Source organism: Megascapheus bottae, chromosome 17, assembly GCF_031878675.1.
Source record: "Megascapheus bottae isolate mThoBot1 chromosome 17, mThoBot2.hap1, whole genome shotgun sequence".
Taxonomy (NCBI): domain Eukaryota; kingdom Metazoa; phylum Chordata; class Mammalia; order Rodentia; family Geomyidae; genus Megascapheus; species Megascapheus bottae.
This window is the reverse complement of record NC_143525.1, coordinates 35006573-35077970: the sequence shown is the minus strand read 5'-3', so window position 1 is coordinate 35077970 and position 71398 is coordinate 35006573. Positions and strand designations below refer to the sequence as shown.

The window sequence follows — 71398 nt, the reverse complement described above, 5'->3', positions numbered from 1 at the left end:
GGCAGGCATTGAGGAACTAACCTAATGAATTCAGTGGAAGTGTAAAGAGATTCACCTCCTCTGCATGTCTCCAGTCTTCGAAGGTGGCTCTAGTCAGTTTTTATTCACTTTGTTTTAGATGTTTGTAATGTGTTTGGCCTTAAATGGTCTTAATTAATGATGATGCTTATTTCTTGACTCACAGTGGACTAACTGACAGACTGGTAGCATTCTTCGTATTTAGAAATGCCAGTTGGCATCTAGCCAATTGGATGGGCATTTTTGTACCCTTGAACCCTTTACAGTACCCATTCTATAAGTAGTGTGACCCAAATTCTCTCATTTAGGTGTCTATACATGAATGCTCTGCTCCTCTTGCCTTCGTATTTGAAAAGTGAATATCTGAACAAGGATGAATAGCAACCACTTGAATAACAGAGCAGTATTCAGCAACTTCCACAGAGAGAAGGGAAGATAGGTATAAATTATAAAGAGGCCTCAACAGTGGGTCATCAAACTTGGGATGGCAGGTATCTTGGAAAAAGAAGTGGATATAAATGCATGTATCCTGAAAAGACCTGAGCTTTGTAGCCCAATTCCAATTCCCCCAAGTTTACTTCTGGCAAAACAAAACCATATACATACATACATACATACAGATAGATAGACAGACAGACAGACAGACGGAACATTTTCTGGGCCGGGAGTTTGGTCTAGTGGTAGAGTGCTTGCCTAGCATACACAAAGACCTGGGTTCGATTCTTCGGTACCACATACATAGAAAAAAGCTGGAAGTGGTGCTGAGGCTCAAGTGGTAGAGTTCTAGCCTGGAGAAAGTCCAAGGACAGTGCTCAGGCCCTGAGCTCAAGCCCAGGACTGGCAAAAAAATTGTTAAAAACCACATTTTCTTTCATACATGCATGTATGTATTTTTAAAGTTTTTATTTAAATATACTTTATATATATTTTAAATAATATGATATAATATACTTTAATATATTTTATAATATACTTTATATATGTTACATTATATTAGATGTATATAGTATTATATGTTATATATGAAGTAATATAAAGTATATATATATATATAAAAGGAAATGAAGTATGAACATTTCACTATTTTGTGTTCCTCACGAGAACACAGGCTCTTCCCAGCAGGGCAGGGCTATGTCCTAATGGACTTCCTGTTCTCATGCTAGTGGTCTTTCACATTCACACCTTCCTTGTCCACCTGACCCCATGATGGATGAGCTATGGACTCTAATGTAACTTCATGCTTCTGGGTCACCAGCAGTAGTTGTGTCTCTCAAAGACATCTAAGTAGCTACATGTTTACAAGATGTGCTAGACAAAATGAGACCAAAGCGTATGGACTAGATAGAATTCCAGGTGACAGGTTTCCATAACAGAAAGGAGAATGACTCTTAGGAGAAGGATCTGTAAGTGATAAGAGAGGAATCTTATCAGGAAATCAAGAAAGGGAAGACATATTTTCCGCCCACATTAAACACTTAACCAGGAAAATGAACTTGCCTAATTGGATAAGTGCCTGTTCATTAATACAAACAACAACAGGAAAGAATGCTATAGGTCATGACAGCAGACCCTCATCCAGGTATAAAAAGGCCATCATAGGTAGCTAGACTTCTAACCTCGCCATCCCACCTTCTTGTACATCCACCAAAACCTCCATCCTCTGACACCATGGTCAACTCCTGCTGTGGCTCATCTTGCTCTGAGGAGGGCTGCTGCCAGCCTAGCTGCCTGCAGACCACCTGCTGCAGGACCACCTGCTGCCGCCCCAGCTGCTGTGTGTCCAGCTGCTGCAGGCCCTGCTGCCAGTCTGTGAGCTGCCAGCCATGCTGCCGCCCTACCTGCTGCATCTCCAGCTGCTGCAGGCCCTGCTGCCAGTCTGTGAGCTGCCAGCCATGCTGCCGCCCTACCTGCTGCATCTCCAGCTGCTGCAGGCCCTGCTGCCAGTCTGTGTGCTGCCGGCCCAGCTGCCGCCCCAGCTGCTGCCGCCCTACCTGCTACATCTCCAGCTGCTGCAGGCCCTGCTGCCAGTCTGTGTGCTGCCGGCCCAGCTGCCGCCCCAGCTGCTGCCGCCCTACCTGCTGCATCTCCAGCTGCTGCAGGCCCTGCTGCCAGTCTGTGTGCTGCCGGCCCAGCTGCCGCCCCAGCTGCTGCCGCCCTACCTGCTACATCTCCAGCTGCTGCAGGCCCTGCTGCCAGCCCAGCTGTTGCCCCAGCTGCTGCATCTCTAGCTGCTGCAGGCCTTGTTGCCAGCCCAGCTTCTGCATCTCCAGCTGCTGCCGCCCCAGCTGCTATGGTGGATCTTGCTGCTGAGTGCTCTGACTCTCATTCTCCTTGTCTTCAGTAGCTTGATAGAAACCACCTGTGGCTGAATTGTGGGAGACCAGTTGTTCCCCTGGGGGGTTCAGTGTTCCCTCTTCTTCGAGATTGTTGTCTTTCTCCAACATGGATAGAAGTTTTTGACTTTTCTCACATATCTGTCAGCTATTGTGTTGCCAAAACCTACTATCGTATAACCAAATATTCCCCCAGGAGAACAGATCTTCCTCCAATGCTGTCATTACTGCATTTTGAATAAATCTGAATTTGACAGGCATCTAAATATAAAGATACCATGTCTCTTTATTTTCCCTTCTGCATCTCTTGCCTTTATTGGTCGATTTCTTGTAACGTCATTTAATAGTGAAAAGATCAAAGTAGATGATTTGATGTGTGCCAGCTGTGTCCTCTCAGTCTTCCTCAGTCTCATACAGAAATATTGGTTCATAGAGCCAATGCCCGAAACTTGCTGCATGAAGACTTTCTCTGGTTGCAAAGCATGCTATTGGCATGAGTTAAAGCCTCTAGCAGAGCTCAAGCAGTTGAACGAGCTAATGAACACATAGAAGAGCCCACTGCCCTCCTCCCTTGAGGGGGCATGCTTTGAGGTGCTTACAAGGACTGAGGTCCAGCTGCCTCCTGAAGTGTTCTGCTCTTTAGATCCTCCATATCTCATATTGTTCCTTATAATTCTTTATTTTTATTTTATTGTTGAGATAACGTAAAGAGAGGTTACAGTTACATTCATCAGGTGGTGGGTACGTTATATCTCGAACCTTGAAACTTTTTCAAAGTAAACTACTTGTTGTGTGTTTGTGTACAGGTCCTGGACTTGCACTTAGGGAGGCCTGGGTGCTGTCCCTGAGATTCTTTTGCTCAAGCCTAGAACTCTACTACTTGAGCCACAGCTCCATTTCTGGCCTTTGTTTTGTGTGCTTAATTAGAGATATGAGTCTCATGGATTTTCCGGCCCGGGCTGGCTTTGAATTGTGATCTTTAGAGCTCAACTTCCTGAATAGTTAGAATTATAGGCATGAACCTCCAGGATCCAGCCAAGTAAACTACCTTTTACTCAACTGTTCTAGAGAACAGAGTCTAAAACAATCAAGATCCCAGTGTAGTGTCTATGTTCCTTACCATAGTTTAACAAATTATGGGTGTTTGTCATTTGGAATAGGGTCGCCCTTTTGATGTATTTTTCACTAATTTATTAACTTTCTAAACATGTTACTGCCTCTTTCCAACTTTTGCACAATTGTTCTAAAAGTTTACTGTCTTTTGTTAATAGTTTTTTAAACATTTTATTACTATATATTAATTATTTTAAAATAGTAGTTTTCCTTTATTTTGTTTATGAGAGACAAGATCTTGGTATGTTCCCCAGATTAGCACTGGGCTCACTTATCCCTGAATTGCTGGGATGGTAGGCCATGCCACCACAGTCAGCTAAAGCACTCTAGTTCATTATGACATTTTCAGATGTGTCTATGAGGGGCTTTGCTCTGTTATAGCCACAGCCAGCTCCCCTTCTCTGAGTAAGATGAGTTGTTTGGAAAGTCAGAAGTGGGCATGGAGAGGAAGTTGGATGTTGAGGTCATTCTAGGAAATAAAAGACTTAAGCCTATGCTGCGGCAGCAATATCTACCAAGCAATTAGTTTGCATCAATTGCAGGCAGGAGACAAGGGACAAGGCAGGCTTTAGGAGTGAGTCACAACTCCTGCTGGTCTAGAAATCAAGGCCTTACTAGCCATTTCACTACCCAGAAGCCATTGAGAAAATAAAATGTTAGCTAGGCACCAGTGGCTCATGCCTGTAATCCTAGCTACTCAGGGGGCTGAGATCTGAGGACTGCAGTTCAAAGCCAGCCTTGGTACAAAAGTCTATGAGACTGTCATCTCCAATGAACCACCAGAAAATTGGAAGTGGTGCTGTGGCTCAAGTGGTAGAGTTCTAGCCTTGAGCTGAAGAGCTTGGGCACAGCACCCAAACCTAGAGTTCAAGCCCCATGGTTTTCCCGCCACCCCACAAAAAAAGAAAAGAAAATGGTTACCTTTTACTAGTAGAAGATAACCTAGACTTCACAGTAAATATAAATAAATATTTAAAATACAAAAGAGTGAATACATACAATTGAATATATGAACAGGAATGCTGAATGATGTAAGAAAGACAATGCAGGTTAGTTCAATGAGGATTCAGAAAATGTGAAAAACAATCAAACTGAAATCCAGGAAATGGAAATCTCAAGTCAGAAAACCCCAATACCTCTCTCCCCCAAATCCAAAAACCTCTGCAGAAAGTCTCTAGTCCAGTGGCTAAATTTGACGTCAAATTGTCAGGGTTAGAGAACAACATAGATATCTTAGAATAGTCAAATAAGGAGTTGAGGGGAAATTAAGAACTATAGATGGAACATTAAAACATATCAGACACTATTTGAGAAATGGAACCTAACAACCATGTCATAAAAAAAAGTAAAAGCTGAAGGGATAGAAAACATATTCAATAAAACAGCAGGAGAAAAAAATTTCCCAAACCTTGAGAAAGAAGCAGCTCTACAGATACAGGAGGCCTTTGAGACATTCAAAAGACAAGGCCAGGAAAGAACCACATTAAGATATCCCAAAGATAAAGTATTAAGTGTATGGGAAAAGAAATAACACTAAAAGCTGCAACAGAGAAGCCCCAAGTTATATACAATAGTAAGCTTATCAAGCTAATAGTAGATTTTATTACCAGACAGCTTTATTTTTTAATATATTTTTATTGTAATTAATAAAAGGGTTACATGATATTTGCCAGATAGAAAGTGCATTAATTCACATACATTGATACCCTTTCACATGTGTTGGTCCCCATTACCCTCCCTCCCACCCCCCATCTTGTTTTCCCCCTTCCCTATCCAATTTCAAATAACCAAATACAAATATATCCGCTATATCAGATAACAAAGTGAGATACTGTAACTATGAGATAACCAAGGGACAGCAAAAGAGCTGAGAGATAACATAGTACCTTAAGGACAACAATCATTCATTATATGGACCAGACAGCTTTAAAACAAGGAAGGCTTGGAATGATGTATTTGAAGTTGTGCAAAGCAAATAACTACCTTCCTAGGTTAATGGTAAATAAAACCAAAACTAATCCCGACCACTAAACCACCACTATAGAAATAGTCAAATAAATCCTACACACAAAAGAAGAAAAAAATAAGCAAGAAAACAAATAAATCCCACCAGATGTTCAAATAAGTTTTAGAAAAAAATCCAAACAATGCAGGAACAACAAAATGGCAAACATGACTCTGAATAATAACACTGAACAGTTATAGTCTTAAATCTCTAGTCAAAAGACTTAGGGAGGCAGTTTAAAAAACACAATCTAGCCATTTATTGCCTATACGAAACATATCTCACTGATAAAAACAAGCCCTGGCTGTGAGTGGAAGATTAGGAGAAGTTCTACCAAGCAAATGAAACCCATGAAATTTCCTCCCAAATACATGATATTTTATTGTATTTTAGGATGCAAAACCACTCTCAGCAAATATACAAAAAAAAAAAAAAAAAAGCCGGGCTCAGTGGCTCACACCTGTAATCCTAGCTACTCAGGAGGTCGAGATCTGAGGATCGAGGTTCAGAGCCAGCCCAGGCACAAAAGGACCTGAGACTCTTATCTCCAGGTAACCTCTAGAAAATGGAAAGTGGGGCTTGGCTCAAGGGTAGGGTGGTAGCCTTGAGCTGAAGAGCTCAGGGACAGCACTCAGGCCAGGTTCAAGTCCCACAACTGACAAAAAAATAAAATAAAAAATATAAAGACAAGGCGCTGTGTCTCCCCCCTGTAATCCTAGCTACTCAGGAGACTGAGATCTGAGGATCAAGGTTCAAAGCCAACCTGGGCACAAGAGGACCTGAGACTCTTATCTCCAATTAACCTCTAGAAACAGGAAATGGGGCTTGGCTCAAGGGTAGGGAGGTAGCTTTGAGCTGAAGAACTCAGGCACAGCACCCAGACCCAGGGATAGGGCAGTAACCTTGAGCTGAAGAGCTCAAAAACAGCATCCATGCCAAGTTCAAGCCCCATGATCCACAAAAACAAACAAACAAACAAATAAATAAATGAATACATAGACATTTTATAAATATTTATGCATATTTTAATGACTTCATAAATAATCAATAGAGGTTTGCTTTTTATTCTGTTGAGAGTTTTTAGAAATACTACTCACTGCTTGACCTTGAGCCCCAGGGACTCAAGTAAAGGGCTGGTAACCTCCTCACTTTTAGGAACACTAACCACCAAGCCAATTAGATAGACATTTTTGGACTCTTTGAGTCACACTATGGATAAATTCCAGATAATTTTCCTAATCTAAGTAATCTGTTTTCCATCTCTCTTTCCTTTTGTACTAGCTTTGGTGAAGGGCAGACCACAACATGAAAGTGTAATCCACCATGTAAATAATGGAGCAAGAGAATCCCATTCTTTTCAGAAAGTGGACAGAGATCAGGTCAAGTGTAAACGAGAGGGGGAGATGACTGCACTAGGACATCTAGCTGGTTAACAAGGAAAAAAAAATAAAGGTAAGAATTGAGTATGTGAAGCAATGATCCTTCTATCTGGCGAATATAACCGTAACCCCTCTATTAATTACAATAAAAAATTAAAAAGATAAGAATTGACATGTCTGTTAAGGGCAGAAAACCAGAATGGAGAATCAGAAGGAAAACTAACCCAAAAGCACAAATTGAGGGTATCTGAACTTCACGATATACATAGCTGAACAGTGCTGCTCTCTTCCACAATGCCCTAAAAATCAGTTCTAGATGTTTGTTTCTGGCAAACAAAGAAATCCAATAAATCTCATCAGTCAGATATCCAACTTGAAAGACATCTGTGTTTCACAAAGAAGTCTAGAAAATATACTGTGAATTGGAGTGAGAAGAGGATGTAAGTCTTTCTGTTCTCATGTCAATGGTTGTGTGCATTCAAAAGTCCTGGGCTAACCCAACCCATTAGGAATGAACCATCACACTCCCAGCCAGGTATTTCTTCCTGGGTCACCCAAACAATTAAGGGCTATAAGAACCTACAGTCACGATCACTAAGAATACACAGCAAGTATTGTGCATGAGACAAAAACCACACGTGCTAAGACACGAAATGTCATGTGATGGCTCTCTTTGAGGAACTAAACTTAGAAAATGGTTCTGCAAGAATGGACACCATTGCTTATGAATCAGGAAAAGGAAAATCATGTTTTCTTTGCAACTTGGAAAGTGGAACCAGGAAAATAAAACTGGTCAAATTGGTTAACACAATAATAACAAGGAAAGAATGCCATAGGAAATGGTGGCAGACCCTTAGCAGGGTTTGAAAGGGCACTGGTTTCGGGGGGAGCAGAGAAACCTCCAAACTTTTGAACCACGTCTCTTTGGACATCAGCTCAGAACCTCTGACACCATGGTCAACTCCTGCTGTGGTTCTGTCTGCTCTGAGCAGGGCTGCTGCCAGCCCAGCTGGCTGCAGACCACCTGTTGTGTGTCTAGCTGCTGCAGGCCCAGCTGCCAGTCTGTGTGCTGCCAGCCCACCTGCCGCCCCAGCTTCTGCATTTCTAGCTGCTGTAGGCCTTGCTGCCAGCCCAGCTTCTGCATTTTTAGCTGCTGCTGCCAGCCCTGCTGCCGCCAGCCCTGCTGCCGCCCCAGATGATGCATCTCCAGCTGCTGCCGCCCCAGCTGCGGCAGTGGTTCTTGCTGCTGAGTGCTCTGACCTGCACTCTCCTGGTGTATAGTAGTCAATACTGATGTAGCTTAGTTGTGAGCTAAATCATGAAGCTTCTAAATATACCACTTCCTCTCCAGCCAGGCTCCTGTCTGTCTCCAACATGAGCAGAAACGGAGTTTTCCCTATTAGCTGTTAACTATCAGCTATCATGTCACTCTCATGGGAGAAATCACTCCCTGACACATTTTCTTAAGTCTTGTAATTCCTTCATCTTCAATAAATCTGAATCTCGAAGCATGCGAATCTAAAGGCATTATGTCTCCTGATTTTTTCTTCTTAATTTCCCACCTGTGAGTCAAATGTTTGTGTTGCCCATTCTAAATCAAATGACCATTGCAAGGGTTTTCAGCAACACCAGCTCTGTTTCTACAACAGTCCTTGTTCTGGTTAAGGATTAGAGGTTCACAGATGGGTATCTCGCATTCTCTGCCCAAAGACTGCTTCGGGTTAACAGCAAGCTAATGGCAAAAGTTACAACAGAGTTCAACCAGGAAAATGAAGTTGGTGGACAAATACTCTGGCTTCTCAGTGGATATATTTTGTACTAGAGGAGTGATGGGAATCCAGCTGCATCCAGAGGTGCTCTGCTGTTTATTTCACTCTGTAATGACCTCCTACCTGACCTAGAGATTTCAAAGGTTCCCTAGGAAATTTGCTGGGATAACTTCCCAAGTAAACTACTTTCTATCAAACCTTCATATTAGGCTGGCCCAAGAGCACAATCTAAGGTGCCCATGTCCCTGAATTCAGTATCCGTGTCTGTCCCCATAAAAAAATTAAAAAAAAATATATATATGTATATATAAGTATTTTATGGGGCTTGAACTCTGGGCCTGGGCTCTGTCCCTGAGTTTTTCATCTCAAGGCTACTGCCCTATCCCATTTTCTAGTGATTAATTGGAGATAAGAGTCTCATGGTCTTTAGTGCCTGGGCTGGCTTTGAGTCACAATCCTCAGATCTCAGCCCCCTGAGAAGCTAGGATTACAGGTGTGAGCCACTGTGGCTGGCTGTCTCCATATTTTAAGCACAAGAAGGGTGCTTGACAGGGAATAGGATCGTTATATAGGTCTATTGCTGTTTCTTCAGTTTCCCAAGTAAAATATTCAGTGCCATAGGTACTTGATTCAACTCACGTTTACCTCTTACATACCCTTACTTTCTTACGTATCTCCCCTTCCTATTCTCCAAAATAATTTCCCTTTTTATTTTCATAACTTTATTTTTTAAGATCCCATATCTAAAAGAAAGCATTGATCTTTCTGAGTTTGACTTCTTTCACTTCATATGATGCTACATTCATTTTTCTGCAAATGACATGATTTTGTTTTCTTTTTAGTGGTTGTATAATACTCTGTTGCATGTATATGCTGCAACATTATCGATTTATCTTCTATTTTTAGACATCTAGAGGGATTCCACTATTTGTCTGTGGATCCTCTAAATCTGCTCTGTGAATCTATGGATCTCTCTCTTTTCTGTCAGTCCTGAGGCTTGAATTCATGGTCTAGGCACTGTTTCTGAGCTTTTCCTCTCAGAGCTAGTACTCTAACACTTTGAGTCACAGCTTCACATCTGGTTTTCTGGTGTTATTTGGAGATAAGTGTCTTGCCGCCTTTCCAGCTCAAGCTGGCTTTGAACTGATATCCTTAGATCTCAACCTCCTGAGTAGTTGTGATTATAGGCATGAGCCACAAGCATCTAGCTCTATTTTTGTCTGTGTGTGGTGTGTGTGTGTGTGTCTGTGTGTGTGTGTGTGTGTGTGTGTGTGTGTGTGTGTGTGTGTTATTATACCTCTGTTGAGGCATAGTTGAGTTGAGTTTATTACCCATTATAGGCCTGTTGCTGTCTCTTCCATTTCCCAAGTAAAGTACTCAATGGCATAGGTACTAGATAACATGAAGTCAGGTGTTTTTTGGTTCCAACCACAATAAGAAAGAAGCCAAGAAACAATCGCATTCATTCCCCCAAATACCTAGGAATCAATCAGATTTGTAAACCCCAGAAAAAATAAATTGAAAATGACATTAAAGGACAGAAAGATATCTTATGTTCATGGGTGGACAGAATATGTGACAATGTCCATATAACCAAAACCATCTTTAGATGCAATGCAATCCTCATCAAACCTCCAGTGACATTCATCATCGAACTAGAAAAAAATCCCCAAATTCATATTGAATAGTCTCAAGTAGATGAAATAATTTTAAGCCTAAAAACAGAGTGCCAGGCACCTGTGGCTCATGCCTGTAATCCTAGCTACTCAGGAGGCTGAGATCTAAAGATCATGGTTCAAAGCCAGCTCAGGCAGGAAAATCCATGAGACTCCTATCTCCAGTAACCTAGTAACAAAAAGCTGAAAGTGGCACCATGGTTAAAGAGGTAGAGCACTAGCTTTGAGCACAGAGAGGCTCAAGGACTGAGCCAGGTCCTGAGTTCAAGCCCCAGGACCAAAAAAAAAAGGCAAAAAAATGCAAAGTTGTTTGCTTTTTAAGAGCTTTGGGGAAAATATTTATGGTGAAGGTGCCTTTGTGTCCTTATGTTTAAGGAAATATGAGTGGACGCTATTAGTTGAAGAGGATGCATTAAGGTGCACCAATAAATGCTATGGGAAGAGGAGGTGATGTGTAAGTACACACAGCAGGTATTATGACACACAGTTTAGTAAACAGGGAATTAGTAAACTAGGTTGTGTGTAATAAATTAGATTCACTAAAAGTAGAACCTGAAATAGGGGTTCCTCTACAAGTGATTTATAAGAAAAATGCTCTGGGTAAAGTCTAGTATGACATAGAAGCGAGAGATATACAGGATAGCATGACATTGATCCTAAAGGAATGTTCTTAGTGAACTTAAATTCATGTGATTTCCAGGCCTCCCTAGAGTGTGAACAGAGCTGGTTTCTCTCCCCCTAGAAATAAGGTGGTGGCAGCACAGAAATGGAGAAACACTGAGTGAACAAGTGCAGCAGTGATACTCACTAGACACCATATTGAAACTGAACTATACAATTTGTAGGTGGGGAGAGGAGGGAGGGAAAAAAAGAAGTGAGGTGGCTAGCTCTTTGCAGCCCCTTGCACTGGGGTCGTCACAGTAACTAAAGGTGGCAGGACCTTTCAGATGAAAGGTTCTTGGGTTGGTTTTCAAGTGACTCGCCTCACCCACTGCATTCTCTTCTTCAGGTCATTCCATTTACCTGGTCTAGATTAACTAGAGAATTGCCTAGGATATATCTACTGATGGAGGTGACCTGCTTGGAAGACCCACCATGGTCATATCCTGAATGTTCTGAGCCCTTTCTTATTAGACGACAGCCGTCGTTCTCAGAAATAAGAATTCTAGGACCACACCAGAGGCTTCCCTCACATTAAACATCCTCCTCTTCACCCGCTCCTCACTTTTCAAGTTCTTCTGGGGAGAACAGTTCAACGTGGAGGGAATAGCTCATTCCTTTTCCTGCTTGTGTAGTGTCATGAGAACCCAAGAATGGCAGCAACACGTGTCAAACCAATGGAAGCTCTCCAATGTGCAGTGGTCCATGGAGTGTTCAAATCTCTGGAGCCAACACTTCGCTTCCACAGAGCTTGAGTTTATATGGAATGGGGAGGGAGAGCTCAGATTCCCTCAAATGGATCATGGAGCATAAGGCTAAGACAGTACATGCCACTGTGGAGATGACCAAATTCTCTTTGCATCCTTACAGATTTCTGTGAGTTACAAAACTCTCTTCCCTAATAACCACTCCTAATTCACCCATCACACAGTTATATATGCATTCATTTTTAGACTTGCTCTACCTGGCAGGGTTTTCTATAATCTTATTATCCTATAACCCCTTAAGCGGGGGTTTCTGCAATACAGTAATAATTTCTGCAATACAGTAATACTTCATATAAACTTTGGGAAACAGACATCACTGTATTCCTCTGTGAGGCTCCTCGGTCATCTCAGTAAAGAGAACATACTGCTTCACCCAGGGAATCATCAGTACGTTGGGATTTCAAGCTTTATGGCTGGACCTGTGCTGGCATATCCACTTGTCTGCACCCTTTGATTTCATTTCTTTGGCTTCCCAGTATTGTGTGTAGGGCCATAGAAATCTGAATGAATCATCTCTTGGTATATTACCTCAAAACTCAAGCTTAAAGCACCATACAATTATTATGTCACAATTCCTGTGCACTGGAAATCAGGGACAGTTTTGTTGTCTCTTTCCTGTCGTCTCACTGGGCTTCAGTGTTAGTATTAGCTAGGGCTGAGGTCTTAAGTGAGGGTTCCACTTTGCAATTAGCTTCAGTCATTTCTTTCTTTTCTTTTCTTTTTTTGTCAGTTGTGGGCCCTGAACTCTGGGCCTGGAAGCTGTCCCTAAGCTCTTCAGCTCAAGGCTAACACTCAACGATTTGAGCCACAGTGCCACTTCCAGTTTTCTGGCAGTTAATTGGGGATAATAGTCTCAGGGACTTTTGTGCCTGGCTGACTTTGAACCTCAATTCTCAGATCTCAGCCTCCTGACTAGCTAAGAGTACAGCTTCAGTCATTTCTAAGACACTCGACTCCTCTCACCTTGAATAAGAGCCTCTGTGCCCTGTGGGCTGTTGAATGGAGACTGTCTTCAGTGTTAAATATTCTCCACAGCTGCTGAAGTGAGCCTCAAAGAGAAAATCAATGCAGTCAGATTCTATGTACATCAGAGTTTGAGCACATGAATACGTTTATATCATCCCTTCTACCTCTCTATGTAATAAAGAAGTATCATCCACTTCCTAATTTGTGTGCCTAGCATGTGTTCATTATCCATCTATTTCACCAGGCCAGGAGAGATTTAGCGAGGAGTAGAGTCAATGATGAAACAAAAGCCATATAATGAGTGATTGTTGTCCTTAATGTACTATGTTATCTCTCATCTCTTTTGCCATCCCTTGGTTATCTCATATTGTTACAATATTTCACCTTGTTATCTGATATATTTTATATGTGCTTAATTGGTTATTTGAAATTGGATAGGGAAGGGGGGAAATCAAGATGAGCGAGGGGAGGGTGGGAGGGAAATGGAGACCATGTCATGAGAAAGGGCATCAATGTTTGTGAAGTTATGCACTTTCTATCTGGTGAATATAATGTAACCCTTCTATTAATCACAATAAAAAATTAAAAAAAAAGAAAACTCAAGACTGTTTTCGATAATAATCTCCCATTGGATTTCAAGCCTCGTTGGTCCCTTCTCAGCCTGTGTGGGTTTGTTGGTTCTGGCATGCAAATAACCTGAAATACTACAGAGGTTTTTCAGGATTTTCGTCTACAGGGTTCAGTGTTCAATGTTTCTACTCTAGGATCATTTTCTCTATTGTTGAGGTAGTTTGAATTGTGAGCGAATTATTTATACGGTTTCTCTTTTCTGGATATTGAAACAGAAGGATAGCACAAGAACAATTTTAAGGGGCTTCAGTCTCTAGAGGAAAAAAGAATAACCCACCAATATTTTACTATTCAGTTTTCCAACAAGATGTAGTCTTGTGTGTCCCATAAAAATAATAATAATAAATGAATTGTGATTCTCATCAAGGAAAGAGTCACATCCTAATGGGCTTTCTGTTCTCCTGTTGAGGGATTTTTCAGACTGTTCTTGTCCACCTGAACCAGGATGAGGGAGCCTCTAGCCTCACATGTAACACTATCTTTCTAGGTCAACAAAGCCATTATGGGTCCATAGCAATCACAATCCCTTAGAAACAGACAGCCCATGCTACAGAAATGATGTGTACCACCTGAACACAGGACATCACATGACAGCTTTTTTTTTGAGGAACTAAATCCAAACAAACAAAAAAAGACAAGCAAGAGGTAGTTCCTTAAGAGCTGTCCAGTGAATCCTCCACCAGGAAAAAGGAAACTATGATCCTCTTCCCCAACATTTAACCAGGGAAATAGAATTGCCTAATTTGATAATCACCTATTTATTAACACAAACAATAACAAGGAAAGAATGCAAACGGCAGACACTTGCAGGGTATAAAAGGGCACCGGGGGCAGAGAGACCTCCAAACTTTCCAACCACATCTCCTTAGACACCAACTCAGAACCTACATCCTCTGACACCATGGTCAACTCCTGCTGTGGCTCATCCTGCTCTGAGCAGGGCTGCTGCCAGCCCAGTTGCTGCAGGACCACCTGCTGCCGCCCCAGCTGCTGCTACCCTACCTGCTGCATTTCTAGCTGCTGCAGCCCCAGCTGCTGCATCTCCAGCTGCTGCAAGCCCTGCTGCCAGCCCTGCTGCATTTCCAGCTGCTGCAAGCCCTGCTGCAAGCCCTGTTGCCAGCCCTGCTGCAAGCTCTGCTGTATCTCCAGCTGTTGCAAGCCCTGCTGCAAGCCCTGCTGCATCTCCAGCTGCTGCCAGCCCTGCTGCAAGCCCTGCTGCCAGCCCTGCTGCAAGCCCTGCTGTATCTCCAGCTGCTGCAAGCCCTGCTGCCAGCCCTGCTGCAAGCCCTGCTGTATCTCCAGCTGCTGCAAGCCCTGCTGCCAGCCCTGCTGCATTTCCAGCTGCTGCCAGCCCTGCTGCAAGCCCTGCTGTATCTCCAGCTGCTGCAAGCCCTGCTGCCAGCCCTGCTGCATCTCCAGCTGCTGCAAGCCCTGTTGCAAGCCCTGCTGCCAGCCCTGCTGCAAGCCCTGCTGTATCTCCAGCTGCTGCAAGCCCTGCTGCCAGCCCTGTTGCTTCTCCAGCTGCTGCAAGCCCTGCTGCATCTCCAGCTGCTGCAAGCCCTGCTGTCAGCCCTGCTGCCAGCCCTGTTGCATCTCCAGCTGCTGCAAGCCCTGCTGCCAGTCTGTGTGCTGCCAGCCCTGCTGCCGCCCCAGCTGCTGCCGCCCCAGCTGCTGCAGTAGTTCTTGCTGTTGAGCACATTGACCTGCTTGCTCCTGGATTTCAGCCGTCATCATTCTTGATGAGGAATTATGGGAAGCCAACTGCAAAAACCTTAGTTCCCATTGGGGTTCATGTGGGCCTTGAGACACATAGCCCCTCTCCTGCCAGGTGACTATCCGAATCCAATGTGGACAAAAATTTGAATTTTCTTTAAAATCTGTCACCTGGTCTCGTTACCCTCATGGAAGTGTTTGCTCTTGGTCCTTTTGTTCTCAAATGCTGTAATTCCTACTCATGAATAAACCAAAATTGTGCAAGCATCCAAATATAAAGATCACACGTCTCTTTTTCTTTCCCACATTTTCCTCAGCTATAAATCCTCACTTGCAGAAGACACTCTGATTTATCCCCATGTCTCTCCACACCAGTCCCTTCCCTAACCTCCCACGAGTCCAGTTACTCTTCCCCAGTAACTCCATCTCCACATTTATTGCTAAGTAACTGAAGGACAGGAATAAAGGATATGAGTTGTGAGGTCTTCTCAGCATTCCTCCCTTGAATACAGGAAGAATATTCCACAGGGCTCGATACCTAAAATTCTTTGCTGAGGACTTCCTCTATTGAAGAGAAAGTTCTGGGCAAGAGCTCAGGCCCCCAGGATTGCAGCTCCATTAGTAGAAGGGAGCTGGTGCGCCTTTCTCTGGCTCAGCTCCTGCTCAGTGCATGTGTGTCACAGAGGTTGTCAGTGGAAATGCAGTCCAGCTGTTCTGCGGGTACTCTGTCCCAGTGCCATTACTGCCTTCAATTGTTCCCCAAATTTCCTACACCCTTTCCCTGTGATCATTTCCCAAGTAAATTGTTCTGTCTGAACAGCCCACCCATACCCCATGTCTGAGCTGCCTGAGTGTACACAGTCTAGCACACCACGTCCCTCATCTCAGTGTTGCTGTCTCTATACACATTTGGTTTTTTTTCCCCCCACACAGTGTACTTGTCTCTGTGTCAAAGCTGACTGTGTTTTGTTGTTGTTGTTGCTTCTCCCCACTGACATGTTAATCTTCAGGACATTTTGCTGAATCTTCCAACTTTTGCACAATTGTTGTTTTTCTTAATGTGGATGTTTAACTTTTGAAAACTTTGTCTTCAGTGTGTCTCAATTGTGCAAAATAATGGATGTGTTATGACATTTTTCTCTTTCCTTTTTTTTTTTTACGAGTTCCGGCCTTGAACTCAGGGCTTGAGCACTGTCCTTGGGTTTTCTCAAGGCTAGAGCTCTACCACTTGAGCCACAGCACCACTTCTGGCTTTTTTCTATGTATGTGGTACCAAGGAATTAAACCTGGGCCTTTGTGCCTGCTGGGTGTGCACTCTATCACTAGGCCAAACTCCCGGCCAGACATTTTTCAATTTTTCATACATGTGTTCCAGATAATTTGGTCATTGAACCCTGACTTATCCTAATATCTCACATTCATTCCTTATCTCCCTTTCCATCGGCCCACTGTCTTTTCCACAGTATACCTCACTATTGTCCTTTTTTTTGAAGTTCCACATGATATTTCTTATTCACAAAATGGCTATTTCACTAAACAAGATGGTTTTCCCATTCTATGAGTCTTTGGCAAAGGACAAGATTTTATGTAACTCTGTGTGTGTGTGTGTGCGTGCATGTTTTCATTTCCAGTTGTGGGGCTTTAACCTAAGGTTTTAAACTTGCTTGGCTCTCTTCCTCTTGAGCCATATCTCCAGCCCTTTGTATTTTTAGGTAGTTTTCAAATAGGCTATGATATTCCCCCCTCCCCCTCCGCAGGCCAGCTTTTAACTAATCATGGAGTCTTATGAACTCTTTGCCTTTGAACTGTAATCCCCTCAGTCTCCCAAGTGCTTACATTATTGGTGCTAGCCACCATGTCCAGCTGTCCAGCTGATTTCATTCTTCTTAGTGTGTGAGTAATACTCCACTGAGTACATAAACCATATTTTTTAATTCTTTCATTTGGGCCCTTAGGTTGATTGTATGACTTAGCTACTTATTCTTGAGATATTGATATCACTTTAATATATATTTTTCTTAGAGATTATAGTATAGATTTACAATAAATCAGTGAATTTCATATAGACACTCATCGTGTGTGTGTGTGTGTGTGTGTGTGTGTGTGTGTGTGTGTTTGCTACAAATATTTCACCTGGGGCCTAAAACCTCTCAAGTGGCTCCTAATTATTTCTACTCTCTGGTGTTCATGTTCTGTGCCAATTTACTTCAAAACAATGTCATATAAAACCATTCAGTGGTCAATGACAAACATTCTTCATGTTAACCTCTGATGAATGCCTATTCTGTCAGCAAGAAAACAGCACATTGACTCTAAAAAGCTACCATCCTTGGAGACCACTGGCCATTTTTTCATATCCCAAAGTTAGATAACAGAAAAAAATCATGCTCAACTACTTTATGTAATAAAAGGTAGCTTTGTTCAAGCAAACTTCACATAATTTTCTTGTATCATTTGATACTAATTGCCTATGGTATTTCAGGAGTCATAGGCAAAAGTCAGTAAGGAACACAGAGTGATCAAACATCTGGTCTCAAATTTAATACCACCACCACTACCCAGCTCCCTAGCCTCCCCAGCATGCTATCAATAATAATTTCACATGTATCGACCACCATGTAGATCTATTGTCTTTACTATTAGAACAATGTAAAATACTACAGAGAATTATCAGTGTTTTAGTCCACAAGGCTCAAAGTCCAGTGCTTCAAGTCAGGATCGTTTCCTCTACTCAGGTTCCTAACGATGCCACCAAATAAATTGGAGTTTGTTTTGTGATTTCTAGTTTCTGGATATGTAAACAAAGAGATGTCCTATGGACAGTTTAAGAAGGTGGATTCATGCTTCGCTGTTCAGTGGGTAAACCTGAAGAAATGGAAAAGCTCCCAGATCACAGGCATTAAACTATACCAATTAAATCACAATTTCTCTGGACAGGAGCCAGAGAGAGGGTAGCTGGTAATATTTTCCCAAATGATCTTGTACACAGCCAACTGTGTAACTGTGTATTTCCCTAGGAAATATATTATCTATGACTCTACAATGAAAATGCACTCTTCCCTTTTACCAGTGGGCTAGAAGCTTCCTTTAACACCTCAATTTATATGGAACCCTCCCCTCTAAGAATCAACAAGCCTTTCTTCTACATCTTTATGTTTTCTTGTGTCTCTTAACCAGTAAAAAGAAAAATAACTCCATACGGAACACATCATTTAAAAATTTTCCATGTTTTCAGCTTTATAAGCACAAACCTATGAATCAAAGTACAGAAATAAAACATTTGGAAAAATAAGTTAATGTGATAAAAATATTGCAAGTGATTTTTGTCTTATTTGAGACATTTGGTTATTTCATCACATCATCACATCTATTTCTTACTATCCTTCAGTGTTTCTTGAACCACATGGGGCTGGCAGTATTTCTTTTGTCTGGAAAGACTAATCAACCTTCTAGATGGGTATATTTCCATGCTTTAAGCGATTAGAATGTCTAAATCTAAATAAATGAGAGCTGAAAATGGTTCATTTTTGTTGTTTCCTGTTTTCTTTTTATTCTGCTCTTCGTGTGTGTGTGTGTGTGTGTGTGTGTGTGTGTGTGTGTGTGTGTGTGTGTGTTTGAAAAATGAAGACCTAACCATGGAAGTTTAATCACTCTCCTGAATAATGAAACAGGGCAGTTTAGTTTCTTGGCAGGATCCAGGAGGTAAGAAGAGGGCTATAATAGTGGGTGTAGAAGAGAAAAAAAAACTCAACGCTATGACAAATGTTGTAAAAAGAACAGGATTCCAGATGACCTGATAAAAATCAGACAAAGGTAAAGAGTGTGGCTCAAAAGTCATTAGACATTTGCTTGGCAAGTATGAGGTTCTCAGTTTAGAACTTTTGCTTCAAAACACAAAACAAAATAAAACAAACACCACCACAGAGAAATGACAGAAAGATAGCAAGACAAAGACAGAAAGGAAACAAGCCCACAGTACAATACTAAAGGGGAACTTTAGGGTGTAAGAGAATTCTCTGTAGGGTCAGGAGCATGGCCTAGTGGTAGAGTGCTCACCTAACATGCATGAAACCCTGAGTTCAATTCATCGGTACCACATACACAGAAAAAGCCAGAAGTAGCACTGTGGCTCAAGTAGAGCTCTAGCCTTGAAAAACCCCAAGGACAGTGCCCAGGTCCTGAGTGTAAGCTGCAAGTTCAAGCCCCAGGACTGGTAAAGAGAGAGGGGGGGAGAATTCTGTTGACACATTTTCACAGGAGACACTAAAAATGACATATAGAGATTTGTTTCTCACAAAGGAAGAAAAGACATATCAATATTCCTCCATTCAGAGGATGTCCTGTTCTTCCCGCAAAGCATGTAGGAAATGGACCATGACTCACACTGGAGGAAGGAAGGTGTTCTAAAGGCCTTCCTGCCCCCAGGCCACTGGCCTCACAAAGGCAAACCTTTCTCCCCACCTGACCCTGAGGGACATGAGGCTCCAGTGAGGCTTTGGCCTCCTGGGGCACCACATGCAACTATGGATCTATAAAATCTTGAATACCTGAGTGGAGACACGAGGTGCCCTGTAAAATGAGATTCTAGCTATCATAAGGAGACACTGGCAGCCATGTGATTTCTCTTAGAGGAACCCACTTGGAAGAGGGTTCTCTGTGAACTAACAGGTGAATTCCAGTGCACCAGAAAAATGGCATCATGTTTCCTTTCCCACTTGAAAATTTAATCTGGAAAATATTGGTGTGGCCTAATTTGATAATCAGCTATTTGTAAACATAAACAATCACAAGGAAAGAACTCTTCATGTGATGGAGCACACATGCTCCGTAGCAGGGAATAAAAGAGCAAAGGAGGACAGAGAGCCTTCCAAACTCTCCAACCACATCCCCTTGCACACTCACCCAGAATCTCCATCCTCTGACACCATGGTCAGCTCCTGCTGTGGCTGCAACTGCTGTGAGAAGGGCTGCTGCCAGGCCAGCTGCTGCCAACCCACCTGCTGCTGCCCCAGCTGCTGTGTGTCCAGTTGCGGCAGGCCTTGCTGCTGCCAGCCATGCTGCTGCCAGCCCTGCTGCAGCCCTTGCTGCTGCAAAACCACCTGCTGCAGGACCACCTGCTGCCATCCAAGCTGCTGCACCAATTCCTGCTGCTGAGCCCTCTGTCCTGTCTTCTCCTGGTCTTCATTCAAGAAGTAGAAATCTACAAGTTGATTAAGGGAGGCCAACTATAAACCACACTTCCCAATAGGGTCTGCCTCCAAATACACTGCCCCTGTCACTTTCTCTCTTCAAAATGAACTCAAGTTGGAATTTCCAATGAAATCTGTCAACTATCTTCTTACCTTCTCAAATGCTGATGTTCCTGTATCATCAATACATGTGAATAAAACAAATACAAAAGGATTATGTGGCTGTATTGTTCCTTCTTCTATTGTTCAAATATAGAACTTATCTTTAAAGCATAAAAATCACATGGCAGGGGCCGGGAGTTTGACCTAGTGGTAGAGTGCTTGTCTAGCATGCACGAAGACCGGGGTTCGATTCCCCAGTACCACATACATAGAAAAAAAAGCCAGAAATGATGCTGAGGCTCAAGTGGAAGAGCTCTAGCCTTGAGAAAATCCAAGGACAGTGCTCAGGCCCTGAGCTTAAGGCCAGAACTGGCAAAAAAAAATCACATGGCAAGGAATTGTGGGTGTGCCAGCTGTGATCTTCCCTATTGCCCCCTCAAATATAGACATCATTGCCTAGAGCCAGAGCCTTGGTCTCTCTGCTGACAACTTTCTTTGTTAAAGAGAGAATGCTCTGGCCAGGAGAGGAGCTTCCAGGAGCAAGGTTCTAATAGTGACAGGAACTGTTGTGCCCTGGCTCACCACTTCTTCAGTACCCATGTGTCCACTGTGTCCACAGGCTGTCCATGGGAAAGTTATCCAGCTGCCTGAGAAGAATTGTTCCATATGTCATTCCTTGGTGATGGGGTGATCCCTTAACTCTCAATTATTTCCCAAGTGTCCAACATCTTTCCCTGTCATTATTCAAGTAATCAACTTTGCTCATGTCGCAGCTGGGCTATGTCCCAGAGGACAAGCAATTTCATTTCACAACTTTCTCCTCTAAGTATTGCTGATTTTCCATTCATTTTCAAACAGTGGGGATGGTCCTCAGATGTTACATTCTGTGCTCACTAAACTGAGAAGTGTTTGGAATATTTTGATGTGGATCATTTCAGTTGTGTGTCCCATTGTTCTTAGATCAACAGTCTTTAGTCTTTCATTGCTGTGGATATTTAATTGTTGTGGATATTGTGCCATTGATTTATATTAGTTGTGCAAACAGTAAATTTTTCTAAAGACATTAAAATACATGTATAAGGGATTTGATGATCGATTACCCAGACTAATCCCTTTTTTAGAGAATGGTTTACTTCATTCTTTAAAAGGCTTTTTTAAAACTTTCATATCTTTTCTTTTTTTTAAAGATTCAACATAAGAGAAGAAGTTATACTAGTCTTGGGGCTGGAATGTGGTCTAGTGGTAGAGTGCTTGCTTAGCATGGACAAAGCCCTGGGTTCAATTCCTTGGTATCACAAACGTAGGAAGAGCTGGAAGTGGTGCTGTGGCTCAAGTGATAGAGTTTCTAGTCTTGAGGAAGCCCAGAGACAGTGCTCAGCCCTGAGTGCAGGCCTCAGGACTGGCAAAAATTCCAAAACACCAGTCTTTCTGAGTGTACTTTTTCACTTAACATGATAATCACCACTTCTATGAATTACACTACAAAGTCAAGATATTATTTTCGTAATGTCTGAATAATACTCTACTGTGTGCATGGAACACATTTTTGTTCTTTATTCAGCATCGATGGGCTCCCAGGATAACTCCATGACTTGGCTCTTATAAATGGTCCCCCAATTCTAGGATGCCTGATTCCTTCAGGTATAAATAAATAAATAAATAAATAAATAAATAAATAAGTCTTTTATTGTGATGCTTCCAAAAATAAATTCCTCAAGAAGAGAAAACAAAGAAATCATATTCATGATCATATTGGTTCACAGTTAAAGAAATGAAATGAACTTAACCAAAGACTTGGAAAATTGTGACAATGAAATTTGTCAACCACAGAAAAGAAAACAGGTTGGAACTATATACCATATTCATGGATCAATAAACATTAACATGGTGAAAAGGCCACATCATGTTTTTGTTTCGTTGCTTTGAATAGGAATAAATCTAGCTCTTAAGGGAGATGGCACCGGTAAAGGGCTGGTCTAAAAATATGCTTAAGGATGGATGCATTGGAGAGTCAGTGAAGGATATTAATTCTACCAGCCAAAAAACTGTATGCCAAATTCTCTAACAAAATGCCTTAGGAACTGTATTGTCTATGCACCCCTCTACACTGAAAATGTGCTCTGTCCTTTCATCTGTGGAGAAAAGCTTCCTTTCCTTTCTGAGAAATAGTGAAGCTTTCTTCGGTCCTTCTAGTTCTTTGGTCTTGCCTTGTTAAGCATCAAGTGAAAACTCCCTTCATACAGGACATTCCATTTTAAATACCATGTTATTCAGCTTTGTCGGCACAAATTTATGAATAAAAGTAAACAAATAAAGTGTTTGAACATATGATGGGTACTTTTTGAACCTTTCAGCAATAACTTTGTACTCTAGAAACATAGTACCAGAACATTTCATCTTGTATATTTTCCATTTTTCTTCCTTTTCTTTTTTAGACCTTTCTTTTCTTCTCTTTTGTATCTTTTTACTTTAACATCTGACAACCGCAATAGGATAATATGATAGTTCTCTCAAATAATAAAACAGGAGGGACTTGTTTATTGATAGGATTGAGAAGCTCAGTAGAAATCTGTAATGTTATGGGCAGATAAAAATAAGATGGGGTGGGGGGCAGGAGTTTGGCTGAGTGCATGAAGACACATGTCTGATTCCTCGGTACCACATATATAGAAACAGCTGGAAGTGGTGGTGTGGCTCAAGTGGTAGAGACCTAGCCTTGATAAAGCCCAAGGACAGTGCTCAGGCTCTGAGTTCAAGTCCAAGGACTAGAAAATTTTAAAAGAAGACACAAGAAGAATGTAGAATCTAACTTGTGCCAGCAGGTAAATACTGAAAAAATGGCACAATTCTTGATATCTTATGCAAAACCAGAAAGAGAGGCAGGGGATATGGTTCAAGTGGTAGAGGATTACTTTGCAGTTTTGTGGTCTTTAGTTCAGAGCACAAAATCTCTAAAACAAAAACCGAAAACTCAAACAAAAAACACAACTGGTGCAAACACTGTGTGGAAGACTGAAGAATAAGCTCATAGTACACTACTATGGGGAATCTTTAGGATTTAGCAGAACTCTGCAGCCCACCTTCTCACAAGAGGAACTAAAATATTATTCTGAGACTTCATTCAGATCAAGAATATGGAAAGAAGCAAAGACATCGGCATTTCTTAATTGTGTGTCTCACCCAGAGAAACATGTGACATGGCCTCTCACATGCAAATCTTCCTTCCCACCTGACCCTGATGAAGGACACACAAGTTCTGGGGAGGCTTTAGCTTCGTGGGTCACCACACACAAAGACTGGTCTATAAAATCTTGAATACCTAACAGCAGGCATGATGTGCCATGTAAAAAGAGATTCTAGCCTATCATGAGGAAACACTGGCAGTCATGTGACCACTCTGTGAGGAACTAGACCAATGCAGGCCTGCAATTAGAAAAGGGTTCTCCCTGAAATGGCAGGTGAAATCCAGCAAGCCAGAAAAATGGCATCATGTTTTCTTTCCCATTTGAAAATGTAATCCAGAATATATGGTAGCCTAGTTTGATAACCACCTGTTTGTAAATGTAAACAACCACAAGGAAAGAATGCTCCATGTGAGGGAGCACATGTACTCTTTAGCAGGGTATAAAAGCAAAGGGGACAGAGAGTCTTCCAAACTCTTCAACTGCATCTCCTTGCACACTCACCCACAACCTCCATCCTCTGACACCATGGTCAACTCCTGCTGTGGCTGTAACTGCTGTGAGCAGGGCTGCTGCCAGACCACCTGCTGCCAGACCACCTGCTGCAGGACCACCTACTGCCGCCCCAGCTGCTGTGGGTCCAGCTGCTGCAGGCCCTGCTGCTGCCAGCCCTGCTCTTGCCAGCCCTGCTCTTGCCAGCCCTGCTGCTGCCAAACCACCTGCTGCAGGACCAGCTGCTGCCGCCCCAGCTGCTGCCCTGATTCCTGGTGCTGAGCCCACTCACCTGCACCCTTCTGCTCTTCAGTAGGCAGCATTATTGATGTAGTCCTTCTCTGAGCTAATCCATGGGTGGACAATGGTAAACTTCACTTCCTCCTGGAGTTCATGTGGTCCTCTAAACACACTGTCCACCTCTGTCTTCATCAGCTTACTCTCTCTTCGAAAGGAACTCAAGTTGGCATTTTCTTAAAATCTCTCAACTGTATTGTTACCTGCATGGAAGTATTTGTTCTGTGACATAGTTTCTCAAATGCTATAATTCATACCTTGTCAATAAATTTTACTCTTGTCTGCATACAATCATAAAACCATTGTGTCTATTTTTTCTTCTTCAACTGTTGTTTAGATATATACCTCAGGTTCAACAATTACACTCATTATAGATCATTCTGTGTGTGCCAGCTCTGATTCCTTTCCACTGGATTCTCATACATGGCATGGTTGCCTTGAATCAGAGTCTAGATGTCTGTACTGAGGTTTTTGTCTGTTTAATAGGAAGCTCCATGCAGGAGCTAAGTCCCCCAGTGGCACAGGTGATATGGTGAGAGGAGCTGTTGATCCCATTGTACCTCCATTGTGTCCAGAGTTCCACAGGTTGTCCACCCAGCTGCCCAAGAAGAGTTTGCCATATGGAGTCACTCTATACTGTTTCCCTCCCAACTCCTGACTATTTCTCAAAGTTCCCAATCTTGTCCTGCAATCATCCCCAAGTAAACCACTTACTACAACTCCTGGCTCCCCTTTGCCCCAGAGAGCATACAAGCTAAGACTCACACCTTCCCCATCTCATGCATTTTTGAACAGTGGGTGGGGGTGGTTCTCATGATCTCAGCACCAGCCCTTGGCCTCTGTGCTCATTAAAGTGAAAGTCTGCTGAATATTTTGGTGTGGAACATTTCACATGCTTTCCCCATTGCTCTTGGATTGGTAGTCTTTACTTTTTCATTGGTGTCAATGCTTAACCCTTTAAAGCATTGCCCTCAGTGTATATTAATTGTCCAAATAGGTAATTTTCTATAGATATTATCATACATGTAGATGTAGGTTCTGTGACCCTAGATGCATGGATTTGTCCTGTGACTTATCTATGCTAATTCTTCTCATTGATTGACTTCATTCTCTAAAAGGCCTCCCTCTACTCCATATCTTTTTTCAAAGATTCAATGTAAGAGAAAACGATGTAATATTTGTCTCACCAAACCTATCTAATATCATTTAACATGGTAATGACCACTTCCAAGAATTTCCACACAAAATCATGACATCACTCCTCTGAATAATAATGAATTGAGCACATGGAACCCTCTTGTCTTGATTTTTCACCAGTGTTGGGCACACAGGAGGACTTGATGGCTTGGCTCTTCAATAGCCCTGCAATGTATTACATATGCATATAGCATATATATGCATATATATTCAGTAGTGCTTTAGCTGGATCATGTGTTAATTCTATATTTATATATATAAGAGTAATTGTGTGCCTATTCGTGTAACAATAAACCAACAGTGTAAGGGATCTCCTTGCTTTGCCAGGATCCTCATCGACACTGAGCTCTCTTCATGGCAGCCATTCTGAATGTGGTAAAACAGAACCTTTGTGTCATCTTGATTTGAAAATCCCTGATGGTGAAAACATTAAATATTTTCCATGTAATGCTTGCCATTTGTGTTCATTGAATGTCTATTCATATCATTGCCCATTGTTATGGATTGGAAATAGAGGTATGTATGTATGTATGTATGTATGTATGTATGTATGTATGTATGTATGCATGCATGCATGCATGTATGTGTACTGGAGAGGGACCACCAATCCTCCTGTTTCCTAGGATAATGTCATTATGTTGCTGTGCTGCAGTTTTCTACATGCAGATGTTCATTTTTCTAGCCATACTTGATAAAGCTAGTATTTTCCCTCCAAGATAGTAGCATTTAAACAATACACATGTTTCTGGCTATTTTGCCAAGAATTAAGATACTGTAGCTAATTGAGTAAATTTCTGGGTCGTCTTTTCAATTCTACTGGTCCATATTTCTGTTTTAGGTGGTTTGCATTTGGTTAAGTTTGTGTAAATATTCCAGGCAAGAGCTATACCACTTGATCCATCTCCCTTGGGAACTATGCTGTTTTGGTTAACTTGGTGAGGTGACACAATTTTAGCTATTGTATTGTGACAATCCTGAGAATAAACTTATCCATCAGAAATTCAGAAAAATTTCCTACTCATAGTTACATCAGTTCCCAGAGAAATTATTAAAACAAGCCTAACCAAAGACCTGAAAAATTTCTGGGAGAAAGTTACAAGTGACAAAAGACACCACCTGTTTTACAACACTTGGGGATAGCAGAATTTTCTTCTTTCAGAAAACATAGTATGGCTGGGAGTGTGGCTTAGTGGTAGAGTGCTAGACTAGCATGAATGAAGCCCTTGGTTTGATTCCTCAGTAACATATCCACAGAAAAAAGAGGAAGTGGTATTATAGCTCAAGTGGTCGAGCACTAGCCTTGAGAAAGCTCAAGGACAGTGTCCAGGCACTGAATGCTTGTCTACAATATACGAAGCCCTGGGCTCGATTCTTTGTTACCACAAACACAGAAAAGGCCAGAAGTCATGCTGTGACTCAAGTGGTATAGTGCTAGCCTTGAGAAAGCCCAAGGACAGTTCCTAGGCCCTGAGTACAAGTCCATGGACTGGCAAAACAATAATAATCATATAGTGAATTTTTGCACCTTTCAGCATTCCCAGAGTCTCTTCTATAAATAAATTTGAATATCATTTTATTCGGTGTGTTCTTTCATAATTGTTTTGCTTTTTAGGATCAATTTCCCTTTTGTACCTGTTTTTTTTGAAACAGAAGACCTGAGCATGATAATTTAATAATCCTCTTGAATAATGTAGCAGACTGATAATGCTGAGAAGTGCAATAGAAATCTCTGTTGTTGTATTCAGATAGCAGTAAGATTGAAGAATAATATGACATCTAATTTGGAAAGGTACAGGACTATATATATACATATATATATATCATATTCTGGCCTAAAAAATTAGGGCTTAAGGTGTGACTCTGGTGACACAGCATCGATGACAATCATGTGGCCCTCAATTCACAGCACAATCCCTCCTAAATGAAAACAAAATGAGCAAAAAGCAAAAGGACACTAAAGCACGATGTCAAAGACTGAATTTCACAGGACCATACTAACAGGAATCTTTTTGGAACAGCAAAGCACTGCAGCCCAGTTTCTCACAAAAGGAACTAAAATAATTAATGAATGTATTCAGATTAAGTAAATAAGAAGCAAATATTTATGCATAGTTTAAAATTAAGATGTTCCTTCAGAGTTTGATATATTCTTCCCATAAAATATCAAGGAAATGGATCCTGACTCACGATGGAGGACAGAAGATTTTCTGATGGCTTTCCTGTCCCAATGCCAGGCTGGTTTCATGCTGGCACTCAGGAAAACCATACTCCACATCCAACCCAGATGAATGACCCATAAAATTCACCACACACCAATATGGCTCTATAAAATCTTGAATACCTAAGAGGAAACAGAATGTACCATGTAAAATGAGATTGGAACATACCATGAGGAGACACTGGCAGTCACGGGATGGTTCTGGGAGGAAGCAGACCAAGACACACACACACTTAGGAGATAACTGACAGAGAAGGTGATTCCGAACATGTTTGCTTCCCCACAGAAAACGTAGCCAGCACAAGGTGATAGCCTAATTTGATAATTACCTGATTGTGAACTGAAACAACCACAAGGAAAGAACTCTCCATGTGATGGAGCACATGTGCTCCTTAGCAGGGTAGAAAAGAGCAACATAGACAGAGAGCCTTCCAAACCCTTCAACTACATCTCCTTGCACACTCACCCAGAACCTCCATCCTCTGACAAAATGGTCAACTCCTGCTGTGGCTGCCACTGCTGTGAGCAGTGTTGCTGCCAGCCCAGCTGCTGCAGGGCCACCTGCTGCCGCCCTAGCTGCTGTGGGTCCTGCTGCTGCAGGCCCTGCTACTGCCAGCCATGCTGCTGCCAGCCCTGCTGCAGCCCCTGCTGCTGCAAAACCACCTGCTGTAAGACCACCTGCTGCCACCCCAGCTGCTGCCCTGATTCCTGCTGCTGAGTCTCTCTCCTGCACCCTCCTGCTCTTCAGTAGGCAGTTAATTGATGTAGTCCTTCTCTGAACCAACTGCAAACCTCACTTCCCACTAGGGTTCATGTGGGCCTCCAAACACACTGTCCCCCTCAGTCCTCCTTAGCTTACTCTCTCTGCAAAATGGACCCACGTCTGCGTTTTTCCATGAAATCTGTCTACTATCTTGATACCTTTGCAAATGCTGCTATTCTGACATCACCAATAGAAGTAAATAAATGAAAATATAAAGCAATTCTGTCTCTTTATGTTTCCTTATTTAATTATCGTTCAGATATATAGCTCATCCCTAAACAATAAGATTTCCACACCAGATCATTCTGGGTATCCCAGCTCAGAAAATTTTCCGTGGGTCTCTCAAATATAGGCAGGCCATGGTTGTCTTCAACCAGAACCTAGAACACTCTTCTGAGGACTTCCTCTATTGAACAGGAATCTCTAGGCACGAGTAACATCCTCCAGTGATGGGAGTAGGTGGGCCCTGTCCTGCTCAACTCCCTCCCCATCAGTGCTTGTGTGTCCATTGTCTCCAGTATTGCACAGGTTGTCTATGGAAGTATGATCCAGCTGCCCCAGGAGAGTTCTCCATGTATTGTGTCGGGTTTTTCTCCCTAATCCTGACTATTATCAAGTTTTCCACATCTTTTCCTGTCACCATTACCCACATACACTACTTACCTCAATCTCCCAGGTCTCCTTAAGCCCCACAGTGCACATAAGCCAAGGCTCACATCTCTTCTCAGCTAAGTGCTGCTGTTTTTCCATGACTTGGTCAGCCATGGGGTGGATGTCATTGTCTAGGCACCAACTCTTGGATCCTATGTTCACCAAGTGTTCATCCTCTCAATAGTTTTCATGTGGACTCTTTCAGCTCATTCCCCACTTGCCCTTAGATAAATACTACTCAGTCTCTCAGTGTTATTGATATTTGACTCACATTGCCAGTGGTATATATTTATTGACCTAATAGTAAATTTTCTTTAGACATCATACATATATATGAGGTTCTATGACATTAGCTTCTTGGAATGGTTCTTGAGATTTCTCATACTTAATCCACTACCATTGTTTTACATCATTCTTTTTATGCACATATTATTTTTTGAAGATTTAACATATGAGGAAAATGTAATACTTGTCTACCTGAGTCTATCTTATTTTATTCAACTTGATATTGACTACTTCAATCAGTTTTCCTACAAAGTCATGACATCAATCTTGTGAATGTCTGACTGATACTGCACTGAGCACGTAGAACACATTTTGGTTCTTTTTCTCATCATCAGTGGGTCCCCAGGATCTCTATGACTTGGCTCTTGTGATCAGAGATATGAGCAGGCAGGTGTCTCCATTCCATGTTGCATGATTCCTTCAGTTATATACATGTACGTATGCAGGAATACCATAGTAGGATCATGTGAGTGATCTATATTTACCTATTTATGGAAATTTTATGCTCATTAATATAATGAATGAACAAATTCAAATTCCCACCAACAGTGTGTGAGGTTTCCTATTGTTCCGGGGACCCTCACTCACATTAACATTCTTAGCTTTCTTGATGGAGGCCATTCAGACTGTGGTGAAGTGGAATTTTTGTGTAGTTTCTATCTGAAAATCATCGATGTTAAAGACATTGAATTGTTTTCCATGTAATATTACTCATTATGTTCCTTCAGTGACTATTTACTTCACTTTTCTTCATAAGAACTATATATATACAGATATATATACAGATATATACATATATATGTATTTGTACTGGACGGTGAACACTGAGCCTCCTATTTCCTAGGGTTCTATTGTTGTGATCAAGTTTTCTACATTTGGATGCTCATTAAACTGGCAATTCTTGATAAAGCTAGTATCTTCCTCCAAGTTAGTACCACTTCTGTAATGCCCAAATGATCTTACAATTTGATTTACAAAAGAAATATGAAAAGAAGCAAAGACATGTAGACATTTGTCAATTAGATTTTTCTCACCCAGAGATTATCTCTTCTTCCCTGAAAAGCTTAGAAAATGGCCCATGGCCCATAGGGGAGGAAGGAAGGTGTCCTGATGGCCTTCCTGGCCCCAGGCTACTGGCTGCTCTCAGGTAAACCGTCTTCCCCATCTGACCCTGATGAAGGACCCATTTGATTCACCACGCACAAATATGGCTCTATAAAATCTTGAGTACTTAAGAGGAGACAGAATGTACCATGTAAAATGAGATTGGAACACACCATGAGGAGACACTGGCAGTCACAGGATGGCTCTGGGAGGAAGTAGACCAAGACATGCACACTTAGAAGATGGTTCTTCCTGAACTGATGGAAAGGTGAATTCCAACATACCACAAAAGTGGCACCATGTTTGCCTTCCCGACAGAAAACTTAATGAGAAAAAGATGGTAGCCTAATTTGATAACACTTGTGTGTGAACGAAAACAACCACAAGGAAAGAACTCTCCATGTGATGGAGCACATGTGCTCCTTAGCAGGGTATAAAAAAGCAAGGGAACCAAGAGCTTTCCAAACTCTTCAACCTCATCTCTTTGCACATTCACCCAGCACCCTCATTCTCTGACATCATGGTCCACTCTTGCTGTGGCTGCAACTGCTGTGAGCAGTGCTGCTGCCAGCCCAGCTGCTGCCAGCCCAGATGCTGCAGGACTACCTGCTGCCGCCCCAGCTGCTGTGGGTCCAGTTGCTGCCAGCCCTGCTGCTGCCAGCCCTGCTGCTGCCAGCCCTGCTGCAGCCCCTGCTGCTGCCAAACCACCTGCTGCAAGACCACCTGCTGCCGTCCCAGCTGCTGCCCTGATTCTTGCTGCTGAGCCCTGTCACCTGCACCCTCCTGCTCTTCGGTAGGCAGCATTATTGATGTAGTCCTTCTCTGAGCTCATCCACGGGTGGCCAGTGTAAATCTCCCTTCACAATGTGGTCTTCATGGGCCTCCAAACACGCTGTCCCCATCACTCCTCCTCAGCTTACCATCTCTCTTCAAAGTGAAGCTGAGTTCAAATTCTCAAAGAAATCTGTCAACTCTATTGTTATTTTCTCAAATGCTATAATCCTACATTAATAAAAGTGAATAAGTGAAAACAGAAAGCATTATGTTGCCTTATTTATCCTTCCTCAAATCAATCTGTAGCTCATTTCAGAGCCATAAGAATAGCACATCAGGGCCTTGTGAGTGTGCCAGCTCTTGTCTTTCCTATTGGTCCTTCACAAACCGACCAGGCTTGCCTGGAGCAAGAGTCTAGAACATTCTGCTGAGGACTTTCTGTAGTGAAGAGAACGCTGTAGGAAGGAGCTGAGACCTCCTGGGGCACAGCTACCAACTGTAAGAGGAGCTGGTGACTCCTGATCTGCTCCCCTTCCCTCAGTGCCTAAGTGTCTACCCTCTCCAGTGTTCCACAGAACGTCCATGGGAATGTCATTTAGCAAGCCAAGGAGAATTTTCCAGATGGTATTCCTTGGTAATGGGTTCCCCTCTCCCCTGCTTACTATCGATAATTTCCCAGGTTTCCTACATCTTGTCCTGCCCTCATTCCTAAGTAAACTACTTTCCTCCATCTCCCAGTTTTTTTCTGTGCCCCAGAGAACACACATGCTAAAACTCACATCCTCAAATTTAAGTGTTGCTGAATTTCCACATAACTTTCAAAACATTGCAGTGGTGGTCACTAACACTCACTATGCAGCAGTGTATGGATTCTATGCACATTAAAGTGAGAAGTCTTCTGAATGGATTTGCTTTTGTTTTTGTCAGTCATGGATCTAAACTCTGGGCACGGGTGCTATCCCTGAGCTCTTTGATTCAGGCTAGTGCTCTACTACTTGAGCCACAGCACGACTTCCGATTTTCTGGTGGCTAATTGGAGATCAGAATCTCATGGACTTTTGTTCCCCGGGCTGGCTTTGAACTGTGATCCTCCGTTTTCAGCCTCCTGGGTATCTAGGATTGCAGGCGTGAGGCACTGGTGCCCGGTTCTATTTTTATGTGGATCATTTCTGATGTGTGCCCAATTGTTCTTGATCAATAGTCTTCAGCCTTTCATTACTATTGATGATTAGCTGACACTGATTTCTTGCTCTTGGTGTATATTCATTGTGCAAATAGTAAATATCCTCTAGACATTAGCTTACATGTATATGGGGTTCTATGACCTTAGGCTCTTTAATTTGTTTCTGTGCTTACCCATACCAGTCTCTCCCCCTGGTTTACTTCATTCTCTAATAGGCCTTTTTCTACAGCCACATCTTTTTTTAAAAAAGATATTTAAAGAAAGAGAAGAAAGACATTCAATTCTTTTCTTTCTGTGTGTATCTTGTTTCACTTAACATGATAATGATCACATCCAAGAATTTTCCCACATTCTTCTAAATGTCTGAATAATACTATGTTGAGCACATATACCATATTATGGTTCTTTTTCACCATTAATTGGCACACAGGAGGACTCCATGACTTATTTGCTTCTTGTCAACAGCCCTGCCATATATAGGAGCATGTGGGTGTCTCACTTAATATGCTGTTGGATTTATATGAATATATATACATATCTGTGTGTGTATATATATGCAGGAGTGTTTGAGCTAGAATATATGAAGTCTCTATTTATATATTAGAGGAAATTTTATGCTTATCGGTATAATAAATGTACTAATTCAAATTCTAACCATTGGTGTATGGGATCTTCTTTCTTTCATAGAATCCTCACTAAGTCTTGTCAGTTTTTTTGATGGCAGCCATGCTGACTGTGGGGAAATAGAATCCTGATGTAGTTTTGATTTGGAAATCTCTGAGAGTGAAGGTTATTGAACAGTTTCCATGGAAGGTTAGCCATTTGTGTTCATTTAATGTCCATACACCTCACTGTCCAACTTTTGGATTGGATATACTGGATAGTTTACATGGAGCCTCCTGCTTCTTCAGGTAATGTTGTTTTGTTGTTTTCTACATTTGGATGTTTATTTTCTGGCAATACATGATAAAGCTAGTATCTTCCTTCCTGCCAACTAATAGCACTTCTATAATGCATGTATGTATTCCTGGCACCTTTTTTAAAAAAATTAAACCAAGAACCAAGATACTGTAGCTAGTAGGCTGGTTAGTTAAATTTCTGGGTCCTCTATTGTTTTCCATTGGTTAGTATTTCTGTTTTAAATGGTGCCTATTCCATTGTTTTTGTTGGTTCTGACGTGCTAGAAAGGAGCTGTACCCCTTGAGCCTTCTTTCCACGTAACTGAGCAATTTTTGTTAACCTCGCTAATTCATGTAATTTTAAGATTTATAGTGTGACATTTCCAGAAACAAATTCACCAAGAATAAAACCCAAGGAAATTTGCTATTCATAATTCCATCTGTTACCAAATAATTAAAATAGATTTAACCAGACCTGAAAAATCTCTGCAATAAAACTTAACAAAGGACCAAAGAAAGAAACTGAAGATAAAAACAAGATGTAAATGTATGCCATATTCATACATTAGCAAAATTAACATGGTAAAAAGGGCCAGATTATTAAAAACAGTGTATATATGTAATGAAATCCCCATCCAAATCCCACTGACAATACAATCTCAGAATTACATAAAGAATTCCTTAAATGCACAAGAATGGCATAAAGACCTTGAATAGCCAAAAACAATCTTAGGTGAAAAGCACAAGATTGTGTTTGTTATTAATAAATCTAACTTTTGAGTGCAATGGCACTGGCATGGTCCTGGTAAGAAAACAGATACTACTGTGCTTTAGGACAAATGGTCCAAGGAGTCAGGGGACAAACCTCATTCTACCAGGCGAGCACCTCTCATGCCAAGTTCTCTGAAAAACTGCTCTAGGAACTGTACTGTGTATACATTACTATAAAAGCTTGGTTGAATCTCTAAGAAAGCGTGGAGCTTTGCTTCTCTTTTTCTGGTTATAGTGGTAGTAGTAGTAGCAGAATTTCTATCATTATTATTTTATTTTGCTTTTTTGCCTCTTTTGTATTTAACAACTCAAGACCTGAACAGGATAATACAATAGCTCACTTGAATAATGAAACAGTAGAGTCTTGTTTTTAGATCGGGCTAAGTAGCTTAATCCATATCTATAATGTTAGGTACATAGATAAATGTCAGAAGAACAATGTGACACCTAACTTGTGCCACAAGGTAAATATGGGAAAAGCATAGGAATCCAGACAAGTCAATATCCAGAAAGAGTGGGCAGAGGGTGTGGCTCTGGTGGTCAAGCATTACTGACAACTATGTGGACCTCAACAAAAACCAAATAAACAAAAAGCACAAGAGACACAAAAGCATGATGTCAAAGACTGAAGGACAACTAGTTGACAGAACAATACCAAGGGGAATCTTCAGGGACAGCAGAGCTCTGCAGCCCACTTTTCCACTGAAGGAATGAAAATATTCAGATATTGAATTCTAAATGTTTTCAAAAGCAAAGATATGGAAATATTATTTAATTGAGTTTTGCACCCAATGTGAGCTGTGTTCTTCTCATAACACATCTAGGAAAAGAATCCTGACTCACAGTGAGGAGCGAGGTTTCCTGGTTGCCTTCCTGTCCCAACGTGGCCTCTCACAGGCCAAGCATCCTTCCCACCTGACCCTGATCCAAGATGCCTGAGGTTCTAGTGAGGCTTTAGCTTCCTGTGTCACCACACACAAATATGGCTCTTAAAATCTTGAGTACCTAAGAGGAGACGTAATGTACCATGTAAAATGAGATTGGAACATACCATGAGGAGACACTGGCAGTCACGGGATGGCTCTGGGAGGAAGTAGACCAAGACACACACACACTTAGGAGTTGGTTCTCCCTGAACTGATGGAAAGGTGAATTCCAACAAAAGTGGCACCATGTTTGCCTTCCCACCAGAAAACTTAATCAGGAAAAGATGATAGCCTAATTTGATAACCACCTGTTTGTGAACTAAAACAACCACAAGGAAAGAACTCTCCATGTGATGGAGCACATGTGCTCCTTAGCAGGGTATAAAAGAGCATGGGGGACAGAGAGCCTTCCAAATTCTCCAACCTCATCACCTTGCACACTCACCCAGAACCTCCATCCTCTGACACCATGGTCAACTCTTGCTGTGGCTGCAACTGCTGTGAGCAGGGCTTCTGCCAGCCCAGCTGCTGCAGGACCACCTGCTGCTGCCCCAGCTGCTGTGTGTCCAGTTGCTTCCAGCCCTGCTGCTGCAGCCCCTGCTGCTGCCAAACCACCTGCTGCAAGACCACCTGCTGCCGCCCCAGCTGCTACCCTGATTCCTGTTGCTGAGCCTTCTGTCCTGTCTTCTTTCCTCCGCTGCCAACACTTGGGAAGTAGAATTTTTCAAGCTCATCTCATGAAGCCCATTGAACATTTCCGTGGGCATTTCTGTTGATGGAGAGTGCCACATACCTCTCCCCTTTCCTGCAGATTCCCATCTCTCCCCAAGAAGAACCCAGCTGGAATTCTTTCTGAAATCTGTCAACTGTTCTGTTACTCCCATTGGTATAGCATTGTTCTAGCATATTTTCTCAAATGCTTTTATTCCTACATCTTAAATAAATCTCCATTTTGGAGGCATCCAAATATATAAGGCTTATGTCTTTTTCTTCTTGCTTTTCAAATACATAGTTCACCTCTAAATAATGAAAACCCCAGAGCAAGTGGTTCTGGGTGTACCAGGTCTGGTCCTTCCCGCAGCTTCCTCAAATGTAGAAGATGGTGGGCTACATCCAGAACCTAGAACTCTCTGTTGAGGACTTCCTGTGTTGAAGAGGAAGCTCCAGGCAGAAGCTTTGGCCCCTAGGGGCACAGCTCCAATGATGAGAGGAGCTGGAGAACCCTTCTCCTGTTCACCTCCCCTGCACTGCCCACATATCCACGGTGTCCTGGCTCTGTAGGTCATCCACAGGTATGCAGTCCAGCTGGTGCCAGACACATTCTCCTCATTGTGACATCCTGTGCTGCTTCCCTCCCCACTCCTTATCTTCCATTATTTCCTCCCATTCTGTCCTACCATCATGTCCCAAGTAAATCATCCAGACTCAAACCCCTGGGTCTGGAGCTGCCTCAGATCTAAAAGGCATCCTTCCCTCATCTCAGTGTCATACTGTGGTATACATGTTCATAGGATGGGGATGCGAATTTCATCATGACATTTTCATGCAAGGATATGAGCATCTCTGACCTTAAGTTCTCTGATTTGTCCCACTGATTATCCATTCTGATCCACTCCTGTGGGTTTCCATTCTATTCTCTAATAATCCTCTTTCTATTTTATCTCTTTTTTTAAAATAAAAAGTTGATATAGGTGAACATAATATGGACAATTTTGGAGATGGGTCTCAAGTTTCTTCACCCATTTGGAGAATCTTTGTAACGCATATGGCTTCCAAAGTCAAGCCATTCCCCCACAGCAATTCAATTTGAAAATTTCGTGCAAAAGCTCATCACTGCCAGTTTTTAACCCTTTCCATGTTCATTTTTTAAGCATGATGTCAACTGGAAAGACCACTGATTATGGGTGTGAATTTCAAAATATTGTTTTATAATGAAAAAGTACTCTGAAATGTTTACCTGTGGAAGGAGTTTCCTTCCCTCCCTCTCTCCCTCCCTCCCTTCCTTCCTCCCTCCCTCCCCCTTTCCTTTCTCTTTTTCCTCTCTCTTCCTTTCTTTCTTCCCCTCTCTCTTTCCTCTTTCTTTCTTTCTTTCTTTCTTTCTTTCTTTCTTTCTTTCTTTCTTTCTTTCTCTCTGTCTTTCCTCTCCTTCTCTCCCTCTCTCTTTCTCTCTTTCTTTCTTCCTTATTTCTTTTGTGCCAGTCATGGATTTTGAACTTCTTCTTGTGCCTTCTTCTGGTTAAGACTAGTGCTTTACCATTTTACCCACATCTCTACTTCCAGCTTTTTTGGTGATTAATTGGCGATAAGAGTCTCATAGGTTTTCCTGCCCAGGCTGCCTTTGAACCATGATCCTTAGGTCTTAGCATCCTGAGTAGCTAGGAGGTATAGGTGTGAGCCACCAAAGCTTGGTGGAAAGGGCTTTCTTAATCTCCTTAATTTTTATAAGGGTACCTCTGAATATTTAAGGAGTCTTTTCTATTTTTTCTGACCTCATTTTATAGCAAGTGGAGTGGAGAAAAACCTCCCTACTCGAGGTAGCTTGTTATTTAACTCTTTCAAGTGCTCTACATTGACAAGCACAAGACTATGTCTAAAAGCATGAAAATCAAGTGGTTGCTAAACAAGTTCATGTGATTAAAAGAAAATATATTGCAATAGACTTAGTCTTTAAATGGTCTTAATTAAGACGTTAAATGACATCATCACATTCTTACCAACTTGTCTCCATCTGTCTTTCTTGACACACAGGGCACCATCTGAAGTAGTTGTGACATTCCTAACATTCACTCAACTGGATGGGAAATTCTGCACCCATTTGTGATGTTACTATAGGCACACTATACATAAACGCAAGCTTATATTCTTTCATCTATACAGGTTTTATATCAGTCTATCTAAAGCACTGTTCCATTGAAAGGAGTCCTGGAAGTGAAATGGCCTTCTTGAATGGTGAAAAGGGTGAGCCTAGTATGCAGGCAGGGCTCAGTAGGAAGCATCAAATACTGAGCTTTCTAATCTGAGTTAGCGAGCCAACCTAGGTAGGAGGACATGAGTTCACACGTCCTGTTAAAGCCATAGGACAGGACAGCAAACACAGAAGTAAAAGAATCCCACAGTGACAATGGAAGGGACTGAGACTTCCTATTTAGCAGAGATCTGCATCCCTAAGTATGAGTTTTACAGGTTTGATTTTGGAGAGAGAGAGGGAGAGAGAGAAAGAGAGAGAGAGAGAGAGAGAGAGAGAGAGAGAGAGAGAGAGAGAGAGACAGACAGACAGACAGACAGACAGAGACAGAGACATCAGGACAGAGAGATAGAGGGGGGAGAGAGGGAGGGAGGGAGAGGGAGAAAGGGGGCAAAGGAAGGAGGGAGGGGAGCAGAGAGGACAGGAGATGAGACAGAGAGAATTTTTCACTACTCCATTTTCCACCTTTGAGATAGTTCTGTGGTGACCAGAAAAAAAGTCAAGGGGGAAAAAAAAGGCCCCTTATTCACAGTGGGGAAGGAACTGTGTCCTATATCATCTGGCCTTCCTGCTCTTGTGGCAATGGTCTGTCACACAAAAGGGTCCCTTTCCCACCTGACCTGTGATGACAACACATCACACTCCAGAGCGGCTACATCCTCCCCAGTCACCAGAAACAAGCATGGGGCTGAAGACTTAGGATTATGCCAAGGCTGACAGGGTGAGCTAGACAGAACCCCACTGATCTCTTCACCCTCAGAGACTTAACGTCATGTGACAACCCTCATGGAGGCATAAAGTGAAAGAGTCACATATGAGACTTCCTCATAGAAGCAGACAGATTAAAAACTAACATGCCAGGAAAAGGAAATCCTGTTTCCTTTCCACTGTGCCATTTAACCACCAGGAAAATATACTTGCCTAATTTGATGATTGCCTGTTTATTAACACAAACAATAACAAAGAAAGAATGCTGTAGGTGATGATAGCACACCCTTAGCAGGGTATAAAAAGGCACCGGGGTCAGAGAGACCTCCAAACTTTCCAACTACATCTCTTAGACACCAACTCAGATCCCCCATCCTCTGACACCATGGTCAACTCCTGCTGTGGCTCCTCTTGCTCTGAGCAGGGCTGCTGCCAGCCTAGCTGCCTGCAGACCACCTGCTGCCGCCCCAGCTGCTGTGTGTCCAGCTGCTGCAGGCCCTGCTGCCAGTCTGTGAGCTGCCAGCCATGCTGCCGCCCTACCTGCTGCATCTCCAGCTGCTGCAGGCCCTGCTGCCAGTCTGTGAGCTGCCAGCCATGCTGCCGCCCTACCTGCTGCATCTCCAGCTGCTGCAGGCCCTGCTGCCAGTCTGTGTGCTGCCAGCCATGCTGCCGCCCTACCTGCAGCCGCCCCAGCTGCTGCATCTCCAGCTGCTGCAGGCCCTGCTGCCAGTCTGTGTGCTGCCAGCCCTGCTGCCGCCCCAGCTGCTGCATTTCTAGCTGCTGTAGGCCCTGCTGCCGCCCCAGCTGCTGCATTTCTAGCTGCTGCCAGCCCTGCTGTCGCCCCAGCTGCTGCATCTCCAGCTGCTGCCAGCCCTGCTGTCGCCCCAGCTGTTGTGTGTCCAGTTGCTGCAGGCCTCAATGCTGCCAGACTACCTGCTGCCGCCCCAGCTGCTGCATCTCCAGCTGCTGCCGCCCCAGCTGCCAATCTGTGTGCTGCCAGCCCTGTTGCCGTCCCAGCTGCTGCCGCCCCAGCTGCTGCATCTCCAGCTGCTGCCGCCCCAGCTGCCAATCTGTGTGCTGCCAGCCCTGTTGCCGTCCCACCTGCTGCCGCCCCAGCTGCTGCAGTGGTTCTTGCTGCTGAGAACTCTGATCTGTACCGTCCTGGTCTTCGGTAGTCAATATTATTAATGGAGTTGTGAAACCTGGATTCCCCCAGGGGTTCCTGTGGGCCTCTAAACACGCTGCCCCCTCTCTCTCCAGGCTACCACCTCTCTCCAAAATAAACACTATTTGAATTGTCTCAGAAATCTGCCAACTATCGTGTCACTCCCACTCCCACTGTGGACGTGTTTGCTCTCTGCTGTATTTTCTCAAATGCTGTATTTCTTACCTTTTAAATAAATCTTAATTTCCCAAAGCATCTAAACATCGCATTGTCCCTCTTCCTCTTCCTCTTGCATTGTCATCATCTGTCAATATTTTGCAGCTGACCCCTAAATAATGAAACGACCATTGCTGAGGATTTCATATTCCCCAGCTCTCTTCCCTCATCCCTCCTTCCACTTCGAGGGGATGCTTTCACGGCCGCAGCCTCCCCTTTAGAAAACATCCTCTGGTTGCAGAGCGAGCTCTCACCATGAGAGTTTAAGCTCCTGGGAACGGAGGCCAAGCAGTACACGGGAGTGGGTGAACGTCTCACCCTCCAAGATTCCAAGCAGTCCTTAGTGGGGACTGGAACCCAGATTCTTCCCGAGGAATTCTGCTCATTCGATCTCCATTGGTTTTCTCCCAGCCCTGGATTATCTCTCTAGTTCCCCACCGCTCTTACTGGGATCATTTCATAAGGAAACTGATTTGTCTCCACCCTCTGTGCCTACAGCTGCCTCAGAGTGCACGAGGCTAAGACACCCCATCACTTACCTCAGTGTTCTTGATCTTCCATTTACTTTTTTTCCTACAATATTGGTAGTTGCCATGGCATTGAGCTGATTTTTGCATTTTCTAGCCAATGTGCTTGCAGATGATCCAAATAGTTGTCCTTTCTTCTTCCCAGGGTGGTGCCATCTTTGTATCTAGTCACGTCTACTTCCTGTTTCTGCCATCCCGTTAGTGCCTTTGGAGGCTGTAGGGATGATGGTGATGGCTGTGTTATTCTCATGCTCCAAGAGTTCCACCCCTGGGAAATATATGCTAAGCGTAGTCACTGAAAGTAGAACCTGAAACAGGGATTTATTCATTTTTTAAAATTAAGACGACATACACAAGTTGTAGAAAGACTGTTTCATTGTGGCATTTCCATAAACACATACAATGTACACTACAACCTTACCCTGTCACTCTCTTTCCTCCCCACTCCTCTCCCCTTCTTTGTCCTTCTTACTTTGTTGACAATGTATCACCTCTATGGAAATTTTTCAAATAACTAAAAATATGATCTGCTTATGACCCTACCGAATCACTCACAGATTAGAGAGATCATGTTTATTAAATGGGATTGGGCTTTCTTTTTTCATACAAAAGACTTTCTGGGACTGGGAGTTTGGCCTAGTGGTTAAAGTGCTTGCCTAGCATGCACGAAGGCCCGGGTTTGATTCCTTGGTACCACATACATAGAAAAAAGCTGGAAGTGGTGCTGAGGCTCAAGTGGTAGAGCTAGAGCCTTGAGAAAGTCCAAGGACAGTGCTCAGCCCCTGAGTTGAAGCCCCTCAACTGTCAAAAAGAAAAGAAAAGAAAAAAAGACTTTCTCAGAAGAAATCTGGAAGAAACTGGGAGAAGCAGCAAGCTAGAGTCTAGAGGTGGCTGAATGGATGTGATTTCAGTAAATTCTACCTGATAAGGTCCCCAGAAAGTTCTAGAATGCAACCACAGCTCTGCTTCACCTAGTGGCAATGTAGCTGACATTCTGCAGTCCCATTTTTAATTGTGGCCACCCAAGGGTGGAAGTAGATAAAACAGATAGTATCTATGTAGATAGCATCAACTGCCTTTACTTCAGTGATTTGTAACATAATTAATGTATGTACATAGTATAATAAAGAGGCTTGTCTAGATATAGCTCACCATTAGAATTCTCTGAGAAGCATATGTCAGAGTTACAGGCTCCAAATATTACGGAAAGATCCTACAGACATTTTCTGTCTCAATCTATTCAGTCATTCTAAGTTGTTCTATAGAGCACAGACAGACCTGTGTCTTTAATCACCAGAATTAACAGATCTTTTATCTTCCCATAGGTTCTTCTCTGACAACTGCAAATTACAGGGTATAGGCTCTCGATTTAATATTCTGTTTTATTAGCTCGAAGTAACTCAAAGAATAGAGGTTTTATATGGCCTTTCAGTCTTAAAGAAAATGAGGCCTATAATTTCCAACTTTACAAGAACAGAAACGAGATGGCCCACTGAATCTGGGTAATGATAGGGCTATGTGCAAAAGTGTCAATCATGTCAAGAAGAATTAGAGAATTCAGAGCACATAATAACTAGAAGCAGGCCTGAAGCCAATGCCAGTATGAAGTGGCCAGCGGATTGAATGCCTACATACAAGTGTGGCGCTAAGTGCCTTCAGGGAAGGGTCTGATGCTGTAATAGGTCTAAAAATGGTACAAGAGATTAGGATGGAAACAACAAAATAGATTTAATATAAATGGAAAAGTGTGACTGGCATGATTATTTTGTGACTACACCACTCTGCATGTACAGCGGGGGAGATGTTAAGTGAATAAATCATGAGTGTAGTCTGCCCTGGGAGTGCTTTTAATTGATTTTGCTAATCATCTCTCTTTGGGATCCACTAAGCCCTTCTCAATAACAAATACTACAAAAGATCAAGACACATAAAGAAACAAGGGTTGATTTTTAAAGGAATGTTTTGATTAAGGAGCAAGCTGGAACAGAAATGAAAGTTATAGAAATACATATATGTGTATATATAGATATACAAGCAAATAATATCAGTGGGATATCTCTTGAAACTTTTGCCAGGAACTTTCCTACTTTAGTTCAGATGCCAATTGTCTCCTCAAAGTTCACATATTAAGGGCCTACTCCCCAGAGTGGGGTCGTGCCCTAGAAAGAGGTTGTGGGATCTCTTTTGTTTTCTAGCCACAGGGTGAGTAGGTTTTACACTATCATGGGCTTCTACCCTCATGATGTCCTGCCTGGCGACAGGTTCAAAAGCAGTGTACACACACACACACACACACACACACAAATAGAATACTTGGTGGCTGAAATGGAATGAGGAATATCTGAACACACTACTATGGAATTCACTGTTGCTATGACATATTAAATGAATAAAAATCCAGTTGGAATGAGGTATGAATAATATGAGAACCTTTATCTGAGGAAAAAAAGAGATAGAAATAGATACAAAAACATACTTTAAATAATTAGAACTGAACACATTAAGTGTTTCAAATGACTGAAGTTTAAGATGGTAGATATGCTGATTCTGACTTAATCATGACCCATGATAGACATGTGTCAACATATCCCACTGTAACTCATAAAAATGTACAAACGGTTATATGCCAATCAAAACAAACTGATTGTCCTCAGGGAGAGAAAGGAGTTCAGGCAGAGAAGACAAATAGTCAAAAAACCATGGCTTTTTTTGACTATGATTTACTTTGTGGAATTCGTTTGGGAACAAGACATACTTTTACATAATTGCAACATCGCTATTTTTTCCATATATTTTTATCGTAATTATTAGAGGGTTTACAATATATTCACCAGATAGAAGGTGCATTACTTCACAAACATTGATACCCTTTCTCATGTTTTGGTCCCTATTTCCCTCCCCCCCTACCCCTCATCTTGTTTCCCCTGCTTCCCTATCCTATTTCAAATAACCAAATAAGCATATATACAATATATCAGATAGCAAGGTGAAATACTGTAACAATATGAGATAACCAAGAGACAGCAAAAGAGATGAGAGATAACATAGTACACTAAGGACAACAATCGCTCATTATATGGCTTTTGTTTCTATATCCTAGAGGTCCTTTCATTTAGTGTCATTCTATATGGCCTTATGTATCTAGGTTTTGCTCTATTGTAAGTCTCTGCTATGAGAGCCCAAGGTTTCTACTGATTATGACAAATGAGGGAAACCATTGAGCCTATGTTTTTTTGAGTCTGGCTTACTTTGCTTAATATGAAAATTGCTAAATTTTAAAGCATAATCCTAGTATGAAAACAAATAGATGGGCATTAGTGGAGTCTCCCGGGCCAAGTGGGAGCATGGCAGTGTGTGGGTGAGCATTTCCCCTGGGGTGAATGGGCACAATTAGTGTCCAGTAAGATGTGCTAAAGCAGGGCACTCCCCAACACAGTGACAGATATCATGAAGGAGAAGAAATTTCCCTGAAAGAAAATGTCAGGGGAAACACAGAACAGGAAAGGCTGAACTGGGACTTGAAGAAGCAGAAGAATTTGCCAGGAAGAATTTGAAGGATGACTATAAGAAGTTGTAACAGGATTACCCAAAGTGTACAATTAATAATCGATATGCTTTGTAGATGATGACAGACCATAACAACCTTAACTCACTTCTGTGTGGACTTCCACAGAAAATGAGCACCTTAAGTGTTCTTTGAAAGGAAAACTCAAGACATGTATTGTCAAAGCAGTCACTCTTCATTATCTCAATTTTTGCTGAGAGTATATGGGACTCACATGTAGGGTCTTGAACCCTACTCTTAGGATACTGGAAGCTTTTGCCCAAATCTTTTCTGTTAATACAGCATAGTTCAGCATTCATAGAGGAAAAAGTGTATTTGCCCACGTCTTGGTTGCCCAAGAAGAATACTTTGAATTCCTCTTACTGTGAAGAATGTAAGAGAAGAATACTTTAAATAAAACTTTGCTAGAATTCTGAATCCACTGCCTGCATTGGCCTAGGCTAAAATAGATCAACAACACTCACCTTTTATGCATTGTAAACAATCTTTGAGGATGTTGGCCTTCCCAACTGGCTTTTGCTACTGGAAAAGAATGACTTGAAGCCATTAGAGGAGAACTATCAAAACAGAAGGTTTGGGGCAAGGATCTGTCTCCCCAGTAAACCAAGAAACAGCTAGGGGAGAGGGGATCCCCTACTTTACACAAATAACTGCACAATTAAATCTTTCCATCAGTTTCCTATTAGCATTCTCCCCAGCAGTAGCTTGTATTTGGCCACACTGACATAAAAAGGGGGTGGGGGGCTTTGCATTGCAAAAGACATCCTCAAAATATTATCCTGGAGGAATAGGGTGACACATGGGAAATCTGGGTAATAGACAATCATGGGAGAGCCCCAATTTAGAAGATATGTATGGCAGGAGTAGAAAGGTGGTTTCACATGGTTTATAACAAGACTCAATGAATCATAGCACTGCAGGAAAACACAATGAGGCTCTTCCAAGGTACTGAAAGAGTTAACCTCACAAACACAATTATGACAATAACTTCCCGGTGTAAAAACAAGGAAAAGTATTGTTTACAGTAACATCGGTTACCAACCAGAGTATAAAAGGAGAACCAGAGCACAAAGATTTTCAGATTCAAGAAATACACTCCTTGAGAACACTACCCAGAACCACCATCCTCTGACACCATGGTCAACTCCTGCTGTGGCTCTGTCTGCTCTGAGGAGGGCTGCTGCCAGCCCAGCTGCCTGCAGACCACCTGCTGCCGGACCACCTGCTGCCGCCCCACCTGCTGTGTGTCCAGCTGCTGCCAGCCCACCTGCTGCCAGTCCAGCTGCTGCCAGCCCTGCTACCGCCCCAGCTGCTGCCGCCCCAGCTGCTGCATCTCCAGCTGCTGCCGCCCCAGCTGTGAAGCTTCCAGCTGCTGCCAGCCCTGCTGCAGGCCCTGCTGCTGCCTGCGTCCCGTGTGTGGCCAGATCTCCTGTCACACCACCTGCTACCGCCCCACCTGTGTCATCTCCACCTGCCCCCGCCCCATGTGCTGTGCCATCCCTTGCTGCTCAGCCCAGTGACCTGGACACAGCCTTCCCCTCCCTGTCCCCTCTGATGTAGGGCTTTCCTTTGTATTGATCCTGAGGACCACGGGAGTAGGATTCATATTGTGTCACTAAGCTGCATCTCTTGATTTTGTTGGGATCACTGGAGACTCAACAACTATCTCTGTGACCATATTCTGGCCTCAGTCTACCTCTTCTCCGTGGGATCCTTTCCCTCCCACTCTCATGTGAATTTGCTTATGATATGCCAAGTATGCCTCACACTCTGCTTCTTAACTTTTAAGTATCTGGTCATCAAAGTCAAGGATCCAAAGTTTGATTTCTTTATCTCTACCTTTATAGATTTTCATAGAATCACTTAACTGTCTAGTGAAGATTCTTTTTCTTTAAAAAAAAATCATTCTTAATGCTGTATTTCTGTGCCAAAATAAACCACCATTTTCCCATATAGAAAATCCATGTGATTGTACTTTTTTCTCAAGATTTCAGACAGTCATGTTCCAGGCCTTGTCATGCTGCAGAATAGATAAAACCACTTTTGTCACTGCCCACTTTGCACTGATAGTTTCTTTAGTTCTTAAGACCACATGGAAGGGATTCATGGGTGAAAAAATCCGAATACATTTTGGAATAGGGGAGGACAATGTGTTTTGGGTTGGCATATTCTAATGTTACACATTTTTAAATGTAATTCATGGTCACTACAAAGAAAATGGAATTGGGTGGCTGTGACTGAGAGCAATTGATTTGGGGGTGGGGAATGAAAGCTGTGAGTGATAAATCAGAAATCAAAGAACAAATGGAAATGACAAGAACGGGGTTTCGATAGTATAAACTCATCTCCTGCACTCCAAGGGCAGATGAAACTGAGGGCCAAGCCTAAGTAGTTAACTGGAGATAAAGCTCTCATGGACGTTTCCTGCTTTGAATCATGATCTTCAGATCTCAGGATCCTGTGTAGCTAGAATTACAGGCATGAGCGACTGGCACCCAGCCAACATCTTCAGTTTTTAAGAAATACTATAGGGCCCGGAGTTTGGCCTAGTGATAGAGTGCTTGCCTAGCTTGCACGAAGACCCAGTTCGATTCCTCGGTACCACATACATAGAAAAAAAAGCTAGAAGTGGTGCTGAGGCTCAAGTGGTAGAGCTCTAGCCTTGAGAAAGTTTAAGGACAGTGCGCAGGGCCTGAGCTCAAGCCCAGGACTGGCAAAAAAGGAGAAAGAAATACTATAAAAACATAAGACATGTTATTCTCCGCTTGATTTATCATTTCTTAAAAACATATCGTGAAGATTTCTTCATAGTAGCATACAGCGAAATACATTACTCCTTTTGCTAGACTGAATAGTATTCCATTATAGGAATGTGCAGTAGGTTTATTCATCGGTGTCTGATGGAAGGATGCTCATATTGTGTTAGCCTTCATGTTATTTTGCTAGGCTTTTATAAGCAGAACTGTTTTGAATACCGTTGTACAGTATCTATTTATATTTTTTGTCTGAGTATCTTTGAGATATTTTATAGGGTGGGGGTAATTTGGTAAAAAAATAATATTGCTAGTTATTATCAAATATATATACAAGAAGAGTAATGAAAATGCCTTTCTCCGCATTTTCTCATAGACTATAGTCAAATTTTGAATTTTTTTTGCAAACTAACAGAAAGGAAGAGCTGCCCCAAATTGTTTCATTTTTTATCATGAATGAAATTCGACATCATTATACAGTAAAAACAAGAAAACCCTGCATTTCTTTCTCCCAATCTTCTCATGTCCTGTATACAATTATTACTATTTTTTCATTCTGTTTTAGTTTTCTGGGTCCTTCATCTTGCGGATAAGTTTACCTGACTGACGGAATCACAGAAACAGTAGGACAAAGAGTGAACTAACAAAACAATGCTACTCACTAGACACTGTGTAGGAAATGAACTTTCTAGCTTGTGGGGAGCTGGGAGGGAGGAGGGAGGAGGAAAGCAGTAGAAAATGAGGGAGGGTTCACAGTGTTTAAAAAGATATGTACTCATTACCTTAAAAATTTTTGAAAATCTATGTTTAAAAGTCCTTTATATACACTACTACTAATTATTTGGGACATAAATGACATAAATTACGAGAATAGAAAAATTAGTCATTTGTGGTTCCTTATTATTATTTATGTTTTTTTGTAAGCAAAAAGAATGCATGTAGCTATACGGTAAAATAGAATCATTAGAGAATCTTCTTTAATAAGAAAGTCTTCAATGATCTCTTTGCTTAATGTTTTTAACTAGTACTAAGTGACTTTTTGTTTGTTTAAGGGTTTTTTGTTGTTTTTTTTTATTTTGTTGGTTTGTTATTGCTTTGGTTTCATTTTGGTTTGGGATTTTTTGATTGTTTTCTTTTTGTTTGTTTGTTTGTTTGTTTGTAAGATACTGTAAACCAGGCTTCCCTGGAACTGGAAACCCCCCTTCTTCAGCCTCCTGAGTGCTGGGACTATAGGCGTGCCCACTGTCCCAGGATTCACTTCTACCAGTGCTTTCCTGCCTATACTCACTCTCGACAGACATTCATCCTATAAGATCCATTCTACCGCCATCTTTATGTTCTCCCTGCTTCCTGTCACTCTTCCAGCTCCAGTCAACAATAGCTGAGCTTATGTTCCACTGATGGACACGGATAAACAATATAAATTCAAGAGAATACTTAAAGTCTCTCCATCCAATCAAAAGTTTTACTTTCTTTATTGCCCAACACATATCCCTTAGCTGGGTCATTAGTCCCATCAGAACACAAAAACATACTCCATCTAACCATGTGCTCATTGTCTAAATTATTGATCCCCTCCTCCCCTTATCCAATTAGATTATCTGCAGTATGTTGAAAGGGTAAATTAAGCACCTTTTAATTTCAAAAGCTTTCACATTAACCCAACTAACCTGTGCTGGATAAGATATTTTCATGAGACTAGCACTTAGTAGTCTCTACCAAAAAAAAAAAAAAAAAAGAAGCGATAGAAGATAATTTGATCAAGTCGTGTCTTGAAGCCAAGAGGAAGGAGGGATTTATTTTAAATGCAGTAGATGTCAGGAAAGGCATTAGAAGTGAGCTGTACTGAACATTTAGATGTGTGAGAGTTTGCTAGCTCAGTAAAAGAGAAAAAAATATTCTAGGCTAATGGGATATTCTAAGTATGAGGCATGGCAGGAGTTATCATTCTTCACATTTCGGGAGCACCATCTCTCTGTGACTTCAGTCTAATTGGATCCCAATTACCTCATGAGTAAAGAACTAAGGAAAACCATGTCTACAGAGTCCTTGTGACATGTAAACAAGAAAACTGTAGAGTGCTCAGAAAAGTCCTGATGTACAGCAATTTGTAATGATCAGTGTTAGCTCGTCTTTCACTGGGAATGTACAAATTTAAATACATAATTGTTGGTTTGTTTACAGTCCTCTAAATGGCTACCAGACTTTTTCCTGCATACGTGCCATATTGGTCTTGAATGTTTACAGGACAGAGAATAAAACTAAAACCTTTACTTCTCCTTTATACCAAGCAAAATATCTCCAACATGCCTTATTGATAGAAAACAGCTCAGAATATAAAACATTTACTTTCAATACCATTCTGCATGCACATACTTAATGGATATACTGACTTACTGAAGTGAAAATCAAAATGTTCACTTACTGCAGCCATTGGTGGCTCACGCTTATAATCTTGGCTAGTCAGGAAGGCTGGGATCTAAGCATCATGCTTTGAAGCTAGTCTAGTCAAGGAAGTCCATGAGACTCTCCCCCCGCCCCGCCTCAAAATTAATCAGTAAAAAGCAGGAAGTAGAGCACTGATCTTGAGAAAAAAAAAAAAGCTCAGGAATAGCACCCAGGCCCTGAGTTCAGTTCCCAGGACTGACATAACAACAAAAAGAAAACAAAACAAAAACTGTTCCTTTGTGGTACCCTAGTTCTGAAAAATATGTCAATAATTAGTTTAATACTTTCTATAAATTTATTTATTAATGCCTTTATGTAGTTGTGCAAAAGGGTTTCAGTTCAACAGGTAAGTTTATGAGTATAAAGTATCTTGTTTAAATGTCAACCATTCTCTCCCTAATCAAATAATTTTTTAAAGGGCCCATCACAACAGTGTGAATTTAACTATTTAAAGAGTAGTGAATTATTTGGCTTGTAATTGTTTCAGATTGAATAGATTCAATAACACAAAATACATAAGAACTTCATCAGACTCCTGTACAGCTCAGTAGCCATCCAAAAAATCCTAAAGGATCAAGATATTTCCCACAACTACATAGATGCTACCTCCCTTTCTAGACCCCAGCTCCTGAAATGTGAGTCTTGCATGCTATTTTCCTACCAGTGTTCCATATTACATCTTTTAACCTATTGGATAGCTGAGGTGGTTTAGTCATCATAAAATCTATTCCCAGTATGTCAGAGGAGGTCAAGCCATAAGCAATTTGCATTCAATCCCATGGAACAAAGTCACACAAAGAGTCTACAAAGGGGATATAGCAAAGAAGGAAAAATGGTGCTGATTCACTGGACTTCAACCAATTAAGATAACTCATAGAACTAGAGGAAAAGGAAACAGTGTGTTTTCTATATATAGAAATATTTACCAGCTAAACACAATTAACTAATTAACTAAAACTAAATTTCTTGTTAGTACAAACATGGTTAGCAGCCCTCAGAAAGGTATAAAAAGCAAGAGAGAGCAGAGAAAGATCAAACCCACAACACTACTCTTGTACATCCACCCCAAATCTCCAACCTCTGACACCATGGTCAACTCCTGCTGTGGCTCTGTCTGCTCTGAGGAAGGCTGCTGCCAGCCTAGCTGCCTGCAGACCACCTGCTGCCGCCCCACCTGCTGTGTGTCCAGCTGCTGCCAGCCCACCTGCTGCCGCCCCACCTGCTGTGTGTCCAGCTGCTGCCAGCCCACGTGCTGCCAGTCCAGCTGCTGCCAGCCCTGCTACCGCCCCAGCTGCTGCCGCCCCACCTGCTGCATCTCCAGCTGCTGCCGCCCCAGCTGTGAAGCTTCCAGCTGCTGCCGGCCCTGCTGCCGGCCCTGCTGCTGCCTGCGTCCCGTGTGTGGCCAGATCTCCTGTCACACCACCTGCTACCGCCCCACCTGTGTCATCTCTACCTGCCCGCGCCCCATGTGCTGTGCCATCCCTTGCTGCTCAGCCCAGTGACCTGGACACAGCTTTCCCTTCTCTGTCCCCTCTTCCATTGCTTGAGGCCCTCTCCCCACCAGGGATGAAGACTTCCCTTCTAAGAAATATAACATGGCCAAGATAAGGGATATCCACAAGAGTGCCAGAAGCATGTCTGATTCCTAGTAATTTGGTGTCCTCATTAGAACTTCAGTCTAACCTCCCTCCCATGAGACTCTCCTAATAATGTAACAAATTGTCCCCAGCATCACTCTTTTGGGCATTAGGGTATCTCTTCATCATTAGCTCTATCCCTTCTAGGACCACAGATTCACCCCCTGTCTCAATAAAATTCAATAAAATATTTACTCTATAGAGATTTGCAAAGATTTTTTAATGTATCTTCTTGTTATTTTTGTGCCAAAAATAAATAATTCTACAGGCAGTAAAAATTAAATGGAATTGTTGATCTCTTAAAAGCAAAAGGTTTTGTATTCAGGTCCTGAATACACGTAGAGAACAGACAGCATATATTAGTCAAACTTCCAACAAATGCTGGAAATGTCAAATCTCCAGCTTGGTTTTTCTCTAGAAATGCAAATCAACTAAGCGAGAGAGGGAGGGGGGGATGGAATTAAAATCATGAACTATCCATTAATTTAACAATAAGTAAAACATTGTGGAAAATTTCAAAAGGTCAATGATAACCTTTTGGATGTGGGTAAAAAGGAAGCCTGGTATGCTGCTAGTGGGGATGTGAACTTGTGTAACCACTTTGGAAAGCAGTATGGTGGTTCCTCAAAAAACTAAAGCAGAACTACTTTATGATCTAGTGATTCCACTCCTGGACTCTTTTTTTTTTTTTTGCCAGTCCTGGGCTTGAGCTCAGGGCCTGAGCACTGTCCTTGGACTTTCTCAAGGCTAGAGCTCTACCACTTGAGCCACAGCACCACTTCCGGCTTTTTTCTATGTATGTGGTACCGTGGAATTGAACCCGGGTCTTTGTGCATGCTAGGCAAGCACTTTAACCACTAAGCCAAACTCCAGGCCCATTTTTTTTGCCAGTCCTGGGCTTGAGCTCAGGGCCTGAGCACTGTCCTTGGACTTTCTCAAGGCTACAGCTCTACCACTTGAGCCTCAGCACCACTTCTGGCTTTTTTTTTTCTATGTATGTGGTACCGAGGAATTGAACCCAGGTCTTCGTGCATGTTAGGCAAGCACTCTACCACTAGGCCAAACTCTTGGCCCCCACTCCTGGACTCTTATCCAAAAGATTACAAATGCCCGTTCAGTAAACCCCACCTGCACAACATGTGCCTCGCTGCACTATGCACCATAGACAAGGTATGGAACCAGCCCAGATGTCTCTTACTGGTTGAGGGGACTGAGAAAACAGATTTTTTTTAAGCTGTTAAAATTGCAAAGGTATAAGTAGATAAAACCCTGTTCATGTGCTGAAAGGGAACATTTGACTGCAACTTATCTTTAAAAAAACACTCAGGAAAAACCTTTTCGTGCTCTTTCCTATTGCTCCATCAAGAATAAATGCATCTTGGTGATGTATGTACACAATAAATGACAATATCTGTTCTTTTAACACATGAAAAGGTTCTTCTTTTTTCTTTTGGCTAACAAAAGGAGCCAATGGATAGTTTCACCTGTTGTGTATGTTTTGGACTCAAGAGTCATGAGTCCAAATGAGCGCAAGGAGTCTTTTCTCCAGATAAGGAGTGGGTCTGCGCCAGAGGCAGCTCTTCATACTGCCATATACAGAGGCTGTCTCCATGGCCAGGCAAATAATAGAGATACAGGCCCGGAGAAAGCTCACCGGTATGGCTGGGTACTGTGTCTTCGTTCTTTTCTTGCCAAAATGTGTGCTTCCTCCCAGTGTAGAATTCTAGCCCCTCATGCCTCTCTGCACTTATGGGAGTCTTCTATCTTCTGAATCCCCTAACTGAAGCTTTCACGGAAGCTGCCTCCCATACCGCTCCCATCCCTTCCCTTCCCTCCCACAGAGACGAATCCTGCGGCATGATAATCTTTGCTCAGTATCTGCTTCCTGAAACTTCTTTCTTGTGCCTCAAACCAATTGGAAATTCATGATAGCTCATTTGAGTGCTGGAATGACTGGTTGAAATGTACATTCCATCTTTCAGTGCATGATAGAAATAGGAGCATAAGCATACTATAGAACAGGCATTTAACAGCCTAGAGGAAAATTGTGAATCTTGTCACATTTATTTGGGGGTATTTTTTATACTTTTTACACAAATACTTGGTTTAAAGGTTTTTTGTAATGATAGAAAAGATTGAAACCACAATTAAAATTTCCCTTCCTGGGGTTGGGGATTTAAATCATTGGAATAGCACTTGCCTGGAAGGGCAAATGCAGGGCCCTGATTTCAGTCCTCACCTCTGAGGGACAAAATAAAACAACCAATTCCCTTCCTTAGTCTTTTCCAATATCATTGAAGAGCCAATGGTATACGACACACCCTTATTAAACGTATTTTTAAGTCAGGTGCTGGTGGCTCATGCTTATTCTTGTAGCTACTCAGGAGGCTGAAATCTGAGGATTGGGGTTCAAAGCCAGCCCAGGCAAACAAATCTGGACTTTAATGTCATATTAACCAGCAAAGGCTAAAAGTGGAGATATAGTTCAGGTGGTAGAGCACCAGCCTTGAGTGGAAAAAGCAAAGAGCTCAAGATCCTGAGTTTGAGCGCCAGTAACAGCCCAAGAAATAGATAATAGATAGAAATATAGTAAATGCATTTGTATGAATGTAGGCATTTGTTTACAATCCTGACTCTCCTTGTATCTTTCTTGTTCTGATACTTATTTAAATATCATTTGAGATCTTTTCAGAAATGTCAGGTCCTTTCTGACCAAGTGCATTCTCCATCCAGATTAAGTGCATTGCTTGACAGATTTACATGCAAATGTGTGTGTGTGTGTGGTGAGAATGGTGAGTATATTTTCCTGCTACATGTTAAGAAGGATTGTTGATCACGTGTAAGAAATCTATCAATTCTTACAAGTCTTAAGAGACATCATATTTAATCTTAATATCCTTTTAATTTTCTAGAATTTATAAGCATACAACCATGACAAACAAAACCTGCCACAGTGGTAACCCTATCACTAACTCAAACAGTTTAGGTATTCTTCTGCTACTATCTTACTTTCCTCAATTCCTCATTGGTGACTCCATAAACAGTCAAGTAAATAATTAGAACTTGAGTCTTTATCATGTGACATGTCATTAACCCTGTAAACAATGTAAGTACTTAAATAAAGTAAATATTGTTTCCTTCCATTGAAATTGTGATTCATTTGTTTGTGATGCTTTCTCTTTTCTGTAGCAATCAGATTAGATATAAATGATAGCTATGATATGTTGTTATAGATAAAATAGATGTAAAGGACTATTACATGCACCTATGATTTCATTCACTCAGTAATCATCTGTCTCCCATTACCTTTATTCTCTATTCTTTATTGGTTGAATGGGTGGCAAAGATTTTCTTCCATTCTGTGAATTGTCTCTTGATTCTGATTCTTTTGATTTGATGCAGTCCCACTTGTTCATTTTTTGTTTATTTTCTAAGAATTTGGAATTCTGTTCAGAAGATGATTACCTATCCAAATTATCTGTATGCCTTCCAGAAATGGCTTCAAAGTTCAAGATTTCCCATTAAGATCTTTGATCAATTTGATCAATTTGGAGTTGATTCCCCCCTCCCCCCCCCCCCCCCTCTCTCTCTCTCTCTCTCTCTCTCTCTCTCTCTCTCTCTCTCTCTCTCTCTGTACTGGGGATAAAACCTAGGATGTTGCATTTGCTACGCAAGCATTTTGCCACTGAGCTAGTTGACTTTTGTACACACAGACAGGAGTCCAGTTTCACTCTCCTGCATGGAGATAATGTTTTTCCAGCACCATTTATTGAAATGACTCTCTTGTCCCCTGGGTATGTTTCTGGTTGCTTTATCAACAATCACATGGCTGTATCTGCACCTATGTGATGCTTCTATCCATTGGTCTTTGTATCTGTTTTAGTGCTAATATGCTGTTTTTTAAAATATATATTAGTTATTACTAAAGTGATATATAGGAGAGTTGCCATTTCATAAATCAGGTACTGAGTACATTTCTTTTGGAGCAATGTCTATGTTATTTTTGTTACTCCAGTTATATAATATAATTAGAAGTCCATTATTGTAAGACTTCTACCATTGCTCTTTTGCCCAAGATTACTTTTGTCATTCAGAGTCTTTATACCTCCATATGAATCATAGGATTGATTTTTCTCTTTCTTCCAAGAATGACACTAGGATTTTGATGGACATTGTATTGAATCTTGCCTTTATTTTGGTATCATGGCCATTTTCAAAAAAATTAATCTCTCAATCTGTAAACCCAAGAGATCTTCTCTCATTTTCATTGTAGAGGTCTTTCATCCTTGGCCAAGTTTCTTCCCAGGAATTTTTATGAGGCTATTGAAAAAGAATTGTTTTCCTTATGTCTTTATTAGCCCAGTTTGTTGTTGATATACATGAAAGCTACTGCTTTGAAGTGTTCATTTTATAACCTACTAAATTTCTGAAAGTGTTTATCGGATTTAAGATGCTTTTGGAAACCATGTTTTTTAAAGTATAGAATCATACCATCTGTAAACATCTTTTTTGATTTGAAGCCCTTTTGCTTCTTTTACTTGCCTTACTTCTTTGGTTAAAAATTTCAGTATTATATTAGGAGAAGGGAGAATGGACACTCATGCCTCAAGCCTGATTTTATAGGAAATGATTTCAGCTATCCCAATTTAGAATGGTATTGGATATTGATTTATTATATACAATCTTTATTATGTTTAGGTACATTACTTCCATTCCTAGTTTCTTCAAAGACATTATCCAAAAAAGATGCTGAATTTTGTCAAAGACCATCTATTGAGATGCTCATGTGACTTTTCCTTTGATTCTATTTCCATCATATATTAATCTAGTGATTTGCATGGGTGGATCCATCCTTGAATCTCTAGGAACAAACCAACTTGATGATGATGTATGAATTCCATCTGCAAGAATTTTATTGAGAATTTCTGCATGTATGCTCATCAAAGATATGGGTAGACAGCTAATTTTTTGTTGTCTTTGTCCAGTTCTAGACTACATGTAGCACTTGACTCATAAAATGAGTTCGGTAGTGATCTGTCCCTTTCTGTTTCATGGGAAAGTTGGAGATGTATTGGTGTCAGAATTCACACCAACTGGTGCTGAGCTTTGTTGAATATTCTTTATTACTGCTTTACTACTTTATTACTTCTTTAAATCATATTATTTGTTATAGATGTGCTTATGTGGTTTATATCTTCTTGTTTCAATTTTGATAGGTCAAATACATCTAGTAATTTATCCATTTCTTCTAGATTTCCAAGTGACCTCTCCATTGGTGAGAGTGGGATCTTAAAATCTCTCATTGTCTATGCTCTTAAAGCTAGTAGTGTTTGTTCAATGAAGTTGGGCAAACCAACATTTGGAACATGTGTGTTAACAAATGTTGTTTCCTTTGGGTATATCCCACTGGTATAAAAAGTGTTGCTTTATATTCCACTACTTGGCATTTATCCAACCATCCAGAAACAAGGGCATACTAAATCCACTAGCACAATGATGTTCATTGCAGCACTATTTACCATAGCAAAGATATGGAACCAACCCAGATGTCCCTCAGTTGATGAGTGGATCAACAAGATGTGGTATTTATACACAATGGAATTCTATTCTGCTGTCAGAAAGAACGACATCTCCCCATTTGTAAGGAAATGGAAAGACTTAGAAAAAATCATATTAAGTGAAATAAGCCAGACTCAAAGGAACATAGGCCCAATAGTCTCCCTCATTTGTAATAATCAGTAGAAAACTTGGGCTCTCCTAGCAGAGATTTACTATAGAACAAAATCTAGAGACATTAGGCCAAACAGTACGACACTAAATGTAAGGACCTCCAGGATAAGGAAACAAAAGCCATATAATGAGTGACTGTTGTCCTTAATGTACTATGTTATCACTCATCTCTTTTGCCATCCCTTGGTTATCTCATATTGTTACGATTTTTCACCTTGTTATCTGATATATTTTATATGTGCTTAATTGGTTATTTGAAATTGGATAGGGAAGGGGGGAATCAAGATAATCGGGGGGAGGGTAGGAGGGAAATGGGGACCATGTCCTGAGAAAGGGTATCAATGTTTGTGAAGTTATGCACCTTCTATCTGGTGAATATAATGTAACCCTTCTATTAATCACAATAAAAATTATTTTAAAAAATGTTGCTTTAGGATTAAAGAGTGGAAAAAGATTTTCTAAGAAAACGAACCCCCAAATCAGACATAAGCCATGGCCACATAGGATGTCTCTGTCAGTAATATTAATAATAATTATAAATCATATGTAAATTATAATAAGAAACTCAAACTCCCTGTTTTTGTTTTTTTCATTGATCTTGGTACTTGAACTCTGGGCCAAGATGTTGTCTTTGAGCTCTTTGGCTCAAGGCTAGTGCTCTACCACTTGAGTCACAGCGCCACTCTGCTTATTTGGAGATAAGAGTCTCACTTTTTTTTTTTGTGCCCAGGCTAGCTTTGAACCACGATCCTTAGATCTCTGCCTCGTGAGTAGCTAGGATTATAGGCATGAGCAGTGCCCAGCTAAAACACCCTACTCTTAAAGACTATTCTGAGAGGCATAGAGCAAAAGATATATTTTTATTATTTTATAGTGGTGAGTGAGACATTGCCAGACCCTGAGAATCTAGAATGAGACCTAAAGTTTAGAACTTCCTTGGCCCCAGTCATTTCGCTGACCAGCCAAGAGGCCCACAAAGAATCACAGCCATGCTTGCATCATACAGGACATCTTCTTCCTATGTCTCTTTCTTCCTAATTCTTTACCACCTGAAGGAACATTCTTTGTTACCCAAAGATATAGTATCATTCAGGAAAAAGTATCTTCCATGATTTGCAAGCATTAGTACACACAGAAGGTCACATATAAAAATAAAATAACCTTGTTAGCCTTTGGATAGGCCCAGGGCAAATGTGACACATGAATGAAGAAATGGGATGAATATTTCCATTAGAAACATTCAACATACCAGGAAAAGCAAATGTTTAATTTCCTTCTATTTCTTTTTTGGGGGTAACTCGTCACTCGAAACATTCAATTATGTCATTAAATGATTAAGTTCTCTAAGAAGGTTAATAATAACCAGGAAATAATGACATCATTGTAAGAGGTCTTTTGCAGGGTATAAAAAGGGACGTGTTCCAAAAAAACTCCCAAACTCAAGATCTTCACTCTCCCGAAATCCCACCCAGAACCTCCATCCTCCGACACCATGGTCAACTCCTGCTGTGGCTCTGTCTGCTCTGAGGAGGGCTGCTGCCAGCCCAGCTGCCTGCAGACCACCTGCTGCCGGACCACCTGCTGCCGCCCCACCTGCTGTGTGTCCAGCTGCTGCCAGCCCACCTGCTGCCAGTCCAGCTGCTGCCAGCCCTGCTACCGCCCCAGCTGCTGCCGCCCCAGCTGCTGCATCTCCAGCTGCTGCCGCCCCAGCTGTGAAGCTTCCAGCTGCTGCCGGCCCTGCTGCAGGCCCTGCTGCTGCCTGCGTCCCGTGTGTGGCCAGATCTCCTGTCACACCACCTGCTACCGCCCCACCTGTGTCATCTCCACCTGCCCCCGCCCCATGTGCTGTGCCATCCCTTGCTGCTCAGCCCAGTGACCTGGACGCAGCTCCTCCTACACTCCTGCCCCAGAGATGTTAGGACCAGAGGAATCTGATTGAAAGGATGGATTTCATCATTGTACTGAGCAGACCACTAACGCATGGCCTCTTTGAGCCCATTTTAAACTCTCTCCTTAACCACACATGCTTTGCAGCCTTGCTATCAAATATGAGCTAATTTTAATGCACTAATCAAAAATATTAATTATGCTCTTTATCACTTATGGGTTCTAGATTATTTTCATGTCACCCTGTTTTGGCACTGATTTTTCTACCCAGTTACATCCCATCTCTTCTCCTAGAGTAAATGTCTTATGTTTTGCTGCTCCCAACTTCTAATAAACTTTTCAGCCCGTATGAGTTCAGTGGCACTGTCCTTCATTATTTTAATAATCATATTATTCCCTACGTAGGTATGTTTTACATGAAGACTCAGGAAGAATAAGCCATGTTGAACCTCCTTTTTAAAATAAGCATTGTATCACATGGGAATAGCTTAATATATCAACATGAAAGTAATATGTGCGAAGGGGATACCTTGGCTCACACCTGTAATTCTAGCTATTTGGGAGGCTAAGGAGCATGGTTTGAAGCTATCCTGGACAAGAAAGTCCAAATCATGTATCTAAACCATAACACTACTGATGGTCAGCTAGATATTCTGCCTTCCATTTCCTGGGCTTCTTGTAGGGTGAAGTTGTTCTGAGAGATCATAGTTTTCGCTATTTTGAGGCTCAAGTTCCAGATCCTCCATACCATCATTTTCACTATGATTTATTGATCAAAGCAAGTCTTAGGGCTGCCCAAAATGTAATACTGCTGGCATTCAAGTGGAAGGAGCTTTGCTAAGGAACCTTGCTACTTCACACTTATTTGTAAAATAAGGACATTTATCTGTATAAGTTGGATTCTTGCCTCTATGAGTTATGATCCTAAAACTTTGGCCACAATTGTGTGCAGAAGAGGGGCTTGAAGGGAGAGTCCTCATGGCTTTCTGTATTTAAGAGCAGTAATCATGGGGAGAATGGTTGCTCCAGACTTCAAGACAATGCCACGTGAGTATCTGGAACCAAGTGCCCGCGGATTGTGAAAACTTCTCATCACTTGTAATAACAAAAGAGTCTGTGCCACCCCATACCCGCCAAGGGATTCGGCAAGATGGAGCAAAAGGGGAAAAAAGTTATTCTAAAGACGTATTATACTTATACATTGATTTGTTAAATGGCATCTGTTTGTACAACTTAGCAACAGCAAAATTATAGGGTTTTTTTGGTTGGTCATGGGGCTTGAACTCTGGGCCTGGATGCTGACCCCTGAGCTCTTCAGCTTAACGCTTGTGTTCTACCACTTCAGCCACAGCACCACTTCCAGTTATTGGGTGATTATTTAGAGATAAGAGTCTCACCAGCTTTTATGCCCAGCCTGGCTTTGAACCATGATCCTCAGATCTCAACCTCCTGACTAGCTAGGATTACAGGTGTGAGCCACAGGCACCTGGTCCCAAAATATAATTTTTTTTAAGGTTAAAACATCAAAAGGGAAGTATGCCACATTTTCTACTTCTTTATCAACAAGCTACTCAAAATTTTGTTAGAGAAACTGAAAAATTGTTCAGGAAATAATGAACTTAGTTGGACTGATTTGATGTTAGGGACAGAAAACACAGTCTATCTATTTAACTTAGAACGTATTGGAAATGGACTGATTCTCTTATCATTTCTGTAAAGGCTCCTCTTTCACTTATGTTTTTCCCCAAGAGAAAATTTTCTCCTGTTAGTGACTGGAATAATCAACACTCAATTTTAGGCAATGAAATGGAATTTCTGAGGAAATACTTGATTAAGAAAATAGCTACTTTCATAACATTAATAGCTTTTCAGCTATACTTTATTTTTTGAATACCTAGTCAAATATAAATTAATCAGAGATAGACAATAAGAATTCCTAAAGAGAAATTAGGAATTTTCCATTTCATCAATGGTAGTTCTTGGTGAATCAAAAAAAAAAAAGACAGAGAGAGAGGAAGGGTGAAAATTATCCACGTGAGCACAAGGCACTCATGAATCATGCCCTACAATTTCAGCTACTCAGGAGACTAAAATCTAAAGGACTGCAGATCATAATTAGCCTGGGCAGAAAATCTGAGGGACTCCATCTTCAAGCTATCAAAGTAAACAGCTAGCGCTATGATTCAGGTGGTAAAGCATTAGTTGTGGATAAGTAAACCAAAGAGTATGAGTTTGAATTCTAGTTCTAGGGACAGAAAAAAGAAGTTATCCTTATGAATGGAGACCACTGGGCATAATCTATTTTGGTTTGGTTTGGTTTGTGTTTAAGCTTCACATCAGAGCTTACTAAAACAATTTGTTCCCCTCCCACTTCAATAAATTAGATTATTTCCTTTTAACAATTCCCCTCTTTTCTCCATCTTCTCTAGTAAAGACCTGAAAAGTATCCATAGATCTAAGGTTCTCTTGTACTTCCACTAACAGAAGTAGGGCTGTCGGCTACAACACATGGCAACGCACTCCATTTGAATCTCAGATAACCAACAAATACTTTTAAAATATAAGTATGCCCTTGGAATTCTAGACATCAGTTGTATTTAAAGGATCAGGGTTCTCAAATTTAATTTTAATTTAATTGTAATTCAATTTGGATTAATTGAATCAAAATTAATCAAATTTTTAACTCAAATTTAACTAAGGAACTTGTATTTTCCTTTGTGAACTTCACAGAGAAGTTTCAAAACAACTCATGGCCAGAAGCTAAGCCAACCTAGCCTTACTCAACTAAACTACAGCTAACCTACAGATGCACGACCAAGAAATAAACACTTAACCAATGCATGCAACTGGAGCTTGTGGTGGTTGATATGCAGCCCTCACTGACTAATCCAACCGGGGTAGTAATGAGAAACTCATTTAATTCACTGATCAGTGTTCAAGGATGAGCAGATAGGTTTCTAAAAAGATGGAAAAATACAGTCATACCTAGAATGTGTGCTTAGGCTAGTTTTAAATATTTTTAAAACTTAAAATATAGAAGGCATTAGTTAATATATTTCTAGGTTAATAGATAAAATAAAATACAAACAGTATTAAGTGAATCTGCTCATGTTAAACTTACAAGCACTTAGTGAAATCATGAGCTTATTGTGTTTGATACACTCGAGTTTAAATCCAAACTCTGTAAGTAAAGAACAGAGTGCTAGAAAAATTAGCCAATCTCTCTCAGCTTCAGATTTCTCCTCTGCTGAGTGAAGATAACAATAGCTGTCTCCACAAAGATCTCACCAGAGAATGTCCTGGGTCACCAATGGTTCCATTAACTGCTGCCTTTAGAGAGAGAAAGGAAAGAGAGAGAGAGAGAGAGAGAGAGAGAGAGAGAGAGAGAGAGAGAGAGAGAGAGAGAGAGAGAGAAGGAGAGAAGCAAAGAAGGAAGGAGCTTAGAAATCCAATATTTCATTTAATAGATAACAAGATGAAATCAGAGACTGAATGATATGATCTAAGATTTTTAAAAATGAAATTTGAAGCCAGTATTTATCTATTTGTTGTGGTTTTTAAATTTATGTTTTAGTTTTTTGTTTGTTTTTTCAGTAAGAGCTTAATTAGCTTAGCATCTGTTCTTAGTCTTTTCTCTTTGTAAAATTAATGTTCCTTAATGAATAACAGGGCTTACATTTCTATTTTTTTTCTGATGTAAACAGAAAATACAACGGAGTACATGCTCCTTAATTTCAAAGTTGCTCCCAGTTTATGCAGTAATTTGATAAAGAAACTTTCAGTAGAAAATTTTATTGCGTAGTTGACAACATTGTTGGCTGCAGAGTGCGGGTGTGGGGAGGATTCCATCCTTTTGGCACTACACAGTTTTCTAATGTGTGTTAATGCTAGGTGATAAAACACCTCTTCTGTTAATGCCAAACATTCAACTCAATTGTATATGCCTGGAAACCCATGCATGTAATGGTGCTTAAAGTAAAATAGCCCACCATGCTAATCTATCTTTGTTTTTCTTTTGACATTCTGTCATTGCTTCAGTTGTTGAAAGATGGTTATTTAATGGCTTTGTACTTAAAACTGATGCTTGCTCTAACACAACAGAGGCAATACATTATTGTGTAGCCATTGTTTTCTGAAACTATTTCATGGAATTGTATGTCAAATATTAAATAAAATTTGCTTTTAAAAAACAATAGCTGTCTCTATTGATTATTATAATCACTAGCCAGGATAAGATATGTAAAGTGGGGGGAAGCTGTGGACCAGCACCAACAAATAACAAAGCACACTCAAGGATGAACTAGGATGAACTGTTCTTAAAGTGGGGTAAAAAGATCCCAGTAAGATCTGAGTTATACATGGAATTAGGATAAAACTTTGTCTCAAAGGACTACTGAAACCAAAAAGGTTCATTGAAAATTGGTCATAAAGAAAAAGGCTACTTGTAAACAAATCACAAAAATTTCTCTTCTAAAAATCACATCATTTTGCCTAGAATAGTATCATTTTTGCCACATTGTTTCAGATAATTATTTTGTTTGTAGTTTAAATGTCAAAGATCAAGTAATGTTACCATGGAATCAAGATAAAATCTTGGCAGGGAGAAAGAAGACTAATTTGACCTAAGTCACATCTATGGTGCATTTCCATGGATCTTCGATGAAAAATGGAACTAATCCTCTCATGAATTTCTTTAAAAACATTATTCCCTTGCTAGGCACTAGTGACTCACACTTGCCATCCTAGCTACTAAGGAGACTGAGATCTGAGGATCAGGGTGTGAAACCACTGTAGGCAAGAAGTATGAGACTCTTATCCCCAATTAACTTCCAAAAGCTGGAAGTGGAGCTGTGGCCCAAGTGGTAGAGTACTAGCCTTGAGCAAAAGAAGCTCAGAGCAATGCCTAAGCTCTGATTTCAAGCCCCAGGACAGAAGAAGCAGAAGCAGAAGCAGAAGCAGAAGCAGAAGCAGAAGCAGAAGAAGAAGAAGAAGAAGAAGAAGAAGAAGAAGAAGAAGAAGAAGAAGAAGGTGGAGGAGGAGAGGAGGAGGAGGAGAGGAGGAGGAGGAGGGGGAATTTTGCTTATTTTATTAAATAATGTTTCACTGAGTCTGATAAGCATAATTCTCTGTATGGAGGGCACTTACCAATACATGAGAAGACAATTGCATTTTGCCTCACATTGCAACCTCACTGTGGAACTGTAGATAATCTATACCTCCGGAGCTGTAAAATGAATAATAAATAAATAAACCTATATAGGCTCTCCCAGTTCATACAGATGTTATGACTAATCTCAAATAAATTTCAAAGATACAAATTGCGATGCATTTTTGAAGCAGGTTTTACAGTGGAGGAGGTGGAAACTGCACTCAGGTTGTATGGACAAAATGGGGGCATTCTAGGTGAAAGAGAAGAAACAGCAACAACCCTCGCCCTGTGCTGGAGAGAGTGATCAAACCAGAATGGCACGATCTCCCCAGCTGCACTTGCTCCTTCCTCATAATGTAAGACTCTGGGAAGGAGCTGGTGATGGGCCTGTCTGCAGTGACATTATTAACCTGTGACTGCCATGCCCCTGTGTGTTAATGAGGCAAGTCACTGCTTGGGTGGCTATCTGGGCAGTGATTGAAGGGTGGGTAAGGAGAAGTAAAATGCTGGCTTGGGGGCCAAAGGCTGAGTGATGAGGTCCTATCTGGTTGGGAAAACATTCTTTTGGATGAGAGACACATATTTCAAAGGCTGATTCATCAGAATTAAGCCCAACACCTAAATTTGGTTTTAAAAAAAGACAAAGGAATTGAAGAAATGTTTGTGATGCATGCACATGAATGTGTGTGTGTGTGTGTGTGTGTGTGTGTGTGTGTGTGTGTGTGTGTGTGTGTGGTGAGGGTAGTCAAAAATACCATTAGACCATGTTAATTCCTCCCTTAATTGGCTGCAAGATCAAGGAAGTAGTCATGTGTCCTGGTGGTCATCCACTTCTAGCCAGGTATAAAAAGGCCCAAGGAGAAGAGGAAGACACCATACCCCAAAACACCCACCTGCTCTCTACTCCTCCACTCCACACCCAGCCAGACACCACCATGACCGGCTCCTGCTGTGGCTCCTTCTCCTCCCAGAGCTGCTGCCTCCAGCCCTGCTGCTACCGAGACCCCTGCTGCTGCCGCCCCGTGTCCTGCCAGACCACCGTGTGCCGCCCTGTCACCTGCGTGCCCCACTGCACGCGCCCCATCTGCCAGCCCAGCCCCCGCCCCATCTGCTGCGACCCCTGTGGCCTGCAGCAGGGCTGCTGCCGCCCCATCACCTGCTGCCCCACCTCCTGCACTGCTGTGGTCTGCAGGCCCTGCTGCTGGGCCTCCACCTGCTGTCAGCCCATCACTGTGCAGGCCCCCTGCTGCCGGCCTCCCTGCTGCCAGCCTGCGCCCTGCCGCACCACCTGCAGGACCTCCAGCTGCAACTCCTGCTGCTGAGCCCCTGGGAGCTAGAGAGGGGACAGGCCAGCATGTAAAGATCTGCACTGTTAAAAGGAAGCAGATCCGTCCCCCCACCCAACCCTAAAGATCTCCACAATGCAACATCCCACAACCTGGATAGAACCTGATCAGTCATTACTCTCCTCCCACCAACCCAGCAAAATCCAGTCATCTCCATTGGCCTTTGAAAATGCCCCCAAATGGGCTTTGCAAATGCCTCCTGAGCCCTGAAGGTTTGGGCTGCTCAGATTTCTCTTGATTGTCTTTTGCCATGCAGTGCTCAGTGTTATCAATAAAATAACTTTTCCTGAACTAGCAAACTGCCTTATTCCCTGATTCATTCGGTAATAAGTGTTTATTTGTGTGCTCAAACAAATAGGATTGCATAATCCACACACGAGAAGCAAAGCCTGGCCTAAATGAAACTTAAACCATTGAAATCCAACACATTGAGTCAGTCCTGGATGGTTACAGAGGACACTCAGTTGTTGCCACATAGTGAAAAACAAGCCATATCTCTTGAAGCCAGGGGCTTCTGGTGCCATGAAGTAGATAGGTGTTCGTGAAGAGAGGTGGAAGTAGATTATATCCAGGCCAGAGTGGTCACTGGCAATGAGCTACCCAGCATGGCGTATCTCTCTGTAGCTCTCCTTTCTATGGCTCCTATGGCTCCTAGAATAGTACTGTCTGTGTGCTACCAATACATCATCTCAATCAGAAACTCCTTATTAAAATGCATATCTCCGGACTGCAAACTTAACCTTCCTTATGAAAATCTCCGGGGACAGGTACATTCTTATCATGGCATCCATGTGACTTCCAGGCACATTAGAACTTCAGGACCATAATCTCTGGGGGAGATCTGGATTTGAGCACTTTGTTCAAGAGTACCACCATCCCTGAGGGAGAAGAGGTGTTTTTTGGTCAAGGCAGTATTAATAGCTTCACTCCCCTGCCCAAATCCCCAAATAAGATGGCAAGAAGATGTTTAAGGGGAAAAATGAGGAATATAATAATAATAAGAGTGAAACAATCCCAGCTAGGCTGAAATCAACATGGATAATAATTTTACAAATTATTATCATTATCTTTAAGTAGTTGTACAAAGGAGTTTGCCATTCAACCAGTCAGTTATGAGGACCCATGCGTGTTATGGATGTCACCACTCTGTCCTTTTCATCACGCTCCCTCATCCTTCCCAACTCAAGTGCTCCTCTCAGTTTTCTTAATTTCATAGGATATGCATCGAACACCATTTTTTATCCTCTTCGCTCATTTATATCCCTTCTCCTTGACCTCTTCCCATATACCATTCAAGTGCCAGTTTCCAATATGCACTTTGCTGGGCTGTGAGTTCATTTTTCTAAAGAATTACATCCTAGGTGTTCTTCCCCACAGTTACCATTTTTGGTTAATACATTTGTGTACACTTGCAAAAAAACTCCATTTCTAAATTATTTCTATTGCTTCCACATATGAGAGAAAACATGCATCGTTTGCCTCTTTGGGCCTGACATAATTCACTTAACATACCCTTTTCCAGATCTAGAAAAAAATCTTTAAAAAACATAAGGAAAGCATCTTGAGCTGGTGGGTATAATAAGCATGACAACAACCAAAAAGAGACAAGAAATCTAAAGAGGCAAAAGACTAAAGAACAAGTAAAGAGGGAGTGCAAGGAAATGAAATCAAGATAAAGGAGAAAGAAGAGGAAAAATCTGTTTATACAGACATGGAGAAAAATGGAGGCTAGCAATCCTGACAAGGGCATTTAAAGGGCCTACAGAGGCCCTAAGCTAGTCCCTAGTCTATTATTCAAGATAGGTTCTCTGTTCTCTGCTCTTTGCCCACCTCCACACCTCCATGTCTTAACACTCCTTCCCTATTGCTTTCTTAAAGTCACAATAATCTCTCCCTAGTTATTGGCCGTTGGGTATTACATGTTTTAGCTTTTGCTCATACTCAAATGCTCATTTCTGCTACCTTTTCTCTCTTCTTTATTTACCTAAAACTTCCAAAAGTTCAGCTCAGCCTTTTCTAGCAATCCTGTCCCAACCCTCATACCACATATGCAAACGTGACTGCATGCACGTGGATGCATACACACACATACTTGCACAGACTTTAGGATAGATTAGGTGAGGGGGATCCATATTCACAATATCCCAAGCTTACCTCCATCTCCATAAGGCATTGCATTAAGATGGTGTATTTCTCTGCTTTCAAGGAAGAGACTGACAGCCACCATTTTTTTCCTACTACCGAGCTCAGTCTTTAATTTCTATTTATTCAAGCAAACTAACCAGAAAGGTAATTCGCTTTACAGCAAGAATTCTACAAATAGTTATTTATTTAACTTATTTGCCTCAACATTTCATGTAAGTTAAACTCTCTGTCTCTTGGGTTTCCTATCTGAAAAATGGGAAAATTAACACTACTATAGATGTCTGAGAAAGGAAAATAAGTTCATATATATATAAAGTGTCCAATACCGCTTTGTATGTGTAGATTCCCCATACCATTCATTTATGGTACATGTAGTTTATCTGAACACCACTGTAACAAACAAAACAGACGTAAAAAAAAAAAACAGTATACTAGTAATCAGCAAAAAGCCAGACTGTAAGTGTGGCTCAAATGGTTGCATGCCAACCAAGCAAACCAGACAAGGAAACGTGAGGCCCTGAGTTGAAACTCCAGTACTAGAAAAGTAAAAACAAATAAGCACACAAAAACATACCTCAGAGGCAAATGTGGTCTGCAAATTGTCAGCAAACCCTGGATTAATTTTCACTCCCTTTCAACATGTAATTTATTCCCTAAACCCCCAATCATCTTGGCCGTAGCTATAATGGACAAGGCTACTTTAGCTTGCCAGTCTATTACTTTCCCATTTCTTTTATCATCCTACCCATGTACCCCATAATCAAACACCTCAGCTAACAAACTATACTGTCTATAACAGAAAGACAAATGATTCCTTAATACCTACTTTAATAGATTGTAAAGAATGTAAAACAAGCTCTGTATAGTACAGTTAGAAAGCAAGAATTATCCCAGTTTTGACTTTTATATGTAAGCACTTAATCAGAGAATGATATTCAAAAGTTCTGGTGTATACAAAAATCCTCATTTAGTTTGACCTTATTGGCCAATGAGAAATTTGTCCCTTTTGATTCCTTCATCTATTTTTTATTACCTTTCTAGGCTGTGTACCAGTTGTTCACACCTGCCCGTAATACTAGTTACTCCGGAGGCTGAGATTTGAAGGGTCACAATTTGAAGCCAACTCAGGCAGCAAAATTCATGAGGTACTTGTATCCAATTAATTAGCAAAAAGGTGGAAGTAGAGGTGTGGCTCAAATGGTAGGGCACCAGACTTGAGTAAAAAAGCTAAAAGACAGTGCCCAGGTTCTGAGTTCAAGCCCTAGTACTAACAGCACACATACAAATTTATATATTTTCACTCAAGCTTGGTGCTGTACCACTTGAGCTAAAGTTCCACTTCTGGCTTTTTGCTGATCGATTTGGAGATCTGAATCTGATAGACTTTTCTGTCCAGGTTGGCTTCTAATCACAATCCCTTAGATCTCAGCCTTCTATGGAAAGTTAGGGTTATAGGCATGAGCCAATGGTACCAGGCTTATAAATTGTTTTTCCCAGACCAGAAATTTAATTAACCAGGAGCTGGGATTGCTCAAAAGGTTGTCAAGGAGGACCATTCTACATCTGTGAATATTGTAGGATAGGAAACAATTCAGTATTTATTTTTCTTTCTGCAATCTCCCCCCACCCCCACCCCCACCAAATAGTACGATGTTATTGTGCTATTTATTTACATAATGGCTTCTAATTGATTGTGAGTTGTAGGCCAACTCAGACTGCTACTAACAACCATCACAGCAAGGCTTTGATGGGTATTTCCTTCTAAGCATAGTAACATTTGTTTTGCAGAAGCTCTGGGCCATGTTTTCATAGCAGACTAGATACACATCACCTTTTACAAGCCAATTTGGTTTTAGCCAGATGGTTACTTCATCCAAATGCCAATCCAAAACCAGACCTGTGACTCATGTGCTTGCATCCATGTCTGGCTCCTCTTCAGATCTGATGATATGGAGGAAAGGGTAATGGTGACAGGACTTGATCCCTCACACTTTCAACTTGTCACATGACCTGGCCTGCAAGGGTTGGCTGACGGATAAATAATTCTTCTGATGACATAAACGTGAGGCATTCATCTCAAGGGAAACAGCAGGGAGATGGAAAGGTAAATATTCTTCCTGGTGCTGGAATTTCAGCCTCAGCCACAACCCAGGGCTTTCATTTCCATGGATGACCACGACTCCAGGATGTGACCTTGTGTCCTGAGGGGGAGGGGAGGAGGTCATCCATGCCAAGACTAGTATATAAAGGGCCAGCAGAAGAGGAGGCCACCATACCCCAAAACACCCACCTGCTCTCCACTCCTCCACTCCACACCCAGCCAGACACCACCATGACCGGCTCCTGCTGTGGCTCCTTCTCCTCCCAGAGCTGCTGCCTCCAGCCCTGCTGCTGCCGAGACCCCTGCTGCTGCCGCCCCGTGTCCTGCCAGACCACCGTGTGCCGCCCTGTCACCTGCGTGCCCCACTGCACGCGCCCCATCTGCCAGCCCAGCCCCCGCCCCATCTGCTGCGACCCCTGTGGCCTGCAGCAGGGCTGCTGCCGCCCCATCACCTGCTGCCCCACCTCCTGCACCGCTGTGGTCTGCAGGCCCTGCTGCTGGGCCTCCACCTGCTGCCAGCCCATCACTGTGCAGGCCCCCTGCTGCCGGCCTCCCTGCTGCCAGCCTGCGCCCTGCCGCACCACCTGCAGGACCTCCAGCTGCAACTCCTGCTGCTGAGATGCCCGACAAAGAGCCGTGCCAGGTGTGCAGACAGTGGCAAGGATGAGACACCACCTGTGTATCCTTCAACCACTAACTCACCTGGAACTGTCTGTTTCCCCACATGATTCTGCGGCTGATTTTGGCCCTGTTTGACAACCTTGAGAAAAATCTCCACTCTCGTTAGTTAAATCAACAAGAAAAAGAATGCATCAGCCTGGTGCCAGGGGCTCAGGACTATAATCCTAGCCACTTAGAAGACTGAGATCTCGGGATCATGATTTGAAGTCAGCCTGGACAGAAAAGTCTATGAGATTCTTATCTCCAAATGAACCAGCAAAAAGCCAGAAGCCAAGCTTTGGAGAGCACCAAGCTTGAGTGAAAAAAAAACTAAGCAAAAGCATGAGGCCCCGAGTCTAAGCCCTAGATCTGGCTCCCAAGAAATTCATAAACAAAGATAAAAGTTCCTCTTCAACGAAGTTCTATCCCCTGGACTAATCATCATTTTTCTACCATTTCAAGGGCATCAAATGGAATGCTTCCCACACCCCAGGATGTTTATTATTATGCTGTTTTCCCATAATAAAAAAGAAATAAAAAATAATTTCTTGGGAATTAAATATGTTTCTTCTTATTATTTCTGAACCTTCAAAAGTTTACTTGCAGCTTAAATTATGAAATAATGCAAACAAGGGAAGGGAGTTTTCACAGAGACCTTTTCTGAGCTTAACTAGAAGAGCATTCAGGTGCAAGGTCTCTGGTTTTTCAAAGCAGTTCAGATAGTTCAAATCCTCTCATGGGATGTGTCTTCAAGCCACAGGTTGTATGGTGAGGCTCCAAGTGAGTCTTTCTGATCATGAACTTGACTCATGGACAGTCCAAGTGGGACTCATAACAAAAGAAAACCCTGGGTTATAGAGGTATATGCTACCTAATATGGAAAAAAGGTGCAATTAATGATATCCAATGATAGCCAGAGAATCTCTCACCACTGAATTACCTTCTTTAAAGGAACAACCTCTACTCTATGGTCTTTATGGCTTCCACCAGCACCACCATGGTCAATTCTGCTCCCAACCTGCTGCTGAGAAAAATGAGAGAAACGTAGTCTTGGTCGGAACCAAGTTATGAACTCAGGATGCAGTTCATTACTGAAACAATGACAATACGACAGCTGATATAGTTTTGATAGCAATCTGTATTGATGAGTTTGTTGTTGTTTGTTAGACACTTGTGGGCTAATCTGGACTAGTAATGGCTGTTGCCCTCAGAAATATATTTTATGTCCTTGGCACTTAATCTCAATGAGTTATATGGAATATGCAGCTTGTGAGCTTAGTCACATCACCTGATTATTACTAAGAGCCAGGCAGGAAGCTTTGTAAGAAAGATCT

At 41.7% G+C, this 71398-nt stretch overlaps 5 protein-coding genes across 8 annotated transcripts; all 5 read left to right on the top strand.

Annotated features, from left to right (window-relative positions):
- Window positions 1-19955: 19955 nt before the first annotated feature.
- On the top strand, window positions 19956-35732 carry LOC150051753 (uncharacterized). Its single transcript, XM_090351522.1, has 7 exons — window positions 19956-20151; window positions 24083-24259; window positions 28201-28374; window positions 28822-28831; window positions 31146-31267; window positions 31825-31917; window positions 35512-35732. The coding sequence occupies exons 1-7, from the start codon at window positions 19956-19958 to the stop codon at window positions 35730-35732; spliced, it is 993 nt and encodes a 330-aa protein (XP_090207648.1).
- A 3358-nt stretch (window positions 35733-39090) lies between these two features.
- Window positions 39091-39876, top strand: LOC150051752 (uncharacterized). 4 transcript variants are annotated; one of them, XM_090350827.1, is made up of 3 exons: window positions 39121-39242; window positions 39420-39470; window positions 39597-39876. In XM_090350827.1, the coding sequence occupies exons 1-3, from the start codon at window positions 39121-39123 to the stop codon at window positions 39874-39876; spliced, it is 453 nt and encodes a 150-aa protein (XP_090206953.1). The 4 variants fall into 4 exon arrangements, with proteins under 4 accessions (XP_090206954.1, XP_090206953.1, XP_090206952.1 ...); XM_090350828.1 differs by having other exon boundaries at window positions 39091-39170; window positions 39369-39876; XM_090350826.1 differs by having other exon boundaries at window positions 39121-39380; window positions 39420-39876.
- A 10621-nt stretch (window positions 39877-50497) lies between these two features.
- On the top strand, window positions 50498-58652 carry LOC150051751 (uncharacterized). The gene is made up of 2 exons (XM_090351521.1): window positions 50498-50815; window positions 58275-58652. The coding sequence occupies exons 1-2, from the start codon at window positions 50498-50500 to the stop codon at window positions 58650-58652; spliced, it is 696 nt and encodes a 231-aa protein (XP_090207647.1).
- Window positions 58653-64747: 6095 nt separating this feature from the next.
- Window positions 64748-65134, top strand: LOC150051750 (keratin-associated protein 2-1-like). Its single transcript, XM_090351716.1, has one exon. It carries the CDS (start codon window positions 64748-64750, stop codon window positions 65132-65134), a length of 387 nt encoding a protein of 128 aa, XP_090207842.1.
- Window positions 65135-69635: 4501 nt separating this feature from the next.
- LOC150051749 (keratin-associated protein 2-1-like) lies at window positions 69636-70022 on the top strand. Its single transcript, XM_090351715.1, has one exon. It carries the CDS (start codon window positions 69636-69638, stop codon window positions 70020-70022), a length of 387 nt encoding a protein of 128 aa, XP_090207841.1.
- The last annotated feature ends 1376 nt before the right edge of the window (window positions 70023-71398 follow it).

Bases quoted from the DNA above. Each gene is read 5' to 3' on its own strand.
- LOC150051749 (XM_090351715.1), top strand. From the start codon at position 69,636: ATGACCGGCTCCTGCTGTGGCTCCTTCTCCTCCCAGAGCTGCTGCCTC.
- LOC150051753 (XM_090351522.1), top strand. From the start codon at position 19,956: ATGGTCAGCTCCTGCTGTGGCTGCAACTGCTGTGAGAAGGGCTGCTGC. The intron at 31,268-31,824 runs GCTGAGCCCTGT...CCCTTCCCTCAG, and splicing joins CTGCTGCCCTGATTCTTGCT to TGCCTAAGTGTCTACCCTCT. The intron at 31,918-35,511 runs GTAATGGGTTCC...ACACTCACCCAG, and splicing joins TTTCCAGATGGTATTCCTTG to AACCTCCATCCTCTGACACC.
- LOC150051751 (XM_090351521.1), top strand. From the start codon at position 50,498: ATGGTCAACTCCTGCTGTGGCTCTGTCTGCTCTGAGGAAGGCTGCTGC. The intron at 50,816-58,274 runs ATCTCCTGTCAC...GACACCATGGTC, and splicing joins TGCGTCCCGTGTGTGGCCAG to AACTCCTGCTGTGGCTCTGT.
- LOC150051750 (XM_090351716.1), top strand. From the start codon at position 64,748: ATGACCGGCTCCTGCTGTGGCTCCTTCTCCTCCCAGAGCTGCTGCCTC.
- LOC150051752 (XM_090350825.1), top strand. From the start codon at position 39,121: ATGGTCAACTCCTGCTGTGGCTCCTCTTGCTCTGAGCAGGGCTGCTGC.